The sequence below is a fragment of the Schistocerca piceifrons genome, chromosome 1 (genome assembly GCF_021461385.2).
Source record: "Schistocerca piceifrons isolate TAMUIC-IGC-003096 chromosome 1, iqSchPice1.1, whole genome shotgun sequence".
NCBI classification, from domain to species: Eukaryota; Metazoa; Arthropoda; class Insecta; order Orthoptera; family Acrididae; genus Schistocerca; species Schistocerca piceifrons.
Window position 1 is genome coordinate 1,081,769,643 of NC_060138.1, and position 72,089 is coordinate 1,081,841,731.

Sequence of the window (72,089 nt, forward strand, 5' to 3'; positions counted from 1 at the left end):
CGAGACCACTATACAAGAGGAGGTCCATGAGAAGTCTCTACGAGTTTTTGACAAAACCGATGCCCTTAGGGACGAAGTTCGACAATTAGAATCGGTAGGAACGGTAAGCCCTGCAAAATGGCACAAATATCGAGTATCGAAGTCAATAACGTTTCACACCCCCCCCCCTCCCCCCCCCCAGAAGCGATCTCTCATAACACAAGGAAGCAATCACCAATAACAGCCTAGACACATCTCACCCTCCACAGGAGATAGACATCACCAAAGACAGCAGGCTAAAGGACCCACTGAGTGCCCAAGCCTAACTGAATAGACCGAGCGAGGTGGCGCAGTGGCTAGCACACTGGACTCGCATTCGGGTGGACGACGGTTCAATCCCGCGTCCGGCCATCCTGATTTAGGTTTTCCGTGATTTCCCTAAATCGCTCCAGGAAAATGACGGGATGGTTCCTTTGAAAAGGGCACCGCCGACTTCCTTCCCTGTCCTTCCCTAACCCGATGAGACCGATGGCCTCGCTGTCTGGTCTCCTCCCCCAACCAACCCAACCAAACCCTGTAGTGTAACGACGTATTAGTTTTTCGTTTGATATATGTATGACCATGTGCAGACTTCGTCACCTACGTCAGTTACAACCCACTTCAAAAATGATTCATATTCTTTTAAATTGTCATAGAATGGTTCTTGAACGAAACTGTAAAACATCAGTTGAGTCGTGTGCAAAGAATTACATCACTTGGGCCAATTGGTTTTTGTAACTTTTTCGAATTTAAATTTCGTTTGTTTCTCCTCAGAAATTATATTGACACACGTTATCTTGATCTAATCGATATCAGAATCACACATTAAATAAACTTTTTAGATTCAAAGTTTCGGTGTACGCCGTAAGAATCACGAATCTTGTCAAATATTTTATTAATCCGTTCACATAATTCTTCATAAATAAATCTTCAAGACACGTGTTTCAACTTTAGTAGCATACACTATTTTATTAGCTTCCTACACATACACATGTGAACTTGAGCGTTGAGAGTTAGTGACTGACATTTCAATAAGATTAAGCTCTATATGACGTCATTGTTGTACAAAAAGAGTATAAAAATTCATTTTTAATTTTTAGAAGCACGACGCAACAACTCGATTCCAGGATCTTCTGTTGCTCCTTGGCTGTCGACCCGCGACGTATAGCGGCCAGCAATTTCCTCTCTGGTTGCGGCAACGAAGATGCTGTCCCCGTTCGTTGCGCCGCCCTCTCCGTACATGAAACACATAAAAAAATACAAAACTTTTAAATAATTTACATCTATTACAAATAATAAGAAAACACATAAACAAAACTAAATTAAACTTCTAGTCACCTGCAAACTGGGCTGACTTTGGTGGGTGGATGACGCTTAATTTCGTCCCACTACATACCCCACCCACAAGCTCAGTTTGTCAGGCTTTAACCGAAAATAAAACTTTTCAATATACAATATTTAACTGTTAATACATTCTCCTCACATTTTACGTAACCTAGAGTCCTTGCTCTTAGATAGATTTAATCCTTTTAATACGACATTGTTGTGACTATTTGTCATTTACTCTTAATTGTGCTATTATGGTAATTCGTAACCGAATATAGGGAGATTGCTCCTCTTCAGTTAATAGTTGCTAATAAATACCAATTTAGTAAGTTCTTTAACGTTGTTACATTAGGACAGAGCATTCAAATTGTGATAGATTAGTTTCAGTTTCATTTATTTACTAGAGTTATTCTTTCCAAGAATGTATATTACTAATAAGTTTCTCACGATAACTAATAGTACTATTTACTTTACGTCATTCTTTTCCCTAATGCCTTATTTATGCCTGAGGTCAAGAAGAAATCAAGCAAAACTTTCTTTAGAATCTCGGCACGGCTTTCTTTACCTTCGACACCTTGTTGGGTAATGGCAATTTATTTAGGAGAAACAAGCGAGAGAGCCCCGTTTGGTGTGTTCTATATTAACACTATTACAAACCTCTATTAAAGGCACTCTGCTATGTTCTCGTGAGCCATATAGCTCTGGACGCCCATGGTCCCTAAAACTATTAACCATCCCCTTTGGTTCCTACTATCCGAGTAAATTTAAAATATACAAAATTCCTTTTGACCTAAGAGCAAAATTTCTTCCATATAAATCTCCCTTTTGGTTATTTTTCTCTTTTTTGAAGTACCAGTAGATTATTGTAGAACACTTGTTTAAGCTTCCTGTTACTTTTTTAAAATAACACGTAACTATCACGAAAACTTCACATGAATAAACTATGAACGTTCTTCCGTGTGTAACATATACTAAATATTAACTTATTTAGGAATGAAGGGTTTCATTTGATCAACACTATATAATCCTTTGATTACACCTGATGAAGGTTCCATAAGAAGTAACGCTTTGGGATGTACAATCTTATATACAACATATGGACCTTCAAAGATAAAGAAGAATTTTCTACATTCCTTACCGATCTTAGAACTTTTAGGATGAGATCGTACTAACACAAGATCTCCTACCTGAAATGAGGGTCCTATAGCCTGTTGATTATAACTTTTAATTCTCCGTTCGGCATTTTAACAATCTGTTCGCAAACTTTTTCGTCTGGGATGCATTGTTGGATCTCATTTACTGGTGGCCAAGGTAGAGCAGCTAGTAAAGGCTCACCTATAATTCGTAGAATAACATTTTTCTTTCCTTTACATAATACGGTAATCCAATAATTAGGACTCGCATTAGATGACTTTCAATCATTGGGTCTCCAATTAATTTAGCACGGTTTAAATGCCATTCGAAATAATTCCTATAACCTCTCCACCGTTTAGAATATGGAGGAGGGTCTAACAACTATAAAGTTAAGTGTTGTTGTTTTCCTCTTGACCAATAATTTTGTTTAAACTGCTTAACAAAATCATCCCAGTCCCTAAATTCAGTTCTATGCAGTACTGCCCATTCCGCAGCTTCTGCTTCTAAATGTCCTATTACAAATTGAATGCGTTTCTCATTACTCCATTTAGGAGATAATGATGTTTCAAAAGCTTTTATAAAGATTATAGGGTGAAGTTCGCCTCCTGGTTTGAATACAGGAAATCGACTTGCTACATTTGAATTTGTCGTTATGTCATCCAGACATTCTGCGAGAGAAATAGTCGGATTTTGTTTAGATTGCAGAGACGGAGTTGCAACGGATTGGCTTGCCGTGATTGCTTTATTCATATTGTTGTCGTCCGAGCTAGCAAATTCGATGCGACTGTTGTCTCTGATTATGTTATTACCTCTGCTACCTGAAATGTTCTCGTTATAATCTAATTCCGATAACCGTTTAGTAATTTCCTGTATCCGCATTTCTGTATTGGATACGCGATTAGCTAATATCGATTCTTCACTGTGTTCACGATGTGAACGCTCTGTACCTTCGTCAATATTATTATCTTTGGCAGTCTCAAGGTTACTGCATATTTCAGTAATTAAAAATTTCATGTTTTCGATTTCGGTATGGTCCTTTTCTACTTGATGAGTTAATGTCTCTAATTCTACATTTTCTATTGAAGAAATCTCTACAGGTTTGGTAGAGACCTCTTTAATAGATTCCAATAATTCTCTACGAACAGTTTCCGTTTGCATAGAAAATTCATCTCGTAACATATTGTTATTTTTCTGTATTTCATTTACAACTAAGATATTGACACTATCTAGTCTCTCGGTTAAGTCAGTAATATCGTTTCGCATGCGAGCTTTTTCCTCGCGCGATTCCTGGATATGTTCTTCTAACCTTTTACAATTATCAGCAATCTTATTACTAAGTCCTACTAATTTTTCCTGCATTTCAACTTTAGAAGACTCTATTTTATCACTTAATTCTCGACTGGTTTCATTAAGATATTCCTGTAACCTGTCTGTAGATTTGGTTAGCTCCCCTTTAAGTCTAGCAGTAGATTCCTCGTTAGACTGTTTTAACTCCTGTTTTAGTTCCTCTTTCAATCTAGCAGTAGATTCCTCGTTAGACTGTTTTAATCTAGCCATAGATTCTTCGTTAGACTGTTTTAATCTAGCCATAGATTCTTCGTTAGACTGTTTTAATCTAGCAGTAGATTCTTCGTTAGACTGTTTTAATCTAGCAGCAGATTCTTCGTTAGACTGTTTTAATTCAGCTAGAAAATCCCCGTTAGATTGTTTTGATTTAGCGATCGCCCTAAAAAGGGATCTCATGCTCCTATCGGACATAGATTGCTCTTCATCTGACATTTCACTTCCCGACATTATTGTAAGATATTAACTATTTACACACGCAGACTTGTAATCAACAATCCTATAAAAGCACACTCCCTATGTACAACACTCCACTTCCAACTTGAAACAAACTCACCGGACACTTAATATTGTAATTTGTAGTTCTCGATGATCAGAGTGCTGCTATGGGGCTGCAGAAGAAACAGCTGTCGATGCAGCCGCTGAGATGCTGCGACCCCGCTTCCGCAACCGGCCAGGACGCTGAGTCGAACACCGGAACGTCACCGGCTGCCACCACGCCCGGCACCGCCGTAGACAGGCGAAGCCCTCAGCAACACCTCTAATACCAGCCGGAGGAACACCCCGCAGCTGACGTACTGGGCCTATTAGTTTAGTGAGAAAAAGGTTGTCGGGTTTTGCAGCGTTCAGCTGCTGCCCAACAGACGCGCCTTCTCGTGGAACAACTGCGTGACCGTACTGCTTGGCTGCGCTCCGTCAGATGCCCACACCCGCGAAGTCGCCGCTGGCTGGTGAAGGCTCCACGAAAACTCGCGTTGACTTCCGAAGGACTCTTGATGCTTTGTTTCGTAACAGTGTGCCTTAGTTGCACACAAGTCCTGTTTCTAAGGTCGCCACTGTGTAGTGTAACGACGTATTAGTTTTTCGTTTGATATATGTATGACCATGTGCAGACTTCGTCACCTACGTCAGTTACAACCCACTTCAAAAATGATTCATATTCTTTTAAATTGTCATAGAATGGTTCTTAAACGAAACTGTAAAACATCAGTTGAGTCGTGTGCAAAGAATTACATCACTTGGGCCAATTGGTTTTTGTAACTTTTTCGAATTTAAATTTCGTTTGTTTCTCCTCAGAAATTATATTGACACACGTTATCTTGATCTAATTGATATCAGAATCACACATTAAATAAACTTTTTAGATTCAAAGTTTCGGTGAACGCCGTAAGAATCACGAATCTTGTCAAATATATTATTAATCCGTTCACATAATTCTTCATAAATAAATCTTCAAGACACGTGTTTCAACTTTAGTAGCATACACTATTTTATTAGCTTCCTACACATACAGATGTGAACTTGAGCGTTGAGAGTTAGTGACTGACATTTCAATAAGATTAAGCTCTATATGACGTCATTGTTGTACAAAAAGAGTATAAAAATTCATTTTTAATTTTTAGAAGCACGACGCAACAACTCGATTCCAGGATCTTCCGTTGCTACTTGGCTGTCGACCCGCGACGTATAGCGGCCAGCAATTTCCTCTCTGGTCGCGGCAACGAAGATGCTGTCCCCGTTCGTTGCGCCGCCCTCTCCGTACATGAAACACATAAAAAAAATACAAAACTTTTAAATAATTCACATCTATTACAAATAATAAGAAAACACATAAACAAAACTAAATTAAACTTATAGTCACCTGCAAACTGGGCTGACTTTGGTGGGTGGATGACGCTTAATTTCGTCCCACTACAACCCCCACACTGAATGTGTAATAACTAAAGTGTTTTCCTGTGACTACGAAGGCTTTCCCGGCGTAATAATTGATAATATTCTTCTCGGGAATTGCAGCTGGATCATAACGTCTTCATGACACAATATTTCCGCGGTCCAACTGGTCGCCATCTTCAGGTGAGAGTGTTGGTCCACGATCTCGCCGGAACTGACTTCCTAGCGCAAGCTGCAGCCCCTATATAGGCCGCAGAAGACCCACAACGCGTGCGCGAGGAGGTACCGTAACTGTCCTCTAGCGCAGTAAACATACCGCGCCGCCAGTGGTGGAAACAGGCGAAATCGAGATATCGCTGAGAAAAATTAAAAAAATTTTAAAATTTTATTCTGACGATCGAAACACAGACCGTTGTTTTTTAATGTCAGATAACACCGGGTCCCAAGTCTTACTTAAAAGATAACCCTTGTCTCTATTAATAAGATTGTCAGATAAACGAATCTCTATGGATTCTTTTAAAACACACTCCCAATAGCGAGATGCAGGGGCAACTATTTGTGTCTCGTCATATGGCATTCTGTGTCCCTCGGTGAGACAGTGCTCCGCCCCTGCAGATTTCTCAGGTTGAAGCAGCCATGTGTGCCGCTGATGCTCAACACATTGGTCCTGAATGGTCCGGATTGTCTGACCAATATAAGCCTTCCCACAGTGGCAAGGGATCTTGTACACACCGGGCTTCCTCAAACCCAAGTCATCCTTAACAGAGCCAAGAAGCGCTCTAATCTTGGCTGGCGGACGAAAAATACTTTTGATATATCTTTTCAGAATTCTTCCTATCTTCGAGGAAATGCTCCCAGCAAAAGGCAGAAAAGTCACCGATTTGCAAGTATCTTCTGGTGGTTCAGGCGAAGGTCCAAACTGGAAAGCACGACGGATCTGTTTATCGGTATGGCGAGAAGAGCTTATGCCATTTCAGATGGAGAAAGCTTGACACAAGAATTGGACCATCTTAAGGTTGTGTTCAAGCAGAATGGCTACACCGCGGAAATATTGTGTCATGAAGACGTTATGATCCGGCTGCATTCCCGAGAAGAATATTATCAAAGTGTTTTCCTTTTATCCCTACAACCCATCCTAGAAGAGTAAGTCATCAAGGATGATCTCTTCAGCGCACACTACACAGTATTAAAAAAAAAAGGACACCATCTGGGCAGCGGCTGCTATATGAACCATTTCGCGACAATACGCGGCCGGCGCAGAGTACTCCTGGTAGCTGGTTGCATGTGGCGACTAGTACTTCATGACTAGAATGGACAGTATTTAAAGCAGTTCGTCCCATCAAGCCCGAAGCTTGATTAGGCCGTGTGGTAACACTGGTCGGCATTACTACAGCCTAGCTTCATACTTCTGCTGTTTCAACAGCGTTGGTTCCTGCCAGTGGCGGTGAGATCTAGATGTTTGTTGAAACTGATCACTACGTGGCCTCACTAATGTGTCTTGCTGTGTCACGTCTTGCCATTCTTGTCAAAGAAGTCAAAGAACGCGTCAGTGACCTCCGTCTGTCCTGCATCCGTGGCAGTTGTTGCGTCAGTCAGTGATGACAGCTTTCCGTTAAGTAAAGAAGCTGTGTCGTAACCGTCTTTGGACGATCCAGTTTACCAGATCACAGACTATAAATATCACTGAAAATGGCTCAACGGCAAATCTTACATTTCCACATTCACAATGAGGTGACAAAAGTCAATGGGATACCTCCTAATATCGCGTCGGACCTCCTTTTGTCCGGCAACTCGACGTGGCATGGACTCAACAAATCGTTGAAAGTCCACTGCACAAATATTGAGCCATGCTGCCTTTATACCCATCCGTAACTGTGAAAGCGTTGCCAGTACACGATTTTGTGCATGAACTGACCTCTTGATTATGTCTCATTAATGTTCGAGGGGATTCATATCTGCCGATCTGGGCGGCCGAACCATTCGCTCGAATTGTCAAGAATGTTTTCCAAACAACTCGGAAACAATTGTGGCTCGATGACATGGCGCATTGCCATTTATAAAAGTTCCATCATTGTTTGGCTGCAAATCATCTCCAGGTAGCCGAACACAAGCATTTCCAGTCAATGATCGGTTCAGTTGGACCAGAGAAGCCATTCTATGTAAACACAGCCCACACCATCAGTGAACCACCACCAGCTTGCACTGTGCCTTGTTTACAACCTGGATTCGTGGTTTCGTGGGGTGTAGCCCCAGTAGTCTAGGATCCCGCTGATATGATTAGGAGCCAAGGAAAGTACTGCAGGCGACGTCATGTTGTTGGCAAAGGCACTTGCGTCGGTCGTGTGCTGCCATAGCCCACTAACGCCACATTTCCGCGCACTGACCTAACGGATACGTTCATCGTACGTCTCGCATTAATTTCCGCGGTTAGTTCGCGCAGTGTTGCTTATCTATTAGCACTGACAACTCTACACAAATGCCTCTGTTCTCGATCGTTAACTGAATCTCGTCGGCTGTTGCGTTGTCCATATTGAGAGGTAATTCCTGTAGTCTCGGAATATTGAATTCTCAGACGATTATCAAAATGGGATGTGCCATGTGTCAAGCTCCAGCTACCATTTCGCATTCAAAGTCTTTTAATTCCCGTCTTGTGGCTATAATCAAGTCGGAAACCTTTTCACATGAATCACCTGAGTACAAATGACAGCTCCGCCAATGCACTGCCCTTTTACACCTTATGTACGAGATACTGCTGTCGTCTGTACACGTGCCTATCGCTATCCCATGACTTTTGTCACCTCAGTGCCTGTTTATAAGTATATGCTATTCAGGTGTTCCTTAAGGGGAGTACGTATGGCGGAATTGGTCAAAAAGTGACATTTTCGGATTATTATATCTTATTAATATTTGATCTTTCCTGAATAATTTGATGCATTATTTGTCGAAAAATTCCAAGTGTAGATTTTATCATTTCAAAGTTAATAGTACGTGTGTAAAATTATCCGGTCGTTCTGCACTGTTTTGCCTAAGTATCTCTACCTCTTGAACTATTCAATCTAGAAGGCTGTAGTTTTCAGCTATTTATTCCTTGGAATCATGTTAATGTTCGTGTTAAAAGGGTGGGGCACTGTGTAAACAGAAATGGCGGTATAGCACATGCATTTTGCTTATTTACTTTGTGGTTGTCGTGTTTCATAAGTTTTGAACTGAAAACATTGTGGTTTGGTGTGTTATTATGCGCTCCTACTCCTCTTTTCAACATGACGAAAAGAAAGGGTTGTTTTAAGAAGCGACGTTTCCATGGAAATCAGCATATCACAAAATCTGAATCCAGTGTTGATCCTGGAGTAGATTTTTCACAGACCCGTGATAAGGACATACCTACTAGTGCTTCGAAGAGGAGACCATGAGGATTTATTTATTGGCAAAGATCAAAATAGTTTGGGTTATGTTCTTTTAGATTTGTGTGTGTTAGGACACGTTTTGCAAGATGCTGTGTTATGTAAGGTTTGTGTTGGGCAAATTAGCATCTCTGAGGACTCATCTGCAAGAACTTGACTGGCTAACAAACTTGATATTCAGTGCGAAGTTTGCAGGCTCTCGACATCATTTTGGACTTCTGAAAAGTGCAAGAATGACTTGTTTGAGAGCAATGTTAGAGTCCTGTATGGAATGAGGCGCATTGGAAAAGGATTGACTGCAGTTGAAGTATTATGTGCAACGCTGAACTTGCCAAACCCACCAACCCGATCAAGTAAGTACACAGAAGTAATTGGTGAATGTGTCAAATCCGTTGTTGTTGCTTCTATGAAAGTTGCTGCTAAAGAAGCAGTAGAATTAAAGAACACAACAGACTTATTTGTGGCAGTTGATGGTACATGGCAGAAGAGAGGTCACACATCAAAAAATGCAGTTGCAGCTGTCACTAGTGTTGACACAGATAAAGTTTTAGACATTGAAGTGCTAACTAAATACTGTCATCAGCGTAAATCAGTTGATGAAACAAGTGAAAGCTATAAAACAAATTTTGCTAAGAATTATGAGGGAACTAGTGGAGGTATGGAGGCTACTGCAGTTGTTTCTATGTTGACGTTCACAACAAGAGAGAGGTGTGTGTTATACTGAGTACTTGGGGGATGGTGATTCAAAAGCTTACAAATCAGTAGTGGAAAGTCAACCTTATGGTAATAAGCAGATTGTTAAGACTGAATGTGTGGGACACGTTCGAAAACGGATGAGAACACGTCTCTGAAAATTGAAGCAGACAAAAGAAAAAGAGAAGTTATCAGATGGAAAGACTCTATATGGTAAAGGAAGACTTACAGACAAAAACATTGATGAACTACAGCATTATTATGGAATGGCAATAAGAAACAATACACATGACCCACAAGGGATGAAATGAGCAGTGTGGGCTACATGCTTTCACAAATCTTCCACTTATGATACACCTATACATGGTCTTTGTCCACCTGGTGCTGATTCGTGGTGCAAGTACCGCAAAGCTCAGGCAGCAGGTAGTGTGGAACAATTTATGCACAAAGATACCATAACATCTGCAGTCATGGAAGCTATTAAACCAATATATAGAGAATTAGCTCATCGTGACCTTCTTTCCAAATGTCTCCATGGTCGAACACAAAACCTGAATGGGTCTTTCAATAATGTAATTTGGACCTGTATACCAAAAAATGTCTTTGTAGGAAAGAAAACTCTATGCTTGGGTGTTTGTGATGCTGTGACAATGTTTGATGATGGTATAAAGGGAAGAATTGGGGTACTAGAGGAACTTGGTATCACTCCAGGTGCCAAAACACTGCAAGCCTTTGAGCAAATGGATCGACTTAGGATCATGAAAGCCCAGTGTGCAGCAGAGGAAATGACTAAAGAAGCAAGAGGCAGGAAAAGAAGGAAGCTTCTAGGCTTGCAGTGTAGTCAAGAACAGGATCCAGATAATGCTAATTATGTGCCTGGCTGTTTCTAGAAGCTTGAAGGCCTCCATGTGTAAGTTAATATCAAATAAAATGTTTGAACTTGATTTGCGGAAATGACATTTTTAAAATTATTTGACACTTTATCTGGTTAAGTAATCAGAAAAGGAGCGATACTATACATCCCAAAAATTTCAGATCTGTATCTGTCACAGGTTCTGAGATAATGGGTCATTAATATTGCAAATTTAACACTGTGGGTATAGGACGTACGTACTCCCCTTAAACTAACTCAGCTTCTGTTACGACGTTCGTTTATGTGGTGGCGTCTTTATTCGCTGGTTTGGTATATCTTTCGGTACTTTGTAACAAAAGTGTGCCTCATGTTTTCGTAGGAAATTTGTTCCTTAACACAAATATGTACTAACCATTATTCACTAAGGTAGTCCCACCTGCTCCGCTTATTTTTTTAATTCTGATTACAGGTTGCTTCCTTTCTGCCCCCTCTCCCACCCACTATTCTTCCGAGTTCCACTGTGTTTCGTCAAAGGTATTTTCAGCATGACATTATGATACTTTCTCTTGGGTTTCTCTTGTCCTTCCCCCTTCTGAGCGTGCGCCATCACTGCTGCTGGTGATGAACCTGTGTCCTTCAGATGTAAATGTGTCTGTATCATTTCGTTGTGGACAATATTCACAGTACTGTTAACATCATCAGTAGCTCCCAGTGCACTACTTTCAGTATATCATTCACTTTCAGTATATCATTCACATTGATGTTCATACAGTCATTCATCTTAACACAGCACGCATTTACATCGGTTGGCACTACATCTGATTTAGGCCCCGAACTCGCACCAGATACTAGTGCTGCTAACTCACGTTATTTCCTATAACTTCCACAAACTTATTAAATTCTACAGCAATTAATCTCACAACATTAAATGCTTTGTCCTGAGTTCCAGCTTATGTTTAACTATTCTGCATGTATACTCACCTATATCCCTTAAATCACGTAGTGGTGTATTGTAGAGGGTTCTTTGTGTACCACTGTCAGTTTCCCCTTTTCCTGTTACAGTCGCGAATGGTTCATGGGAAGAACTATTGTCGGTGAGCCTCCAAACTATTTCCATATAATTCCTTACGCCTTTACCAGTTCACCCATGGATCGCGTCTAGCCATCCTCACTTCAGTAATTTTCTACCTCCTTTCTATAAAACTCTCGACAGGAGTAACTATGTCAACGTTAGTTGATCCTAGGATGAAGGCAGGTGACTGGACGCAGACCTGCCCCGTCTTATAGTTTTGGACTGCTTGCTCACAACTGACTCGAGAGCAGAAGCTTGCAATGTTTCATCAAAAAAGAAGCAAGGAAGGAAGATTAGTGTTTAACGTCCCGTCTCGTCGACCTCTTTAGAGACAGAGTGCAACCTCGGAATCTTGCAAGGATGGGGAAGGGAATCGGCTATGCCCTTTCAAAGAGACCATCCCACATTTTTCTAGAGTGATTCATGGAAATCACGGAAAACCCACATCTGGATGGGCAGACGCGGATTTAACCATCTACCTCACAAATGCATGTCCCCTGTGCTAAGCACTGCACTGAATGTGTGTTTGTATTGTGTATTAAACTGGGACCTAGAAACGACGGAGAGACTTCGTCCCGCCGTAGCCCTCAGTGGTTCACAAACCTACGACAGGCCTCAGCAGTCCACCCAATCCACCGCCACCCCACACAGGACCCAGGGTTATAGTGGTGCTGTTCGGTCCCAGTGGACCCCCCCTCCCCCCCCCCCCCTCAGGAACGTTTCATACCAGACGAGTGTAACCCCAAATGTTTGAGTGGTAGAGTAATGATGGTGTACGCGTACGAGGAGACAGTGTTTGCGCTGCAATCGCCGACATTGTGTAACAGAGACATAATAAGGGGAACTAGCCTGCATTCGCCGAGGTAGATGAAAAACCGACTTAAAAGCTATCCACAGGCTAGCCGCACACTGGACCTCGACACTGGTTCCTCAAGTGTAAATCCCTGTGTTTTGGACTCGGCCATCGCGGAACCTCTATTCAATATACACTCCTGGAAATTGAAATAAGAACACCGTGAATTCATTGTCCCAGGAAGGGGAAACTTTATTGACACATTCCTGGGGTCAGATACATCACATGATCACACTGACAAAACCACAGGCACATAGACACAGGCAACAGAGCATGCACAATGTCGGCACTAGCACAGTGTATATCCACCTTTCGCAGCAATGCAGGCTGCTATTCTCCCATGGAGACGATCGTAGAGATGCTGGATGTAGTCCTGTGGAACGGCTTGCCGTGCCATTTCCACCTGGCGCCTCAGTTGGACCAGCGTTCGTGCTGGACGTGCAGACCGCGTGAGACGACGCTTCATCCAGTCCCAAACATGCTCAATGGGGGACAGATCCGGAGATCTTGCTGGCGAGGGTAGTTGACTTACACCTTCTAGAGCACGTTGGGTGGCACGGGATACATGCGGACGTGCATTGTCCTGTTGGAACAGCAAGTTCCTTTGCCGGTCTAGGAATGGTAGAACGATGGGTTCGATGACGGTTTGGATGTACCGTACACTATTCAGTGTCCCCTCGACGATCACGAGTGGTGTACGGCCAGTGTAGGAGATCGCTCCCCACACCATGATGCTGGGTGTTGGCCCTGTGTGCCTCGGTCGTATGCAGTCCTGATTGTGGCGCTCACCTGCACGGCGCCAAACACGCATACGAACATCATTGGCACCAAGGCAGAAGCGACTCTCATCGCTGAAGACGACACGTCTCCATTCGTCCCTCCATTCACGCCTGTCGCGACACCACTGGAGGCGGGCTGCACGATGTTGGGGCGTGAGCGGAAGACGGCCTAACGGTGTGCGGGACCGTAGCCCAGCTTCATGGAGACGGTTGCGAATGGTCCTCGCCGATACCCCAGGAGCAACAGTGTCCCTAATTTGCTGGGAAGTGGCGGTGCGGTCCCCTACGGCACTGCGTAGGATCCTACGGTCTTGGCGTGCATCCGTGCGTCGCTGCAGTCCGGTCCCAGGTCGACGGGCACGTGCACCTTCCGCCGACCACTGGCGACAACATCGATGTACTGTGGAGACCTCACGCCCCACGTGTTGAGCAATTCGGCGGTACGTCCACCCGGCCTCCCGCATGCCCACTATACGCCCTCGCTCAAAGTCCGTCAACTGCACATACGGTTCACGTCCACGCTGTCGCGGCATGCTACCAGTGTTAAAGACTGCGATGGAGCTCCGTATGCCACGGCAAACTGGCTGACACTGACGGCGGCGGTGCACAAATGCTGCGCAGCTAGCGCCATTCGACGGCCAACACCGCGGTTCCTGGTGTGTCCGCTGTGCCGTGCGTGTGATCATTGCTTGTACAGCCCTCTCGCAGTGTCCGGAGCAAGTATGGTGGGTCTGACACACCGGTGTCAATGTGTTCTTTTTTCCATTTCCAGGAGTGTAGAATAAACGGCCGACAAGAAAACAAAATAGGTTGACGCGAAGTACGCTGAAACGTAACACAAACATGGACTTCTCACTGCAACTCAGTTTCTCAATCTCTATGGCTCTTCATGGTTAACACATTCAAAAAAACTACAAGTGATAATTGCGCCATACCCCTTCCTCATACAAGATACATTGCCCACAAGGATACATCGCCCACATCAGCTGGGCAAAACCTAATGTGCTGTTGTGACCCAGGGATCTGGGGTCGCATTGTGAACAGGAGTTGAGTACGAATGTGCGTGAGCAGACAGTCACGTCCAGGTCGTCAGCAAGTCACGGCGGCGCCCTGCACATCAGTACCATGGCCGTGTGCTGTGCTGGTGGCAGCAGGTGAGGAGGGGGTGGGGGGGGGGGGTGGCGGGGGGGGGGGACCAGAGACAGTGCCTATTGCCTTCACCTGACTTCATTCAGTACGGCTTCCACCTGACTGCACTCGAAGAGAGCCTGCCACCTGCTCAGGTGTGGTCCAGGATGTCGGCTACGGCTAAGACTGGGCCTGGTCATCTAGCATGGATCGACCACGACTGCAGTAGATGCTTACAAGTCATCCCGGGGGCTGTGCAAATGCGCCACGCCTAGTTGGTAAGGAGACTGCAGCTTGCAGATTATCTGGCTTGACCGTTTTAGTGGAGGAGGACTGGCTGTTCTCCAGTCTTCTCATCTGCAATGACCCAGTAGGCATCAAGGACAAACCACAGCTGTAGTATGCGTCAGGATGGCTGCATATCGGTGTCGAAGTCAGAAAGCAGTTAGCAGACAGGTTGTAACGCCGGAAATGCATATCCTCCTATTTCCATCTATTGTACTATTATTTTTTTCCTTGTTTTGTTACCTCAAGATATGACATTTCTGTCTCTTTATATATTGTAATTGTTTTACTGTTTGTATATATATATTTATGCACTCATGTCGATGTATAATTGGTTTGTTTCGTAAATATTATTTGTATTTTTACGCTGGGTCTTGCCTAGGGAAAACTGCTATCGAACGATTACATCGATGGGTCGTGTGAAGAATCAAAGTGTGTAGGATCTTTGGTAGTGTTAACTCTGCCGCGTGGAGCGCGGGCTGAGCAGTGAGAGTCTGGCGGGAGTAGCGAGTGGAGCAGGTGTTGTGTGACGCTCCCGCGAGTTGCCGCGCTTTCGGGGTTTGGCAGCAAGTAATTGCGCTCGACTCGCGATGATAGTTTCTGACATGGTGTCGCGGACGGGAAGCATTAGCTGGCGCACATCAAGAGCCCGTTTCGCCTGGTGACCGTGTCGAGAAGAAGGCGCGCCAACATCCAGCTTCTGCAACAGCGACGGCCGACAATGAGTGACTGTCGCCACCTCCTCGATCGACGGCTTCAAACCTTCAATCAACCAACAAGGAAGAATAAAAGCACGTAAAGTTTCAGAACTGTATGGCAGACCTCAGCTTTTCAAATTGTTCCATTTGTCTCGCAAAATTACAGCAACTTAGCATGAACCTTTGTTGCTCATTGTCCCAATTGCATTGCCAAGCAGGGTCCCTTCCTTTTCCGAAATGTATCCGAGTGTCGTTGAAATTCAAACGGCAGCATTAAAATAATATAATTAGATTTCACTGCTCTAATTTCAAAGTTCAGTAGCTGGCTACAATATTTAGGTTACACGAGCACAAATTTAGAGTGCGAGTTTTGTTAGCATATTTTAGCTTACCTGTGACTGCAGCTCAGCTTGGTACGTACTAAATTTTACTATTGTTAATAGTTCAGAATCATTTAATTCAAGTTCAAAGTTAAATCTCTCGTTTCTAAATTGCGTAGAGTCAAGTTGCTTTTGAAATGATTGTTGAGGTAGTCCAAGACTAACCGCATTTTACTGAATGTCGGTGTGCTTCAGAAAGAAAGCTCACTATTAACTTCAGTCACTAAATTAACTTTCGATTTTCCGGTTTTATTAATTCTTTTGCTAAATTAAGTCAGAGTGTAGCGAAATTTATTACTTCTGACAAACTTTCAATTTTCACACTACACGTGTCAACCTTCAGTTGCCACGCTTCTAGTGCTAATTATATGTGTAATAACCTTTCTTTTTCAGTTACTATAGTAATTGTCCATAGGACTGGCGACCGTGATTTCCCCCAAATCTCAAATATCTAATTACCGCTAGTTAATTGTTAACGTAACGGCCGCACATTTACTTTCTTTATTAACTTTACCCCTTTTCAAAATTGATTTCCACCAGTTTCATTCGCATTTTTCCTTTCATTTAGATGTAACCCTTTCCTCCCTCTTTACCGATAGATTAACTTCGGTGACGATTGCTTTTCCCAAATTTCCATTAGGCACACGCGGTTTAATTTTTCACTGTCATTAGGGTCGATAAGTGAGGGGGGAGGTTACACGTGGCGACCTGGTGACAGGACAATCTTCGGTTTTGAGGTTGTTCTGGACACGAATCTGGCATTGTGCAAATCTCGTAACAAAGTACTGGTTACGTACAGGCCGTTACGTCAGCGAGAATAAATAGTGTGAGGAATCCTAATTAGATTTGAGATTTAGCATTTATATATAAAATTATTAAAATGAGTGAAGGCAACAATTACCAAAATTTGGTAGACTTGGATACGGAACAATCGGTCGAACAGTGGGAAACGCGCACGGCGGTTCCCATTGTTCAGGGGCAGGCGGCTAGCATGAAAGACGCGACCGCCGAAACGCAACAAAGAGCAGAAATGGAATTCCAAACTTTAGAAAATGTTTCGGAATCGGAAGCGAAAATCAAATCTGTACCCCTTGATGATGAATACGGGGGAACATATATAGAGGAACCAGCTACGGAAGTAAAACCGGTAGTCTCCGGGAATTTAACTGATTTATTGAATGTTTTGATTAATGAAATCAAGAGTCAATCGGTAGAAATTATAGCTCTGTCTGCCAAGCAAGAAGCTCAGTCTGAAAAAATTGAACGAAAGCTAGACAATCAGAACAAAGCTATTAATGTTGTTAACAACAATGTTGGAGTTGTTAATACAAAAGTTGATAAAATCAAAGAAGATATTGTTGTAATTAATACCGAAATCGGTAATCTTAAACAGGAAATGATAGGCGTTCAGGCGGAAATTGCGAGCATAAATACTCGTTTTGATTCCGAAATTAGCAGAATCGAGAAAAGTGTAGGAGAAGCAATTGCTCCGATCATCGAGAATAAGGTGACGGAACAAATTCAATTAGTGAAAAAAGAGGATCAACAGAAGGTGGAAACTTTAAAGGCTTTAGTGTCCGAAGTAGACACTAAAGTGAGGGAGCAGGCTAATACCTGCGAAGAGAAAAAGAGGGAAGTGGAAACGCTTGCGACAACCACTTGCCAAGTAATTACGAGAGTGTCGGAATTAGAAAAGAAACTTGATGAAAAACAAAGCTATGTGCCAATCTGTGCACATAGTTCGGAATTGTTGACGAAAGAGGAGCGGTTCGACCCCTTGAAAAAAGGCGGTATACACGCGACGGATTTCATTAAGAATTGTGAAAGAGTTTTACCCAGATCATGGACTAATGAGAGAAAAATTAATGCGGTAATTGATGTGCTGGCTGGTGATTCCAAGCGTTGGGACTTAAACCTCAACATTACGAACCTGACTTTTGACGAGTTTAAAAATTTGTTTCTGGCTGAATACTGGTCGGAGCAAAAACAGCAAAGTGTCTGGCGCGAATTTGTCGTATCGAGGCCTTTCGATGCGAATTCGCGCGGTTCGATGAGGGAGTTTTGTGAGGGCTGGATCCGCAAGTTGGAATATTTGCGTGATCGCCGCACGGAATCCGAAATAGTCTGGGAACTCTACAAGAAGCTTCCAGATGATACAAAACGCTACGTAGGAAGCAATTACAGGACAATCAATGATTTCCTGGAAAGAGTTGAGGACGAGGACAATTGGCGCAATAATCGCGACAGTGGTAGAGGCCGTGGTAACAACAACGGGTACCACAGCAACCACAACAACAATAACCATGGGAATAATGCATACCGCAACCATGGCAGCAATAACAATAATGGTTCGGGCCGTAATAACAATCGGTACAATGCAAATGATAACAGGAATGACAGAAACCAGTATCATACTAACGTGATACGGGCTTCACAGAATAGTAATAACGCCAGAGGGTGTGACCAGCCGCCTCAGCAGTATCCGGGGAGCGTATCTGCTGGGACGAGACAGGGAAACCATTAGCCGCGCCGGTGAGGGGCCGACCGGGCGTGGAGAAATTTTGGCGGCCCAATAACAGGAGAAGACCCAGGTGTCGTCGTTATGAAAATTCCGTATGGAATAATCAACGGCGGGAGAGTGTGCCAGTGTTAGGAGAAAGGAGTGCGCCCTCAAGTAGTAAATCAGCTGTATACATGGCAGCAGAAAATACATTCACTGTCAGTGAGAACAATTTAAGTAGTGTTCCGGAAATCGATTATAAAGTGGCAGCTGTAATACCCACAGCGGAACTGGAGATTGAGTTTAAGAATGATTCGCAATTGTTGAGAGAAGATCAGATGTCGGAAAAACGTCCGTCATCGAGCGAGGGGATGCAGAGAGGGATGAGGTCTGGTTAAGGCAGTTCGGTCGCTTATACGACGAACTAAGAGATTATAGGGGCCTGTACGGGAGGAGTGTTTATAGGGAGCGCGGGCAGGATTTGCCGCGTCTCGTCCCACAGGAAGATAGTATTTGTGAAGTGATGGAAAGTTCTGGCCCTAACCGGCAGACTTTACCAGAAATAGTTGATGTTAATGGGGAGCACGAGCAAGATTCGTCGTGTTTCGTCCCGCAGGAGTTAGATGTTGAAGTAGTAACGGAAAGTTCTGGCCCTAACCGGCAGACCTTACCGAAAGTTTCAGTGGTAGAAGTAACCGACCCATCCGACGCAAACCTCCAGTTTAAACATTGCGAGAGTATTAAGGAGAAAGATTGCGAAAATTTTAGTGATAGCCGGACACGATTGGTAGAAAAGCACATAGATTACAACGTGTATGAGGTTAGAGCTGACATTATACGGTCAGACGATAGCAGTGTGGGTTGCGCAGATCTAGCGGAAGTAATTGCAGAAACTACTGGACACATTCTTCCAGGTAGATTGGCAGATGAGATCAATCTGACCAAAGAGGAATCAACGAAGGTGACAATTAGTGAAGTGATAGCAAAGCAGCACTCACTAGTTGACGAGTTACAGGAAAAGGTTTCGATATTGGAGGCGAAGCTACAGACTAAGCCTCAGGACAGACGTGTTGAAATTAAAACTGTAAGTGAACAGAGGCTGAAAAAGCCGCCAGATAAACCGGATTTAGGATCAAAGCCGGATGGTTTTTTCTGGAATGACCTGGATATAGACGAGGATTTACTGTGGGAAAATAAAGAAACAGTCGAGGACAAGTGTAGACAGATAGTAGTGTCTGTTAATATGCACGACCTACAACTAAACGTGTTGATTGACACCGGTGCAGAATTGAGTGCTGTATGTGGGAAAATATTTGAGTTACTGAAAGACAGACCTGGCATCGTAGTTATGCCAGTAACAGGAGTGAAAATTATCGGTGCTACTGGGAAGGCCAGTAAACCGGTCACAAAACAGATTTTTGTCAGCTTCGAGATATGTGGGGCACGATTTGAACAAGAGTTTGTCGTCGTGCCAGACTTAACTACGGAAGTAATTATCGGGTTAGATTGGCTGTTAAAGTACCGTGCAGCGATTAACTGCGAAAGCAAAACGTTGACATGTACGTCCCAAGATAAAACAATAGTAGTTAGTTTTGACGAGGCAGGAGACGGTGTGCATAGGCAATACCAGCCTATACACATTGTTAACTGGCCGGATGGTATTGACGTAGGTATGAAGCTGAACTACTGTAATGTGAAGAATCTCGGCATTGACAATAATGTAGAAAGTGAATTGGAAAGTATTGTAGACGGTGTGTCAAACGTAACACACGAACAAAGACGAGGTCGACTTTCCCGTACCTATTGCCATCACAACCATAGGGCATGGGGCAAATATGTAGCAGTATTTGAGAGAATTATGAACACCTTGAGACATGAATCTACGGGATTTTCTCCAGAGGAAATCCTGTTGGGTGACAGAAGTACAAGTTTAGTGGAAGAGATAATCAAATTCCCTCCACGGATTGACATTAGTATTGGTGTGAAAAAGGATCGTTTGCGAGAAGTAATGAAGCTAAAAGCCGATGCTCGCATACGTCGTCATGACACTAAAGCGCGTTTTGATTAATCAATTTAATTTTAATCAATTTAATCATGATCTAATCAACTGAAAAATCCAAGCTGCTAATTTAAGTTTTCAGCTGAGTCACAGTAGATTAAGCAACGTAAATATGATTTTGTAACTAGCTGTAAGATTTCATGAATATGTGTTTTACTAGTCATTGCCGATGTACTTAGACGCTGTTTTAAGTTTCAGGCTTGTACATGTGTGATGATGGACAGTGTTGAGTTATCCACTGTGATAGTATTAAGGGACTCCTTGAGATTACTCGGGAGTGAGTTTTTCCTAAAGAATTCAGTGAAGCGGACGTTCTGGAAACGCCGTCACAAGGGCGAGTGAGATCAAGCGTGCCGCACACGCGGGCGCAACAATACTGGCGAGGCGAGCCGCTGTCGGCTCTTGTGCCGCTGTTGGCTCTTGGGCCGCTGTCGGCATTCTTTGTACTTGCGAGTACGGAAGGCGGAATTGTTTTTCTTCCTGGACAGCTGAAAGAATTCTACTGTCAATATTTATGTTTTTTTCGATCTGATGTATATTATTTTCTTGGTTAGCGTTAAGTGGAATCTCATGACGAGATATTAATTATGAAAAGGTTATGTAAAAATGTGTATTCTATGTAATTAATTATTAATTTGCGTATTTTGATCTACCTGTTTTTATGACCATGTACTCTGATTAATTTTGCAAATAGTATTCCATTTCTCATAGTGTTACGAATTTTAATGATTTTGGAATAGCTAAACCATTTTCTATATCTTCTATGAATTTTAATATGTTGCCAACCTGTTTTATTTTGTGCAAGATGACAGAGTGGAATAAGACTAGGAGTGTCCCAACTCAATTATTATGGTCTAAAAAAATTTTATTTATGCTTAATTAGACGAATGCTAAATTTTGTTGATGTTTTGAGCATATGCATTTCAGCTGTTTCTTTTTTGGGACATTTTCTGAGTCTGTTTACGTTACACGAACATCCTCAGACAATGTGGGGCACGTGTAACGCCGGAAATGCGTATCCTCCTATTTCCATCTATTGTACTATTATTTTTTTCCTTGTTTTGTTACCTCAAGATATGACATTTCTGTCTCTTTATATATTGTAATTGTTTTACTGTTTGTATATATATATTTATGCACTCATGTCGATGTATAATTGGTTTGTTTCGTAAATATTATTTGTATTTTTACGCTGGGTCTTGCCTAGGGAAAACTGCTATCGAACGATTACATCGATGGGTCGTGTGAAGAATCAAAGTGTGTAGGATCTTTGGTAGTGTTAACTCTGCCGCGTGGAGCGCGGGCTGAGCAGTGAGAGTCTGGCGGGAGTAGCGAGTGGAGCAGGTGTTGTGTGACGCTCCCGCGAGTTGCCGCGCTTTCGGGGTTTGGCAGCAAGTAATTGCGCTCGACTCGCGATGATAGTTTCTGACATGGTGTCGCGGACGGGAAGCATTAGCTGGCGCACATCAAGAGCCCGTTTCGCCTGGTGACCGTGTCGAGAAGAAGGCGCGCCAACATCCAGCTTCTGCAACAGCGACGGCCGACAATGAGTGACTGTCGCCACCTCCTCGATCGACGGCTTCAAACCTTCAATCAACCAACAAGGAAGAATAAAAGCACGTAAAGTTTCAGAACTGTATGGCAGACCTCAGCTTTTCAAATTGTTCCATTTGTCTCGCAAAATTACAGCAACTTAGCATGAACCTTTGTTGCTCATTGTCCCAATTGCATTGCCAAGCAGGGTCCCTTCCTTTTCCGAAATGTATCCGAGTGTCGTTGAAATTCAAACGGCAGCATTAAAATAATATAATTAGATTTCACTGCTTTAATTTCAAAGTTCAGTAGCTGGCTACAATATTTAGGTTACACGAGCACAAATTTAGAGTGCGAGTTTTGTTAGCATATTTTAGCTTACCTGTGACTGCAGCTCAGCTTGGTACGTACTAAATTTTACTATTGTTAATAGTTCAGAATCATTTAATTCAAGTTCAAAGTTAAATCTCTCGTTTCTAAATTGCGTAGAGTCAAGTTGCTTTTGAAATGATTGTTGAGGTAGTCCAAGACTAACCGCATTTTACTGAATGTCGGTGTGCTTCAGAAAGAAAGCTCACTATTAACTTCAGACACTAAATTAACTTTCGATTTTCCGGTTTTATTAATTCTTTTGCTAAATTAAGTCAGAGTGTAGCGAAATTTATTACTTCTGACAAACTTTCAATTTTCACACTACACGTGTCAACCTTCAGTTGCCACGCTTCTAGTGCTAATTATATGTGTAATAACCTTTCTTTTTCAGTTACTATAGTAATTGTCCATAGGACTGGCGACCGTGATTTCCCCCAAATCTCAAATATCTAATTACCGCTAGTTAATTGTTAACGTAACGGCCGCACATTTACTTTCTTTATTAACTTTACCCCTTTTCAAAATTGATTTCCACCAGTTTCATTTGCATTTTTCCTTTCATTTAGATGTAACCCTTTCCTCCCTCTTTACCGATAGATTAACTTCGGTGACGATTGCTTTTCCCAAATTTCCATTAGGCACACGCGGTTTAATTTTTCACTGTCATTAGGGTCGATAAGTGAGGGGGGAGGTTACAAGGTGATCAGTGATCAGACTGATTGGTTTCACTGAAACTCGATAGATTGTCAGTTTTGCCCTGTACCTCTCTTCCGGCACACTCGCCACACATCAATGCCCTGCGGGCTGTCTCGCGCCAGACGCCTGCAGCAGCACTGTTCGTCCACTGAGTCATCCGCTGCAGTATGAAGAGCGCCACCACCATTGGACTCAGCCGGCACTGTTTCGCATCTGTGAAGCCACATGATGCCGGACATTTCTGGGTATTCTTTTTTTCTCTTTATTGTTATTTCCATTCCCCATCAGGGGTGGGCTGGTAGCAGCATAAGCGCCGTTCTTCAGCCGAGAGACAAAAATAGACAGGAATACATTTAAAACAATGTACAGAATAAAACATAGCGGAATACAGAGAACACGAAAGGTGGAACAGAAGAAAAGAAAGCATTCAAAGTGGTGACTGTAAATCGGAGATAGAAATCTAAAAACAGTAATTCACACAAAAAACACACACACTTGATTAAAAGGCACCAGGCAAAGTACGGCCGGAGCAGAAAAGTCATAAAACTAAATAAAACAGCGACGTGACGGACGGCGTAGCACGGAACAGTCTTGGACGATAAACAGGTCGAGCACACAATTAAAACCACAGCTCTTGACACACAGGAGAACAGCACTTAACACAACACCGTCGTAGCACATTGATGACGATGAGGAAAACACAGGATCTGCCAGGGACATGGAGATGAGGGAGAAGGGACGAAGGGAGGGAAGGGGGGTAGACGGGGGCATCGAGGAGGGCTGAGGAGGGAAGGACGTGGGAGGGACACAGTTGATGAGGGGGGTGAAGGGACGCAGGGGGGAAAGGAGGAAAATCCGCTCTGGGAGAAGGAGGGGACAGGAAAAGGAGGGCCCTGGGGAGGGGAGGGAACAAGGCCAGGTCACAGTTGGAAGGAAGGGTAGATGTCATGGCGAAGTTCAAAATCTGGGAGGGGATGGAGATGGAGGGTATGTAGGTGGAGAGAGGAAGGGAAACAGCGATAGAGGCGTGGCAACGGGCAGGGGGTGCAGAGGAAGGAGGAAACCAGGGGGTGAGGGGGATCAAGCCTGCGGACAGTGTAAAGGATGCAGAGATGTTGGAGGAAATGGAGGAGGTGGGGGAAGGCGATGAGGTAGTATGAGAGCCGTGTAGGGGAAGCAAGGCGGATACAGAAGGCAATGCGGAGCACATGGCGTTCGAGGATTCGGAGGGCCTTGTATAAGCAGTTGGGTGCGGATATCCAGGCAACGCTGGCATGACAGAGGATAGGACGCATGAGGGATTTGTAGGTGTGGAGGATGGTGGAAGGATGTAGTCCCCATGTCCAGCCAGACAGGAGTTTCAGGAGGTGGAGGAGAAAATGGGCTTTCTGCTGAATGGTCAGGAGGTGAGGGTCCTGGTGACGTGATGGTCGAGGGTGAGGCCAAGGTACCTCAGGGTGGGGGTGAGCTGGATGGGACGACCATAAAGAGTGAGGTAGAAATCATGGAGATGGAAGGAGTGGGTGCTTTGGCCTATGATGATTGCCTGGGTTTTGGAAGGGCTGTGGGTATCCTTAAGCCAGACGGCCTATATAGGACTGCGGCCGAAGCTCTCCAGCTGAGTGTGCCGCCGAGTCTACTGCCGAGTAAACGACTCACTGATACAGCACTACCGCATGAAGACAACGCCAGCGCACGACTAATCGTGACCTCAACTAATTCCAACCTAGGAGAGTAATCGATGGTGACAGAATACGAATTTCCTGTTGCACCTTCGCAGAAGTATATTCACTGAGTGAAAATATTCTTATCATATCAGGATGATATCTTGTGATCATTTGTAGTGATTCAATTTCTGTTGTTAATGTTTTCTGTAGTCTAAGGCTACCTGGGAACTGTCTTCTCTGTGTGATCCCACAACGGGACACCTCAATTTTCTCTGTTCGTAGTGCCATGGACGGAAGGGCAGCATGAATGAATGTGTCTTTGAGTTTTTAAAGGACTGAGCGCACGCCTGTGACTGGGCGTCGGACGCTGAGCTTTGGGTGTGCAAGCGCATTTTCCCTCATTTATCAGACCCATGAACACTCCTTGCCTCATTGTGGTCATTCAGTACTCATTCTGGACGACTGAGCTCGGTTCTTTCTGCCTTAGTTTTATTTTGGAATGGTGCTCAGGCACTGAAATTACGTAATGTTGCAAAACCCTCATGCGTGAAAAGTTATCCCAATCAAGAAAACTAATTGGAAGCATGCCACGCCTTTAAAAGCTATACTATGAGTTAAATGTGGACAACTGAATTCGGTAACACTAATTTTACTGGCCTTACCTACGAATTCTAAAGTGGGGATTTACACTACTCGACTGGACGAGAAGGTACGCCCTGCCGACGCTAGAATTTATCAGAAAATCAATCCCTAAGCCTGTTAATAATCCCTCACAAAAAACAGACTGTAAATCTGGTGACTAATTGCAATGATCACAAATTCAAAACACCAAGGCCAAGTCTGAGATGGGTACTTGTATAAGTATGGACCAATAATATTCTATGATTCTGGTGCTGCTGCTTATGCTCACCGTAATTGTACATGACCGCCATGGTGAACGTTGCCGTCACGCGACTGGCTATCAATTGAAAACGAGGGTGCTAGTCCTGAAACTCTGTTCCCTGCTGAAATGCGCTGGTCTCTGTCTCCCAGGTACACAGCTGTCATGCACAAGATGTGTACAGCTCCACATCCCCGAAAGAAGACTGTATGCCATCTGTCTTCCTCCACCTCTGCCCAAGAATTCGCTAAATTTTGGCGGGTACTAATTCCCTGCTCTCTTTTTCCGCCAAGCCGTGCCCGGGCGCGGAAAATGCGAAACACAGCTGTCCAATAGCGAGGCTCTTTCTACATGCAAAATACTGTCAAAAGCAACTCGTCGTCATCTGACACCAATCACACCGTAAAACGCCCTCCTACTACTGACTAATATACCAGCGTCACGTTGTCGTAACCAGCAATTAGTCTTGCATCAGAGGTCCTCTGAAATCCCAAGAGTAACTCATAAGGCTAGACCATTATATTCTGCACGCTGTTTCCTCCCTAAAAGCCTCAGACGGCTATCTGCAAATACTCTCGAAAACAACATGAAAAAGCTGCAAGCTCCAGCAGTTGGCGTCACCATCCCGGCTCCATTTCGGCCACTGGGCAAGGCGGGGCAGTAAAATGCACAATAGAAAACTACCCGTGGCTGGCGCCTAGCGTCCTCGCTCCTGCGAAATCAACCCCTGAATAACCGGCCGCTCTCACCCCAAAGACCTGCTTTTTCGTTGCTGCCTCTGTCCGCAGACTCTCAAATCTAATACATAACGCCCTCACACACACATACAACCGTTAAGAAACAAGTGAGTCCGGCAGCACGTTAAGGCCAGGTCCTCATTCGAAAGAACAAGAAATAGCCAAAATTTGGATTTTTTTTTGAAACAATGAAAGACATACGAAGAATTTGTTTGGGTATTATGACTGATCATACTTTCAACTTTAGATATTCCATTAAAAAATAAACAAAATAGCGTCCTTAATTAAGGTTTGATCAAGGGCCTGCGATTCTGAAGTACGCAGGCTGCGTGCAGTGTAGCCCCTCAGGAGTTACCTAAAATCAAAAATGCATAACATCAGTCGATACTGCATTAAATTTCTGGAAGCTTATACCTAACCACGATGAAATAACCTTAAATTCAATGATATGGTGCTAACTCGAACTTTGAGATCGATTTTTGGGGGTTTGTTTCACTCTTTATGGCTTTACAACAAACAGTTAATATTAACAAATTTCATATAGTATAGGTATAAACTCCCAGGGAAAATATTTACTTTTCGGGGGTCAAAGGTAGAAATCAGTAGGTTGAACTGTTTTTATTTTATGCTTCGCGTAGCTTTGAAAAACTGTTGAATGTATACGGAAAACTTTTATGTCTATTATAAGTTCGGTGTGCATCAAAATTACATATTATTATGTATTTTTGATTTCGCTGAGCTCAAATTTGGAGGTAGACTTTCCAAATTCAAAATGACTAATCCAATATGGCGGACCAAAAATTATGTTTTGACCAAACTTTGACTAAAAATGTTTTTTCGTTACTTTCATTTAGTCTGAAACTCCAGCACCGTATATCAACCCTTCCTCTAACCCGAATTATTCCTGTAGAACAATTCCCTCGCTCTCCCTGGGGAGAAAAGCCAATCAGGCAGCTTACACGCGTCAGCTTTTTCGGCGAATACGTTTGCATGCATACTGTAATATAAATCATTTGCCGAACGCGCGTCACGACACGACAAGTTAGTTAACTGACCCGGGCGTCTCCGGCTGAGAGCGTCCCACAGTGGCCGTGTCACTGCTTCGAACAATTGACTGTAAAAACTTTTATAACGCACGGATTGAGAAATCTTTTCGTCCCAACATTCTAGACGCATATACCTTTCGAAAAATACAGTAAAAGACAAATCGAATTTTCGATTTTTTTAATGATAACCTGCCCTTAAATGATCGGAAATGCGGCTACATAGAGTTCAGAATTTACAGTCAGTGTGATTCTAAATATGTAATTAAAGTCATTCCCAGTGAAACACGGTCTAATATCAACCTCTAGTTACAGATACCATCTTATTTTCAGTGAAACAGGCGTGCAAATTTGCCTGCCGTGTTTCATAAAATCACCTTATCTAATAAAATTTTGCACTTTGGGTAACCATCTCAAGTTAGGTGGAGGGGCAGCACAAGCAAAATTTTGCTACTAACAACATATCTGATTTTTTGCGTAAAACTCTCGTTTGCCCAAATGATAATTCCAGTAACTAAGTATGATAACATATGAATCAACTCCGCTAACCATAGTGTGTAAATGATAATAACGTCACACACTCATTCAATCATATGTATTCCCAAGGAATCCAACCTAACCTTATTTTATCACTGTTTGAATGGTGAAAGCAAGTCCTTTAAATTACGAATTGTACAAGAGTGAAGAATAACTCGAGTGCCACCAGAACAAATTCAAAAAGAAATTTGACCTCTCAGTTCAGAGTTAATATTATACGCTATTGCGGTGCCTGTCTTATTCAGAATTACCGTGCAATGTTCCTTCGGACGTACATACATGTCCGAAGGAACAGGCACTGCAGAGGCTACAGCCGTTATGAAATACATTAAATGTGTTCACAGTTGCTAATATGGAGAACCATCAGCTGTATAATCGAATGACGATAGTGAAAAATTTGCACCAGACTGGAACTCGAACCCTGGTTTCCTGTTTACCGCAAACGGTCGCCTTACCACAACGCTCAGTTAGAACAACTCATCGTCAGACCCAAACTTTCATATGTCATTAAACATGTGTCGACAACCTGTACTTGTGCATCCATTATGTATATTTCCGTGCACGGGAGATATTGTATGTTGCATGGGGGCTTAATTAAATATAATGCAAATAATTTTAATTTTCAGTCGCTGTATGTCCGGCTACCTGTGACCAAGAGGCATTATTGTTTAAGACATTGAAATAATAAAATAAACAAATTTTTTACCTTCATATATATTGACGAAAAGCACATTACAGCATCCCTAATCCAACAACATCTGGTGTCTAGCCCATCAAAACAATACTACTAGTTCTGAACAAGCACTCTCCATGGGAACTTCTCAACAACGACTCATCACTGCCACATCTCAACAAGCACTCTCCACGACGACTTCTCGATAAGAACTGCCAGTGGAGGCGGCTGAATAATACTCTTTGGCGCAATCTCTGGCGCTGTGGCTCAGTGTAGCCACCTTTCATATGCCCCTCCTCCACGGGCTAGAATTTGATGGTATTTTTGCCAGAATTGGTGGTGAAAATACCACAAAATTCGTCCAAAGAAGAAAAAAAATTACATACAAAAATAAAAGATAATATTAATAAGTAAATATCACTTCACTAAATAAATTTTGGCTTTGCACTGACCCTTCAATAACCTAATATATAAAATACAATAAGGAATACAAATGCTTTCATACATGTGATTTTACATAGTAGTTTACACAAGTACCATTCAATCAATGGCACCAGCAATGTCAAATAGGTGTAGGTAAGAGTCTCATAACATTTCACAAACAGTAAACACACAAAAAATTCAGTTTATACAAATATTCACATAAAATGCTTTCCATAGTTCAATAAACAAGTAGTTGACAGTTCCAGCAGTAGCACCCAGCAATGGTCAACAGGTGCAGACACCAACGAGTGACATTATTTCAGTAGAAACAGTTCCATCAGTGGCACCCAGCAATGTTAAACAGTTGCAGACAGCAAGAAGTAACATCATTTCAGTAGAAACAGTTCTAACAGTGGCACCCAGTAATGTTGAACAGATGCAAACACCAACAAGTGACATTATGTCAGTAGAAACAGTTCCATCAGTGGCACCCAGCAATGTTGAGCAGGTGCAGACAGCAACAAGTGACATCATTTCATTAGAAGCAGTTCTATCGGTGGCACCCAGTAATGTTGAACAGGTGCAGACACTAACAAGTGACATCATTTCAGTAGAAGCAGTCCATCAGTGGCCCCAGTAATGTTGAACAGGTGCAGACACAAACAAGTGACATCATTGCAGCAGAAGCAGTCCATCAGTGGCACCCAGTAATGTTGAGCAGGTGCAGACACCAACAAGTGACATCATTTCAGTAAAAGCAGTCCATCAGTGGCACCCAGTAATGTTGGACAGGTGCAGACACCAACAAGTGACATTATGTCAGTAGAAGCAGTTCCATCAGTGGCACCTTGCAATGTTGAACAGGTGCAGACAGCAACAAGTGACCTCATCAGTAGTAGCAGTCCATCAGTTGCACCCAGTAATGTTGAACAGGTGCAGACACCAACAAGTGACATCATTTCAGTAGAAGCAGTCCATCAGTGGCACCCAGTAATGTTGAACAGGTGCACGTAACAGTCCATAATATTCACTATCACTAATTAGACAGTTCATCAGAGTTTATCAGCAGAAATTAAACATTTCCAAGTGGCACCCAGCAATGTTTAACAGGTGCAAACACGAACAACAGTTTAAAGGCACACACAATTGCTTTTACAAAATTATTATCAATGCTCTCACACTAAACATACAAATTATAATAAACACACAAATGTTATCAGATAATTGTCATATTAAATATTACAAATACACAAATATCAGTAAACTATAATATTTATGGGTGTCAGTGCAAGCCACAACAAACAAGTAAAATAATATTTAGGAGATAAGTCGGTACCAATTATTTAGGATTAGGAGAGGAAAACACACAAAACACACTCACTCCTCTTTCATCCACAGTAAGTACTACTGTGTAATTGAATAGTGTTAACTGTGTAAATGCAATTCTGTCAAAGATTTGATGTTCGACATGTGTATCAAGTAGTAGTAGTAACAGTGTATAACAGTCAATAATAATTAGTCAACGTCATAGTCATCATGTCAAGACCAATGTTTGCCAAGCCAAATCAAATGTACTGTTGCTGAACAACCGTCAGTGTGCCAAGATATGCAAATGCTTCCTCTCTCCAAAAAAAAGTGTGTACTGCTTAGTGATTTAACAAAGTGTGTGTGTGTAGACAATCTTCCATCCACTTGAATGTTCTAGTCTGCCATCTTCATCCTCCTTGTTCCATATATCCCAACAAAAAAAAAAAATTTGCTCCTCACTTACTTTACCTCTCATCCACCAAAACTCCAATAATCATCACATAACCTTAATACTACAATAATACCTCTTACGTCGATACATATAAACCTCATCATCAATATCATTTACCTTACCTCTTGTCCACCAAAACTCCGATAATCATCAACTTCACACAATCTCAATAATACCTCTTCAGTACGTCGATACATATAAACCTTATCACCAATATCATTTCACTTCCATAACAACTCTTTCCTCTAGTCAGTCTCCTCGAACAAGTACAGATAAAATCCTAGTGCAAACTTCAATTCATCATCCCATGCAATCCGAAGACACAGTGTCCACACACAACCTCTGTGTAATCCATCTGACCCAAATCTTCTACTCATTATGAATTATGAAATACATTTTGGTTACCTTGTCCATCATAAAATAAAAGAAATGCATACATGACCTCTAACAGCCTTCAGTTTGAATAACTTTCAGTAAGTAGGTGCGAGTACGTAGTATTAAAGATCACATAAGACTTTGAATGAATAAATCGTAATATTTCACAGTGTGTACACCACTTCAAGAATCATGGCAAAACAGAAGCAAACATGTGGAGTATTTCTTGTGTCAAGTGTCACTTACTATTTCAATTGCTCACGAAGAATGCAGTGTAATAACTGTCAATGGTCTAAACCTAGTGTTGGTATTTCATGTCGTTAGCTTACTTTCTATTAGCATAAGTTTGTACCGCTTCCATAAAACCTCCAGCTCATGTGACTTCAATGAAGTTTCTTGTACCAATGTCGTTCGTCGAATTATAGCAGTTCATTTTCTTATCTTAAAATATAAGGCACTGAGCGTAAGCAAAACATGCAACAGCGAGTAAATATACCAGTAGAGAACAGAATGTCAACAAGTGGATGCAGTACAATTCCTACAACGAGGCTCTGCCAAGCGAACAATCTATAATTAATACCATGGTGTGACCTAAACTCTATGTTTGTACACAGTATATCAGCATTTCTATATACCAAATTAAAGAGTAGTTATGACACAAACAGAAATGTATAAATATGCAATCCATACGCAAAGCAGCAAATATGTATCTTACATAATAAACAGGTCATTGGCATCATATCAGCATAAGCAAATAAATGTTCATATGTAATCTTAATAAGTAAACATGAAGGGGCAAGCAGATAAATCACAAAGTATAACTTACATACATAACCATATCAGCACAACTAACCAGATGACAATTATAATTTAAACAAATAAGCACAGCAGACACATAATTTTAAAAAAAAAATGTGACATCAGTGAGAAAGCATAGCAGCTAAGCGATGCATAATATACAAAAGTAATAACACTGTTCATTAATAACACATTGTCAAAATCAGCAAATGTACGCAAGCACGTCGCTTCACAAGTAAATTCATAGAACATGAAATTTAGCACAAAGTATGAATCACGTAATCGCGAGCAGCAAATTACGTCTAAAGTACGTACCTAGGTGGAAATATGTTACCTGAAAAATAAACTCAATTAATAGTTACCTTTTTAGTTTATTATTTTCTTCTTCGAAATTACATTCTTCCTGAAATTTTCTCGATAGCAAGTCCTCTTAACGTGGGACACACACAGAATTTACCTGAAGGTCTAAAAAATTTTATACAACCGTATCCTGAAAAATACTGAACGTTAATAACATAATTTACCAAGTCATTATTGTTTTTTTTTTACTGAATTTAATCAGAGAAATTAGACTGTGTATCTGTTTACAGCTGTCAGTGCATTCGCACTGAGCGCTCGATCAGCTGTAGGTACGCGTGACGTAGGAAGTAATTGTTTGCGGTCAACGACTGCCTTGTGCCGCGCGCAGACTTAACTGTTGCTTTGAGTCTGTGCCGCCGCCGGAACACGGGGCGGTATCCTTGTACTCTCCGCATGTTTACGTATAACTGTTGGTTTCTCGAAAGTATGTCATTCCATAAAAATTTTAACGTTAGATATATGATGTACTCCCTTAGAGCGCCGAGATTTAAGAGTTTCTACTTCGACAGTGTTATCATGAATAATTCTGCTAACCCTATATGGACCGTTATAAAGCAGAAAAAATTTGCGACACAAGCCTTTTCCTTTGTGAGACAATCGATGAGATTTAATTAACACCTTTTGACCAACTGACAAGATTTTTAAACGACCAGGACGTTTAGCTGATTTCTCTCTTCTAGCAGCCGCAGATGCAATATTTTGCAGAGCCAGGTTCACAACTTCAGAATGCCGCAGTTTCCGTATAGGCGGAAAGGGAACAATTTCAGAAATGCGATTTGTCGGTGCTTTATTTTTTAATATCAATATAGGCGGTAAAGAAGTTGAATCATTAGGGAGTTCATTTAGAATGTTTTCAAAAATATGAAGATACTGATCCCAAGTTCTGTGATTCTGATGACAATAAAGATGACACAATTTATTGATTTCCTTCACCCATCTCTCTGAAGCGTTAGATTGAGGGTGAAAAAGTGAAATGAAAATTGGTTTAATCTTACGACGCCGTAGAGTACGAAGCCAAATTTTAGAGCGAAACTGTGATCCATTATCTGATATAACCTTATCAACATGACCCACTTCTTTAAGAAAATGTTTGATGAAAGCATTAGATACTGAACGAGCTGTTGCTTTGCGTAAAGGTGTAAAACACACATATTTTGATGTCAATTCCACTGCTACGAAAATGTACGCAAAACCATTAGTAGAACGAACCACTGGACTGAACAAATCGACTGCAGCCATCTCCTTTAATTTCGCTGGAGTGATAGGAAACAACGGTGCTCTGTGAGAAATAGTTGGCGGCTTAGCCTTTTGACATAATTTGCATTTGGCAAGAACAGATCGAATACGTTTTTCCATATTACTGAAGTAGCAATTTTCTCGTAATTTATGAAAGCATTTTCTGGGACCAAAGTGTACATAACTGAAATGTGTGTACAAAATCAATTTACTAACCCACTCATCAGGAATACAAACTAACCAAACAGAGTTATCGACCGATTTTCGTTTAAAAAGAATATCATTGCGAACTAAATAATACTGTCTAATCGCTACGCTTTCCTTTCTCCTCCACTTCTCCTTAATGTCCTTCCAGATTGGATCCTTGTTTTGCTCCTTAGCGATGTCCTGGAGCGAAGACGAAATAAAATTTTCGAAAGCAACGCCTTGAATATACATCAAACAATAATTGCTTTCTTTGGAGTCCTCTTCAGCACTTTGTTTCAAACCCATAGGTGCACGTGATAAAGCATCAGCAATAATATTTGAAGAACCCTGTATGTAAACAGTACTAAATTCAAATTCCTGTAGATACAGCGCCCATCGTGACAATCTTCCATGAGTTAATTTTGTTGACTTAAGAAATTCCAGAGCTCGACGATCGGTGTAAACCTTAGTATGTCTGCCAAACAAAAATGTCCGAAATTTTGTGAAAGCCCGTACAACAGCCAAGGCTTCAAGTTCCGTAATCGAATAATTCTTTTCTGATTTAGAGAGAACACGACTTCCAAATGCAATAGTTTTCTGTACTACAACGCCGTCTTCTTCTATCTCTTGAAATAAATGTGCACCTAGGCCTTTGTATGATGAGTCCATTGCCAAACAAAAATCTTTAGATAAATCCGGATGTGAAAGAAGTGGAGCAGCAACTAAAGCATCACGAAGTTGTTCAAATTCTGACTGAGTTTCCTCATCCCAACACCAATTAGATTTCTTTCCAGACAGTTCACATAAACGAGGTGTAGCCAAATCGTCCAATCTAACAAAGTGTCTAAGAAAATTACAGACACCAAGGAAACTACGAACATCACGTTTTGTGGTAGGAACAGCATAATTACGAATAGCGTCTAGTTTCTCTGGATCAGGAAGAATACCTTCTGTAGAAATAATATGACCAAGAAATTTCACCTGAGAACGACCAAATTCAGATTTTTCCAAGTTTACTGTAATGTCAACTCTTGCAAAAATACGTAATAATGAATCCAAAATTTTGTTGTGCTCATTCCAAGAACGTTTAGCAATAAGAATATCGTCAACATATGAAGTAATATTGTCACGAAGATAAACAGGTAAATTTCGTTTAAACTACAAATTAATGCTGCTGAAGATACAGTAAGTCCAAATGGTAGTTTCCGGAATCACTTTTGGGTAAAATAGTCACATACGGTTATTCTTTACCGATTCTCTAGATAGATTGATAGTCAAAGAGTTGTTTTGATAGATACAAAGAATAGTAGAAGAGTAGGCAGCGGTGCAGAAAACTAAAAGGGAAATAGCACCACTACAGCTCGGGGCCCTGTGCACGCTACGGCACATATTCACTTAGTGTAGCGAATCCCCTGAGGACATTTACATCTTCCGGATAAAGCAATTTGTCTTATGGATTGTGGCAGCTTAGTTAAACAAATGCGAATTAATTCAGTCGGGCTATAAGGGCTGGAAAGGAACTGATTCTTTCGAATCATGTCTTCAAAGTATTCTGCTGGCGTGCGGAACTCAAATTGTTTAAAATTACGCTGCATAATAAGACTATGTTTGACTCTGTCTTGCGTGATTTCGGACCAATATGCCGATAGAAATGCATGATAAAAATCATTTAAATTATTACAATCTCTAATAAGTGCGCGCATCCGCGTCGCCGGTTCGTTTTCTAAATATCCACACATAAATTCCAGTTTGTGACTTAGTGGACAATTTGGTGGAAGTGCGTACATAAATTGATCTAACCATGAACATGGATGTATGTCATTCTTAGAATTGCGAAAGATTTTAAATTTCCGAACAGTTAAAAAGTGTTTATAGTCAAAGTTTTCGCCTCGCGGCGACAAAGACCTATTGCGTCTGTCCCAGTCCGAATGTCGATTATTGTCAAGTTCGCGCGCCTCGCACTCTCTTCTTGCATCTCGTAAATGAAATGAATTATTTTCTTCAAAGCCCTCTGCTATCTGTGATTCTAAATTTCTTCTGCTGTCTTTTCCTACGATTTCGCCTTCAATTTGTTTGACTTGCTTTTGTAATGCCTCAAATTCCCTTTTAACGCGTTCATTAAATTTTCCCTGTTTTCCAACATGCTTATTTATGTTCTGGTACTCTTCGGTTTCTGCAAATGGCAATGGAGCTGTATCATCTGAATCTCTGTCCCCATTTGAACTAAGACTTGTCAATTTATCTGCAATCTCCTCAACTCTTTCCGATAAGTCACCTATTTGTTCTTTCTGTTTATTTACGTCTTCCATAAGTGTCGCGACTCGGGTTTCAGTATTGACACATTTAGTAGTTAACTGTTCATATTGTTGTGTTAGGTTATTTATTCTGTCATTTGGTACAGATTCCTCGATTCTCTCAAATATTTCTTCCTTATCATGTGCACGTTGTAAATTTAACTCTGAAAATTTTTGTACTATCACACGATCTCTTTCTTCCTGTTCTCTATCCTGTTCCTTTTGTCTAATCTCTACTGCAAATAATCTATTATTGTGAGAATTCAAATTCGGTTGTACTTCTTCTCTAATTTCTTTCTTTAATTCATCTTTCATGTTTTTGAAACATGTCCCTATTCGTGAGTCTAACTGTGTTTCCATTGTTCCCATCTCAGTTCTAATTGTTCCTATCTCTGTTTTAATTGCTCCTATTTGTGATCCCAGTGAGTCTAACCGTGATCCCATTGTTCCCATATGTGATTCCAAATTTAATATAGCACCCATCAACTGCTCCATGTTAATTGGTTCGAAATTCTTTTCACCCCTAACACTTCCCGCAAAACCAACTTCTTTCGTCATAGCTGTAAAGCTATCTGTGTTCGATACTATTTCAGAATCTTCTATCGTTAATCTCGTATTCTGTGAATTTTCTGATGGAGAAAACTTTTGAAATGGTTCTGGACTATTTTCCCGACTTACTAAATTGTTTTCCACTTCATTATTCATCATACTGTTCTCCTGTGTCGGCGAGTTCGCCATGTTAACAACTTCGTCATTCTCACTATTCATCATTTTTTCCTTTTTCATCGATCGCGTAATCATTTACAAAACATACAAAACTCATCACTATACGAAAATTACACACAATGACACTTTATCACCAACAATACCATTCACAAGAAATGCTTCCCTCAAACACGATTAACGAACAATTGAAATCTTCATAATTGCTCAAAATTGTCAAACCCGTATACAAGACAACAAAAATTAAATTCTGCACAAAAAATACCATTAGAAGAATGACAATTACCAAATCTACACATGCAATACAGACTACAATTACTAAACTACAGATTACTACAACAATCCTACTATCTGCTATTTTTACAATCAGAAGAATTCCAAGGGACGATCCTGGCAGGGTCGCCACGTGCATGGGGGCTTAATTAAATATAATGCAAATAATTTTAATTTTCAGTCGCTGTATGTCCGGCTACGATGTCTCGTAACCGGTTGGCCCTGACTAGTATTAGTACGCTATCTGACTGCATAGAACAACAACAAAGAATGAAACGAAATTTCCGTTAACACAATTAATTAATTAAGTCCCCAGCAACTATAAAAGCTAGGAAACAACAAAGCACAAGTGAAGCTGTTCTGTGTGTGGAAGTGTGATTCAACGTACACATCTGGCACGGTTCTTCCTCAATAAGACCTGATATTTGAAACACCATTTATACTGAAGTAATTAAAAAAATAACAGAAATACTATAATTGCACATAGAAACCAGAAATACCTGTGACCAAGAGGCATTATTGTTTAAGACACTGAAATAATAAAATAAACGAATTTTTTTACCTTCATATATATTGACGAAAAGCACATTACAGCATCCCTAATCCAACAACATCTGGTGTCTAGCCCATCAAAACAATACTACTAGTTCTGAACAAGCACTCTCCACGGGAACTTCTCAACAACGACTCACCACTGCCACATCTCAACAAGCACTCTCCACGACGACTTCTCGATAAGAACCGCCAGTGGAGGCGGCTGAATAATACTCTTTGGCGCAATCTCTGGCGCTGTGGCTCAGTGTAGCCACCTTTCAATGTGAAAGTCGCTTGCCTGGTCTCATTGGATAAATAAGATATTGCAGTGCCTTTGTCGTTTAGTAGTAGGATTCAAAGCTCCTTCAGATATCCGCGCATGTACGAGGCAATAGACACTGCAGCGAATACAGCCAATGCGAAATACTTTAAATGTATTCGCAGTTGCGAATGTGGGCAACCATGAGGACAACAGTGCAAATTTGTGCCGGACCAGGACTCGTCTATCGCGAGCGGTCGCTTGACTCTAAGGCTATATGAGCACGACTCACGGTCAGACACAAACTTGCACATGTTGTTAATCAAGTGTCTACAACCTCCACTCGTACATTCATTATTTATATCGGTATAGAGGGGAGACGTTTAGTTGGAAGTTATTTGCCCGCTGTCGGCGGATAAATATGATATATACACACGGTATACATTTTTATTATTATGACTAAACGTGTGTGAAATCTTATGGGACTTAACTGCTAAGGTCATCAGTCCCTAAGCTTACACACTACTTAACCTAAATTATCCTAAGGACAAACACACATACCCATGCCCGAGGGAGGACTCGAGCCTCCGCCGGGAGCAGCCACACAGTCCATGACTGCAGCGCGTCAGACCGCTCGGCTAATCCCGCACGGCTATTATTATGACTTTCACAATTATTGCTGACGATGCCTTCATGATATCTGTTCATTATCACATCGCTCTGTTGTCGACGAAGTGCGGGTTAGTACCTTGTTAATGATGATTTAGTGCATCAGTGGATACCCCATTACACATTTTATGTCTTATATCTAACTATTAATTCGTACGCATAGCAAACCTAATTATACCTATTAAGATACACCACAGTCATACGAAAGAATTAAAAGAAAGTTTCCCGAAACTTAACAAACTTATGCAGCTAATGACGTGCAGTACAAAACCAAACATAAACAAGTAATCATGCTCATCTACTCATCGCCATTAATCTACTTATTCTAACTTACATGTACATGATTACTCTGCAAATCACAGTTCAGTGCCTGGCAGAGCGATCATCGAACCGCCTTCCAATGTCGAACAGCACGCGGAAAAACGAGCACTTTAATCTTTCTGTGCGAATTCTCATTTCTCTTATCGTGATGACCATTTCTCAGTATGTATGTGGACTCCAACAGAATATTTTCACAATTGGAGGAGAAAGTAGGCGATTGAAATCTACAGGAAGCTCCCGTCGCAACAACAACTCCTTGGATTTAATTATTACCATCCCAATTTACGTATCATGGCCGTGGAACTTCCCCCCCCCCCCCCCCCCCTATTTCGCGATAACACAAACCGAGCTGCCCTTTTAGAACTTTTTCGATGTCCTCCATTAGTCCCATCTATTCCGGATCCCATATTGCACAGCGGTATTCCAGAGGAGGCGGACAAGCGTAGAGTTAGCAGTCTCTTTATTAGACCTGCTTCAGTTTCTAAGTAGCCTATTCTGCCAATAAATCCCACTCTTTGGGCTGCTTTACCTACAACGTTATCTATGTGATCGTTCTAGTTTAAGTTGTTCATAATTTTAACCCCTAAGTATTTAGTTGAATTTACGCCCTTTTGATTCATGTGGTTTATCTTGTAACCGAAATTTAGTTGACTTCTTTTAGTACTCATGTGAATGGCTTCACTCTTTTCATCATTTAGAGTCGATTGCCACTTCTCATGCCGTAGAGGTATCTTGTCTAACTCATTCTGCAATTGGTTTTGATCATCTGATGATTTTACGTTACGGTAAATGACTGCATCATCTGCAGACAATCTAAGAGAGCTGCTCAGATGGTGTCCTATGTCATTTGTGCACATCAGGAACAACAGAGGGCCTATAACATTTTCTTGGGGAATGCCAGATATTACCTCTGTTCCAATCAATGACTTTCCGTCAGTGACTACGAACTGTGACCGTTCTGACAGGAAATCATGAATCCTGCCACACAACTGAAGCGATACTCCACAGGCATGTAACTTGATTAGAAGACACTTGTGAGGTGCAGTGTCGAAAGCCTTCTGAAAAATCTAAAAATGTGGAATCAATTTGACATCCCCTGTCGATAGCACTCCTTACTTCGTGAGAATAAAGAAAGATATTTTCTTGTCCCGTGCTGCCTGTTCGTCAATAAATTGTTTTCCTGGAGGTAATACATAATTTTCGAACGCAGTATATGTTCCACAATCCTACTACAAATCGATGTTAGTGACATGAATCTGTAAGTCAGCGTATTACTCTTATTTGCGTTCTTGGGTATTGGTATGACCTGCGCAACTTTCCAGTCTCTATGTACGGACGTCTCGAAGAGCGATAGGTTGTATATGATTACTAAATATGGAACTGTTGTATCAGCACACTCTGGAAGGAACCGGTCTGGTATACAGTCTGCTCCAGACTCTTTGCCTTTATTAAGTAATTTAAGTTGCTTCGCTGCACCGAGGATAACTACTTCTAAGTTACTCATGCTGGTAGTTGTTCTAGATTCGAATTCTGGAATATTTACTTCGTCTTTTTTGGTGAAGGTGTTTCGTAAATTCATGTTTAGTAACTCTGCTTTACTGGCAACGACATCAGTGACATCACCATTGTTATCTCTCAGTGAAGATACCGATTGTGTCTCGTCGCTGGTGCACTTTCCACATGACCAGGATCTCTTTGGGTTTTCTGCCCGATTTCGAGACAGAGTTTCGTTGTGGAAACTTTTAAAAGCACCTCGCATTAAAGTTAGCGCTTAATTTCGAACTTTACATTTGAGGCACCAGCGCGCTTTCACGCCAAATACCCGTTTTTTCGTTGCATTCTCTGTCTGTCTGTCTGCCACATCTCAAATCCAACGCGTAGTGTCTTCCCACGCACACAAAATCATCCAGAAACGAGTCCAGCACCATGTTAAATGAAAGGAAATGTGGGTACACAGAGCTCAGATCTTATGGTCACTGTTATTCTACTGAATTAATAAACTCATTCCGTAAGGAACTCGAGCCGATAACATACTCTAACTACAGATATAACATTTTTTCCAATGAAACTGACAAAAATATTCTGCCGCTTTTCGGTGTTACCTCGCAGTTCCTTGTTATGCAGCACACCAACGCTTGCCTTTCTGCCTGCCTCGCTCTTAGGTTATTTGGCAATGCTAGCCTCTTGTCCTGATATCTGTTACAATGGCTTATGCCTTGTTGACACTGTAATTGGAACACCGGCCCAGAGCTAATCTCTGTTCTGAGCTCGTGTGGTAGAATTTACAATAGAATGCCTCGCCATTACGCTCAAAGGAAAAAGAAAAAAAAAATGTCTCCGCCTCTCCTTACTGTAGTAATGATAATGATGTACTTCACAGATCCGACGTCATCCCCGATACAGCTGGCCACTTCTTACAGCTGTCCACTTCTGTCACCAATTATAAACAGAAGTTACATTCTTTTTCTCTTGTGACACCAAGCTGCAGCAAGAATGGAACTCATTTATTCTTTCATACACAGTGGTTATGATGTTACAGCTAGCACCCTGCGTCAGACGCCATCCCTGGCGCGTGTAAAGGGTGCTCTCAGTCTTCACTGGCATGGCCAGCTCACGGCTTAATCAGGCCGCAGCAGGTGACAATCTGCCATCAGCAGTACGGTGGCAAACAAACGCACAGAAAGGGCTCTGGCCCACGTGCATGCAACTGTGATGGCCTCCAGGGAAGGTGACCACGCTAGCAGGCTCTGGTGTAGGGTTTAAAATTAGTGCAGAACGTACTAGAGCAGTTGGAGCTGGACTGTTGATCCCAATGTAGATGGCAGTGGCAGCATCTGGCAGTAAACAGAGTATGTACGCACTAGGCAAACGGGCGGCGGTAGAGTATGCACGCACAAGGTAGCTAACCAGATGCAAGCGTGAACCAAGGATCCCAATCAGTCGACGTCAAGTCGATGGCTGGCAGCCAGACACCAGTTCAGCTCCGAACAGCATCTGAACTTGGCGCAGCAGACAGTCTCAAAACTTGGTTAAGACAGCATGTGGCAGCGGCTCGTAGATGACACATTTCAAGACGATAACAGCGTGGCGTACATCTGGTAGCTGGCTGCAAGCAGCAATTGATATTGATATGGCTAGAATGGGCATTATCTACTGCAACTTGACCCACCAGTGTTTTGACTAGATCGCACTCCTTGTCTTGGAGGCCAGAGGAAAGCCTGAAGCTGCGTTAGTTTGTGCGGTAACCCTGATACTTCTACTGTCTCAGTGGTGTCTGGCCTCGCTGGTAATGGTGAGACAAAGATGTGTGGAAACACTGCATGCATCATGGCGGGGGCAGTGTCTCTTGCAGCCTTGGTGGCCTCCTTCTGTCCTGCTTCCCTGATGCTTCTCGCCTCTTCACATGCAAGATCGATCTTTCACAGAGAGGGGGGGGGGGGGGGGGGGCGAAGATATAGCTTAGCTATGCACATTCTGTGTGCATACCTGGTTGTGGGGGAGAGACAGTCATCCCAGATGCGGAATGGGTCCTTCCAAAGGCCATGAATATTTGAATAGCACAGAGTGCAGCTAACTGCAGGTGATGATGTGTGTACATATTAATAATGATCTATATTGCTTTGGATAAAAAGAGATTCTCTCTGGTTTCTGGGGGCTATCTGATGTAGCAAAGACACCCAGTCTCGCTTGCAAAGTAAAGATAGAGTCCACCATCTGTAGCATCATTTGCAGGGCCGATCACAGGCCTTTGGTAATGAGCCAAATCCAGGGTCTAAGGGACCCATAGTCCATGGTAATACGGAACGCCGTGCTGGACCAACGGCCTCGTATCACTAGCAGTCGAGATGACAGGCATCTTATCCGCATGGCTGTAATGGATCGTGCAGCCACGTCTCGATCCCTGGGTCAACAGATGGGGACGTTTGCAAGACAACAACCATCTGCACGGACAGTTCGACGACGTTTGCTGCAGCGTGGACTATGTAGGCTGCATATTCCTTGACTTGCGCCATAGGGATGGAGAGTGTCAGGATTCGCTTAAATACACTACTGGCCATTAAAATTCCTACACCACGAAGATGACGTGCTACAGACGCGAAATTTAATCAACAGGAAGAAGATGCTGTGATATGCAAATGATTAGCTCGAGCATTCATACAAGGTTGGCGCCGGTGGCGACACCTACAACGACCTGACATGAGGAAAGTTTCCACCGATTTCTCATACACAAACAGCAGTTGACCGGCGTTGCCTGGTGAAAGTTGTTGTGATACCTCGTGTAAGGAGGAGAAATGTGTATCATCACGTTTCCGACTTTGATAAAGGTCGGATTGTAGCCTATCGCGATTGCGGTTTGTCGTATCGCGACATTGCTGCTCGCGTTGGTCGAGATCCAATGACTGTTAGCAGAATATGGGATAGGTAGGTTCAGGAGGGTAATACGGAACGCCGTGCTGGATACCAACGGCCTCGTATCACTAGCAGTCGAGATGACAGGCATCTTATCCGCATGGCTGTAACGGATCGTGAAGCCACGTCTCGATCCCTGGGTAAACAGATGGAGACATTTGCAAGACAACAACCATCTGCACGGACAGTTCGACGACGTTTGCAGCAGAATGGACTATCGGCTCGGAGACCATGGCTGTGGTAACCCTTGACGCTGTATCACAGACAGGAGCGCCTGCGATGGTGTACTCAACGACGAACCTGGGTGCACGAATGGCAAAACGCCATTTTTTAGGATGAATCCAGGTTCTGTTTACAGCATCATGATGGTCGCATCCGTGTTTAGCGACATCGCAGTGAACGCACATTGGAAGCGTGTATTCCTCATCGCCATACTGACGTATCACCCGGCGTGATGGTATGGGGTGCCACTGGTTACACGTCTCGGTCACCTCTTGTTCGCATTAACGGCTCTTTGAACAGTGAACGTTACATTTCAGATGTGTTACGACCCGTGGCTCTACCCTTCATTCGATCTCTGCGAAACCCTACATTTTAACAGGATAATGCACGACCACATGTTGCAGGTCCTGTGACCGGAGCAACTGGCTCGTCACAATATGCCAGTCACTATTCTTGATGAACTGTGGTATTGTGTTGAAGCTGCATGGGCAGCTGTACCTGTAGACGCCATCCAAGCTCTGTTGACTCAATGCCCAGACGTATCAAGGCCGTTATTACGGCCATAGGTGGTTGTTCTGGGTACTGATTTCTCAAGATCTATGCACCCAAATTGCGTGAAAATGTAATCACATGTCAGTTCTAGTATAATATATTTCTCCAATGAATACTCGTTTATCATCTGTATTTCTTCTTGGTGTAGCAATTTTACTAGCCAGTAGTATAGATCAGGGATCCATTACACACAGGAGGCGGCTACATGAGTAGCAGAGGTTGTGCGGAGTAGAGTGGGATGTTTCTTAGGTTACAGGCTCTCAGAAGAATATAAACAGGGGTTCAGTCCCACTGGGTTAATGCCAAACATAGGACGAAGGTAGGAAACATTGGGATTATTCATGTAAATTGTCATAGCTGTCTTGGCAAATGTCAGAACTCTTAAGTGCTAACGGGAAACAATGAATCTGCGATTGTTATAAACACTGAAAGCTGGCTAAAGCCTGAGATAAGTTCAGGCGAAATTTTTACCAAGGACCTATCAGTTTTCAGAGAGGATATACTAAATTTAGTTGGTGGCTGCATGTTTGTTTCTGTGATGTGTAGTTTATCTTATAGTGAAAATGGAGTTGACAGCTGCTGTGAGTTAGTAAGGGTAGAGATTATACTTACCAATTCTGATCCACTGACTCAAATGATGCATATGGTGAAAGATTAAAAGAAGGCTGAATCTCATTTAGAATGGGTACCAGACTCATTCAATTATAGCTGGTAGTGACTTCAATCTGCCCTCGATATGTTGACGGAAATGCATGTATAAAGTGGTTGGTAGACACAAAACATCGCTGAAATTGCGCTAGTTGCTTACTGTGAAAATTATGTTGAGTAGTTAGTTCAAATAGCCCACTCAAAGTGTAAATGGCTGTGATAATATACAAGACCTTACAACAAACTACGATTTAAGGTAACTTCCTGGGTCAAACGAAGATTGCAATTCCACCTTCTTTTCACTAATTTTATGCAGATTTTCGCCTCTAAAGCATGAGATTCATGTTTCTCACACATTTACACAATACTCTGGTGCATCTGCGAAATTCTACACCTTTCCAAATTTGTCCGCAGTGATAAGATTTTTGCATATACCTCTGTGGTAATGTTGTGCTATGAAAATTAGTTACCCCACAGATTTCACTTCACAATAACCATTCAAAATAAAGAATGGGTCTATGTCAACTACAATCTTTCCGCATCATTCATAGCTAACATCACTTAACGATCAAGAAAACTTTGTTGTTCATGAGATTAAGAATCATCATTTTATGTCAAAAATACACTTTACTTCTTCAGAAACAATTTATCTTAAAGTAAAAGCTAAATATATACAAAACTTTTGATTTAGCATATTCTGAAATTGTTGAATCTGTTTTCGTAACTATATAGAATAATTTCGAAAGACATTTTATTTTTCAGTTTTTGGAAGTACAAAAAATATAATTTTACTCAAAATTATCATACGAAAACTGGATGTCATTGCAGACTTCAATTGGAATAAACAGTTTCAGTGCGTAGTAAGTTGATAATGGATGTAAAAGACCCACTATGGTTTAATAACGAAATTCGGTGGACGCTGAGGAAGCAGAAGCCGTTGGGCTCTCGGTTCAAAGGGGACTGCATAAATGACGACAAACGAAGGCAGCAGACATTCGTGCGTCTGTGAAAATATCTATTGCCGAAACATACAACTTTCACCGTCACACCTTAGCAATAGATCTGGCAGAGAACCCGAGAAAATTGTGGTCGTAAGTAAAATCGCTAAGTGGGTCTAAGGCTTCCATTTAGTCGCTCGCTGACCAGTTTGGTGTGGCAGTTGAAGACACCAAAACGAAAGCCGAAGTCTTAAATTTCACACTCAAGAAATCGTTCACACAGGAGAATCGTACAAAATTTCCGTCATTTGACAATCGGACACGATGGTCGACTTTGCTTTATTGAGAGAATTTTAGGAAAGTGTGGCTCATCTGTGAAGGAGACTGCATATAGGACACTGGTGCGACCTTTTCTTGAGTACCACGGGAGTGTTTGGGATCCATACCATGTCAGATTGAGGGAAGACATCCAAGCAATTCAGAGGTGTAGTGCTAGAATTGTTACTGGTAGGTTTGAACAACACATAAGTTTTACGGAGACGCCTTGGGAACTCAAGTGGGAATCCTTGGAGGGTAGCCAACATTCTTTTCGAGAAACGCTATTGAGAAAATTTAGAGGACCGGCATTTGATGCCAAACAATTCTACGTCACCAACATATATTGTGCATAAGGACCACGAAGATAAGATACAAGAAATTAGGGCAGACAATCGCTTTCCCCTCGCTCTATTTGTGTGTGGAACAGGAAAGGAAATGACGTACTGGTACAGTGTACACCTGCCATACACAATACAGTGGCTTGTAGGGTATCTATGTAGATATAGAATATTCAGGAAAGACGTAATTTGTTGTATAGAACTTAAAATGCGCCAGATCAGTCAATCTGGATCAGGCTGCAGTATATTGTGAGGCTGTGATATGTAAGAACTTGCACTGGGCATATAGAATGTCATTTGTTTGAAAAAATAGCTCTACAAATTGCTCTCCTGTATATAAAAAAATGAAATGATTACTCTTGTGACTAGATAAGAATGTGAAATAAAATGAAAAGAAACAATGTGACATAGTGTTTTCACTGGATAATCAATGCCCTGGACCAAAATTGTATCCTAGTAAAAAGAAAAGCACTACATTTTTCCAAGAAAGAGATAAATACAAATCATATGAATACAATATTTTTCAAATTTTGTTGTTGAAGACATGAGAAAGATGATTATGATGCCTGTTGTTGGTGTAAAAATCAGAGGTGCAGCCCTAAAAATACAGCAAGGTGGAGAAAAAGCAAACGTTACTAACTTTTATCATTGAAGGAATCTAATAATACCTGAACTTTATTTAAGGGAAATCTTGGATACTGTGTATGAGTACATGATTTGACAGGAAGCAAAAGAACGTACATGATTTGACAGGAAGCAAAAAAACATTTTATAACAACACAAAATTGGGAAAATGTTTGTACCAATTTCATTAACTCAGCTGTAATTTGTCATGGAAAGAAAGTTAATAACATTAAAGATTCAGAAGAAAAATAATTTGTAGACAGACAGGCTTAGACACAGAAGAGTCAGAATTTAGGAAACTTGTAGTTATAATGATTTCTGGAATGGTAGAACTTAAAGATAAACTAAAACATGAATTAACCACGAACCTACTACGGTGTCGTAGCAGGCGGAGAGGTGATACTCCGACGTGGCGTGTCCCAGGTGGCGGATAGGGGGGTCCTCACCGGCTTGCCGGCGGACTTGAGCGAAATAAAATAGCTCTCGCGGACCAAACACACAACATCAAGAAATCCATTAGTGCCTGTTCTGGTATCCAGCGACTAGTGGTCTGCGTCTGTTTACCTAGTTGGTGCGGCCGTGAAATATGGCTTGATCTCAACAATCAAGTCTGCAATTACCGTGATCTTGTTGAAGGTCACCACAACCAACTTCAACTTGAAGTAATCATGATGGAACAAATGGAAAGAAATCCGCTACCCCAGGCCCCAGTCAACGGACTAGACTTTCCTGGTCATCGGATTCTGGGGGACCAGGAACATCATGAGGAGAAGAGTCGGAGCTTCTCAAAACCTCTGCGCAAGCACTACCTTGGCACTCTCAATGCAAACACTCTGTTCAAACTTGGAAAACTAAAACAGCTGACAGATATGCTAGATAAATTTCACATCAAAATTCTTGCCATCCAAGAGACGCGCTTCGTAGATGAAAACCATTTCGACACAGAACATTACAGGATTTACAGAGGTAAACCTGCTGTCAGAAGAGGAACACCATTATTGTTTGGTACAGGGTTTGCAGTACACAAATCAGTCATGGATAACATCATAGACTTCAATTCAATATCAGAACGTATCTCGACACTGTCCTTCAAATCAGGTAATAAAGCGTACACAATTATCAACGCACATGCACCTACAAATGACCATAACAGAAAAAAGCCACAAGAAATTGAAGACTTCTGGGAAGACATGGAGGAAGTAACTAACAACGTACCAGAAAGACATGTGAAAATTGTAATGGGTGATTTCAATGGGCAGCTTGGTAAGGAGAGAAAATTCAGAGAAATAACAGGCCCATACTCAGCACATATTCGCACGAACAGAAATGGGGAACACCTCATAAAATATTGTCAAAACTTTAACCTCAAAATCATGTCAACACAATTTCAAAAACCAAGACGAAAACTTACAACATGGAAAGCACCCAACACAGTGTGGGGAGAATTTCAGATTGATCATGTGGCCATATCCAAGAAAAATTCGCGGGAAATTCTAAATGTCAGAACACGTAAAGGAGACTTCGAGTCTGATCATTATTTGCTACAAGTTAAGATTAGGCCAATCCCAAGACTGAAACAGACAGCGCAAAACAAAATAGTCAAACCTGATCCGGAATACTTGAAGATAAACAGGGATAAAATCGTTGAAGAAATTAATAGGCACTCAATAGACACATGGACAGATCTGCCGAAGGCAGTTCAGAAGACTATGTGCTGGGGACAACCACCTAGAAAACGCAAACATAGGTGGTGGAACGCAAAGTGTGATGAAGCCGTTGAGAGAAGAAAGCAAGCATGGGACAAGTTCAGTAGCTACAGAAATTCAGAAACATGGAAAGAATTTCACGAAGTTCAGAAACTACCATCGAAGGAAATCAGAAGGGAAAAACGAGCATATGACAATAACAGACTAAAAGAAATTGAGGAAGATTTCAAAAGAAATAACACAAGAAATTTTTACAGAACTTTCAAAGAAAATATTAAGGGCTATCAACCCCCTAGCCTCTGCTTCCGAAGAACAGATGGATCCCTGGAAACAAACACAAAAGAAAACTGTAAAATTCTCAAACATTACTTTGATAAACTTCTTAATTGCAAAAAACCTACAGGAAAATTAACATTCCAAAAGACCACATCTAATGCCGATTCTGATCCACCCACAATAGAAGAGATAGAGGAAATCATAAAACAAATGAAAAATAACAGAACTGCCGGAGAAGATGGTATTATCGCCGAGATCTGGAAACTCCAAGATGAAAACATCACCAAAAAAATCCATAAGATTATCTCCGAAATTTGGATCACAGAGAAAGTGCCAGAGGAATGGAAATGTGCATTGATCCATCCGTTACATAAAAAGGGTGATAAGTCAGATCCAAACAATTACAGAGGCATTTCGCTAGTACCAGTTACATACAAAATTTTCTCTAAGGTGCTATTAAACAGACTAGAACCACAAGCAGATCTGCAAATTGGGGAATACCAGGCAGGCTTCACAAAAGGGAGATCATGCAACGAACAGATCTGGAACTTGAGAACACTTTTGAAAGTCAGACAGGCAAGAAACACTGTAGTTACCTTTGTGGACTTTAAAAAAGCATATGATTCCACAGTCAGACAGACACTCTTTGACGTACTGGAAGAATATGGTATCGACAGAAAAACCAGGGCACTTATACAACAGACGCTTACAGACACTACCTCCAAGATTAAGTTCATGGGAGAAATTTCGGAACCCTTCCACATACACACAGGTGTCCGACAAGGAGACGGGCTCTCACCAATCCTGTTCAACATGGTGTTAGACAAAATTATCAAGCAGTGGGAGGAACAAGTTAAAGGAATACAGTTGGGAAGAACACGTGAAACCAAAACAATCATAAAATGTCTGGCATTTGCAGATGATATAGCCATACTCAGCAATAATACACAGGAGGCAAAGGAAGCACTGGAATGCTTGCATGAAATAGCTGCCAAAACAGGTCTGCAGGTATCTTACGAGAAGACACAATATATGGAACGACAGACCAACAATGTACACACCATGCATACGGTATATGGATCCGTAGAAAGAGTCGAAAAATTTAAGTATTTAGGGGAGTACATACAAATGGGAGGATCAAACAAGGCGGCTAACGTGGAACGAACGAAGAAACTCCAGAAGGCATACAAACTCACATGGTCACATTATAATAAGAAAATCATATCGAGGCAGGCCAAACTTAGGCACTACAAAACAGTTGTATTACCAGAAGCATTGTACGCGTCAGAAACAACCACAATTGGAGCATCAGGCATCATAGACACAGAAAAAATAGAACGCAAAATTCTCAGAATAATATTTGGACCAATTCACAGAGATGGCATATGGATGAAGCGACCTACCAAAGAGCTGTACCAGCACACTGACAGACTAACAGATGCGATCAGAAAATGCAGATTAACTTTCTATGGGCACATACAGAGAATGGACAACAACCGACTTACAAAGAAAATTTTTGATGTAGTAAACAGCTCAAGCAAGAAAACAAATTGGTATCATGAAATAGACGAAGACTTAAGGCAGATAGGGATCAACAGGCAAATGATAGGAGACAGGAAATACTTCAGAAACAAAGTTAGGAGTGCAAAATTTATTGTAAAGGAGAGAAAGAAGAAAGGAACATTATGGACAGAGCAAAGGAAACAGGAGCACAGCCAAAGGATGAAGAGATTTTGGGAAGAGAAGAGGAAGAAAGGAAAGAAGTGAAAATTGTGTCATCATGTGATTTTCGAGTTCAAACACTGTCCATAAGGGCAACAATGAAATGAATGAATGAATGAATGAATGAAAACATGAATTAAAATCTGTATTATGGGAAAAGAGTGATGTTTTTTATAGTAGTTCAGGGTTAGTTAATGGATATCAATGTACTTTACAGTTAAAAAACAAATCAACAATTTTTCATAAAACCTTATGGGATTTCTGCAGCAAAACTTTTTCCGTTGGGAAAGAGTTACAAAAAATATGGAAATGTCAGCCCATATAATAATCCACTTGTTGGTAGGTCAAAGAAAGATGGAGGAGTGTGGATTCGAAACATTAAATTAATTTTTGTACAGAGAAGAAGATCATGCTAAAAATATTTAAAAGCAGTCAGAATGTGTCAAGTTTCAATTTAACAATAGACTTCCACAAAGTTCCACTTGCACATAGCCCAGGAAATGCACTGATTCTATTTATTCAGTTCAAACACATCTGTGACAGAATTTATTAGAGCATTAGATCATATACTTGGGCAGCAAAAATGAACAGTTTATGTAAATGACATTTTTGGTACAGGGAAGAGAAGAACATATTGAAGTTTAGATACAAGTATGTGAAAAAGGTAACACAAGACAGGAAGACATTGAAATTGGAAACTGTAAATTTGCACTATCTGGACTATATACATAAGAATATGAAACAATATACTAAAGAAGACACTAAAATAATAATTAAATTATAATTTCTACTATGTCTCCTTGGGCAAAGGAGATATCATCAGAACTAAAGATTTCTATGACACTGATGATGTATCCAATTAAAAACTCAAATCTTTATTCCTGTAATATGTTAGCTACATTTGTACTTCACATTTTTAGATTTGGTACAGTGACAAAATACAATAAACAGTGTAGAAAAATTTACATTCTTTCATACCCATCTTGATAAAAATTTCTTCTTCTTCCGTTTTTTCCTCACATCCTTAATTCTTCTTACCCATTTTGTTTTGTTCTTAATGGATTAGGCTTTAAGTCACTTCAATCTTCATTTATTGCTTGCTTGTCTCTTCTATCTGCCATTTAATATTGCTGTTTAACAATGGAATTTTTTCATAAAGAAAAAAGATTTTTGTCTAGTATTTTCAGTGCAGATAAAGTACTTAAAATTTTCTGTCACATGCCGCTTTGACACAGACCCATCCTGATAACTGAGCATGTTGAAGCACTCACTTCTGGGAGCTGGGGAGTTGCACTGAACCAAGATTGAATCCGTCTACTGATGGCCAGTGTGCTTATTAGCCTGGACTTCTTTTTCTAGGTGATTTTCAGCATTCAACTGGGTGAATATCAGGTTACTTCCCACATTACATCTCTGTTAGATGGTCAGCATACATTTAGAAAATGTTCTCACACTTGCACATGAGATAACACTAGATGCAGGCAGAGCAGGAACACAGATTCTGTCATGAAAGGAAAGGGGGTGGGACAAGGGGGATGGGGGAGTAGTGGCATTATGAAGGGCATCCTGTCATCCACTACCACTAACAATGTCAAATCTAATGTAACATGTTAACCCCCTGTAGACCTAGAATACATCCAGGAAGGAGAAGAAGAAAAGGATGTAATTTTGACACAAATTTAAAATATCTTTGAGATATGCAAAATGTAGCAATTTAATCCTCATAATAATGTCAGTATGGTGTGGTAATGTTTTGCAGTGCACTCCAGAAGAAAAAGTTGTTTTATTTCAGTTACCTCCTTATGGGATAATCATGCAACAGACAAGCACTAGATTCAGAAAATCTGACCAGCTAGAATGCCAAAAGTTGGAGGGAAAACATGCTATTTGATTCTTTAATGGGCTGAAAAAGTTAGCCACCAAAAGAATGTGACAATTCCAATTACGTGACAAGCAGGTTTATAAGACTACCAGAAGTCAATCTGGAAGAAGAAGTTTTGTTGACACTGAAATTTGTAAACTAACTACAGACAAAATACACAATGTTAAAATGAAAGACACTGAAAGATGCTCTTGAATATCCTTTAGAAAAGTTGTCAGCAAGAGTGAAGTAAGAAACCTGCTGGAAAACTTCAAAGTATTGACTGCCTCAGTTAGCTTGAAGCTGCACTTCCTAGACTACCATTTCAATTATTATCCATAAAATCTAGGTTTTGTGAGTGAGAAAGGTTCCATCAAGAGATTAAAGAAATGGATCAAAGATATCACAGCTGATGGGGTATCAGAATCATAGCTTACTATTGCTGGATGTTGAACATTGAGTGTCTTCTGGATGTAAACAAAAGATAACACACACACACACACACACACACACACACACACACACACACACACACACACACACACAGGAAAAATGATGGTCACCAAAAGCAAAATATGCTTAAAGGCTTATACACAGGAAACATAACTGGTATTAAGTATAGCAATAGTAAAATAAGAATAACAAATGCTCAATGGCTAAAATTCATACAACAAAATAAACTTTGAAAGAAACCAATGGGAGCAGTGATGTAAGTAAACTCAGCAGGAGATCAGCATCATATTACAAATGCACTGCAATAAGTGAATTAAGATACATAACATTCCACATTAAGCACATTCAGATGAAACCATGTAACTTTAATAAAACAGGGAAACATTTCACTTGGGGATGCAAGTACAGGACACACAGCGCAAAACACGTTCATTGTTTGTGCACTCCAATAACAAGTCTCTGCATGCACCAAATGGAATGCATTCACTGCTACTTCCTGCTGTGCAGTCACTCCAGTTGCTAGCTCATGGACACCAGTGATGCTAACTGTAGCCTCCTTTGGTGATGCCAGTCCTCTTTGGCTTCCTATGAGAAAATGGCCTGCAAGTTCAGTGCTACTTGCTGAGTGTGGTAGGACCTCAACTGCACTACAATAATCACAACACACTTTGTATTGATACTGAAGAATACAATACTTCATCATAATGTTACGAGTGCCTTATTTTAATGTGGTTCCTAACAAAGTTTTTTTGAATGTATGTGTTTAGCATGTATTTTTCGAATGTTTATGATTACTTTGTAAAAAATTTTATCTGATACAGAGGTTTTGCCATTACTGGAGTTAGTATGTTAAAAAACATTAGGCTTACTAAAATGATTTTAAAAAAATTGGAGTGTTCATTTGTAGACCTGTGTAGTTTGCTCAAGCTGCTTCAGAAAGTTAAATGTTCTTCTTGTGTGTGTCTCTTCATGGCAGGTATTATAGTATTTAATTAATCTACTCTCAATTGGTTCGAATTCTACCTCTATCAGTTATCCACAATGTAGGAAATGACAGATTGCTACTCATCATAAAGAAGACACACAAAGTTGCAGACAGGCACAATTGAAAGACAATTCTGTAAAGGTTGTGGCCACAGCCTTCATCAGTAAAAGACACACATACACACCATTCACACACACAGTCAAGCACACCTAACATACATATGATCGCCAATGCCAGCATCTCAGGCCAGAAAGTTTATCTGTTATCCTGTTTACACATTATCTTGTTGTCTAGAATTGTTTCAACAATTGTATATTCTTTCTATCTGGACAGCAAGAAGCAATGTTCCTTGTAAACCAGTCTCTGTATGTATGGTGGAACATGCCAAAATTTACATGGCTGATGTCATAATGCAAATCATCACCCAACCTTACTTACTGATCAATGAAAAGTGGATAACAATATATAAATGTAACCCTTTTGTGATGTAATTTTGATTTCTGAATTGTGAAAGTTTGTACAAATATTTTATAGGTGAAAAGAAAGGAGAAAACAGCCGTAAGATGCTGATGCCAAGAGCAGCCAGCTGTGCAGGAACTCATGTTGACAAAGAATATATTATAAGTGCAAACCAGACCACTGCACACTTCCCCAATGGTCATGCACTACAGTAAATTTATTGCATTGATTGACTATTCTATCAGTTCTTGGCAGAATATTTTACACATCATGAATAAAAACATACATGACATTCATGTACTACTCTACAACATTTATTATTTATTTTGCAAACCAGTTTTCAGCAGTTACACCATCATCAGGCACAAACATAAATATGTAGTGAAGTGAAATTTTTGTAGGATTGAAGTTTTACACTAGTGCAGCCACAGAGTACCTCCATTTGCAAAGATAAAAAATGTTAATGTTAGATTTAGAAATAAAACTAGAGGAACTATCGAAGTGAAAATGCAAGTAAGATTATTTTACTAGGATAAAATGCATAACATGTTAAGCAATGAACTATATATCAAATCACAATTATTGATAGAAGGAAATAAACTCTTTGGGGACACGTTCCAAGGGAGTGTCTGAACAACTTAATTTGTGTTCAGCAGCTGCTAAATTACAAACAGATAAGATATGCTAGTGAGATTAAGTGGGTAAGTGAAGCAGGAGTGATAAAAAAGTCTTATAAAAACAGGACAAGAGAAATTATAGTAACTGAAATAAAAGGAAAAAATGAGGCATGTGAGTAAGAGGGAATGAGGGATAGCTGAACATGGCCTGGATGAGATTATGAGTAGTATATGCAATTGGAAGTGGTGAATAAAGCAATTGTGTAAGATCATTCAGTACTAAGCCTGGGCAGGTGGACAAATGCTTATTAATTTCCATTATTTCAAGGTAGTTCATCTTCCTTCTTTTATGGTTGTTATGTAATAGAATAGAATAGAATCTTTATTTGCCTTTCAGTATATTATCCATACAGTTGGCATCGTCAGTGTGTTCAATACATTTTCTTAAAAAAATTACAATAATTATTATTGTACATAATTGTGCTGTGCAGGGTAAGCAGATATGCATGGTAAAGTAGTACTGACAGTACAACAATTATTCTTCACAATAATAATAATAATAATAATAATAATAATAATAATAATAATAATAATAATAATAATATAATACATCATAACAGTTAAATATACAATAGTATCAAGATATATTTATGGTACATATTATGTATCCATGTAAAATGTCTTTGTTGGTACATTACTGTCACAAACATATAGGTATAATTCATATGGCAGTTTTTGTTTCATGTAGCATATCTCTTTTCTGTCACTGTTTAGAAACTCATCAAGTGAGTAGTATGGCATACATTTTAACCACACTTCTATTGCTTGCTTAAAGTTATTCGTAGGTAGTTCGCTCACAGCCTTTGAGAGTTTGTTATAAAATTTCAAGCTAAGGTGTTTATGGCTCTTTTGTGTTAATGTCAGCCTTGTGTATGGTAGGTCTATGTTACTATTATTTTGAGTATTATGAACATGCACTTCAGATCTTAAATTAAAGTTCTTTACATTCTCTTCAGCATATATTAAGCAATTATAAATGTATATACTAGGTAGTGTCATTATCTTTAGGTCTTTAAAATGATTTTTGCAACTTTGTCTTGGTGCTAGTCCTAAAATGCACCTAACTGCTTTCTTCTGCCACTTGAAGATGGTACTTGAACCCACTGAGTTACTCCAAAGATTTACCCCATATTGCAGTTGTGAATGGAAAAAAGCAAAGTGTGTGGAGATTAGCAGATTTTTACTGATAACGAGTCTCAGCTTGCGTAATAGAAAGAGAGTTCGAGCAAGTTTGCCACATAGTTAATTTGTGTGTCTGTCCCATGTAAGTTTTTGATCTATATGTAAGCCTAGTAACTTGACATGTTTTGTATTCTGTTCAATTGGTTTCAGGGTGAAGTAAATTTCTTCAGTTTTCAATTTGTCTATTGATAAAAGGTTGGCTCTGCACCAGTCACTGCTCATTTTAGTTACTACTTTGTTGTATTCTATAACAGCTTGCAGATTTTCTCCATCTGCTATTAATGTCATATCATCAGGATACAGTACATTGCTGCACAGCATATAATTTGAGAAGTCATTGATGTAAACAATAAACACGAAAGGGCCAAGCACTGAGCCTTGTGGAATTCCTCTCTTTACTTTCATGGGTGTTGACTTTTGATAGTTTGTTTTTACTAATTTTACTCTATTGCTTAAGTATGATTGAAAAAATTGTAATAGTTTATCTACAATACCATAATGTTTTAGTTTTTTATCATTATTTCATGTGCGACTGAGTCGAAGGCTTTTGTTAAATCAAATAGTATAGCACAAGTGAGTTTCTTGTTTTCATATCCTTCACATATATTACTAAGGAGGCATTCAACTGCTTTGGTTGTCAATAGTTCAGATCAAAAGCCAAACTGGTTCTTACTCAATAATTTATTACTTTCAAAATGATTGTAAATTTGGATATGTTTGCAGTTTTCTATTTCTTTTGATATAATGGAAGCTATTGATATAGGTCTATAATTGTTTGACATTTTTCTATCACCTTTCTTATAGATTGGGAGTGTAACTGTCATTTTCAGACATCCAGGGAACAGGCCTTCTTCAAGTATGCAATTCGTCAGATATGTTAGAGGCATTAAGATTTCAGTGGCTACGAGTTTAACAATACTGTTACTAAGCCTGTAATAGTCCTTTGAGCTTTTAAGTTTCTTTATAGATTTGCTAATGTGGCCAGAGGTGATTTTTGACCAAGACAATTTCTTGGTTGCTGGTGCTTGTTGTTTGAGAAGGGTTACAGCAGCTAAAATATTATCAGAATTATTTTTACCAAAAGAAGAAGAAGAAGAAGAAGCTGGCATAGTTTATAAAATATTCGTTAAGGATGTTGCAATCTATAGGCACTGTGGCTTCCTGTTTGCTCATATCGATTTCACTTTTTATTATATTCCAAGCTCCTTGACAGGCAATTTTTGATCCTGGAATACATGAATCATTTACTTTACATTTAGCTGATTTTATTTCATATTTGTACAACTTCTTAAGGGTCTCATAGTGTTTCCTGGCTTCCTCATTTTTATCACTATTATATTTTAATATAAGTAGCAGTGTCCTCATTTGCTTGAGCTCTGGAGTGTACCACTTGTTAGAGTGCTCAGGTTTTTTCCTTTGTTAGGGGTGCATCTTTTTGTGCTAAGTGGACAGTGACTATCTACTGCATTTTTAATGATATATAAAACCACAGAGAAACATTCATCATGACTTTTTATATTGTGTAGTATATTTGGCCAATCTACCACCTTCAGTTCATGTTTCAATTGTACAATATTGCTCTCTTTTAGTATTCTGAAAGTGACTAACTGTTTAGTTCTCTCTGGGTTCATACTGACCCGTATCCCATCATGATCAGATAACTACATTATGCTTTAGTTGATCCTGATTTACATTACTAATTACATTGTCAAAGAATGCATCTAGTCTAGCTCATGTGGGACCTTGTAACTATGGCATTCTTTAGTCAAGTGGTCTGAGAAAGCAGAATCTCCTTTTCTAAGTTTCAAACATCCATGGTGTTCCTTCAAGAAAGTGCATATTGACCTGTATGAAATTTGCCACAATTATGAGTGATTACACTCTTTTCCAAAGCTGAAATGCTGTATTTACCATTGGGCAAAAGATGCTGAGCAGTATTGTGCATATAAAATGATGTTTTAAACTTCCTGGATTTAAATTTTCTGGCTACTGTCAGCAAGAATTTTCCAAAATTGGAATTCTGGACCATTTGTCTTACTTTGTATAATCAGAGATGCTTCACTTACCTCCCTTATCTCACTAGTGTATCTTATTTACTTGTAATTTAACACCTGTTAAACATAAGATTATTTTGTACAAGCACTCCCATGAAACATGTACTAAAATTTATTGTTCAGTTTATTTTCTTCTTTGAACAACTGTTGTAATTTGCTATATATTTTATTAGTTTATATGTCAGATATTTTATCTGAGTTAAAAAGTCTTACATTGCGTTTTTCCTTAAATAATTCCTCTCATTTTATTCCTAAATCTAACATTAACAATTTTCATCTCTGGAAATGGAGATACTCTGTAGATACACTACTTTAAAATTTATGATCCCACAAATGTTTCACTGCGCCACAAATTTATGTTTGTACCTGATGATGGAGTAACACCTGAAAATCAGTTTGTGAAATAAATAAGAAGTAGTGCAGAATATTACGCCAGTTCCATGTGTGTTTTCATTCATAATAAATAAATTTATTGTTTAGAAATACTTTAACACTGTTCATTTGTTGATTTTTAAAGGTTTCTGTGCTTTTAGTATAAGCGTAACAGAGATTGCTTGACAGCAGTCTACAAGGAAAGTCTGGTAGAGAAGCATTGAAAATAAAATGTCTGATCTATTCATTCAGTAGTCAGGCTTGACAACAGAGTAATTTTTTATTTTATTTTTATTTTATTTATCCATCCATAGGCAATAAATATTTTATGAATTTCACCGAAATGTACATGTAAATTTATGTGAAACCATTTCAGGGAAATGGAATATACAAATATGTAAATAGAAAGATTTGGACAAAATATTACAAAGGTCGTACAACATGTAGTAATACAGAATAATACAAAACCATAGAATACACAGTAAAACACTTAACATACGTGTACTCTTGTTGTGTTATAATTGCATAGTCTGTTTTCCATAGGGCTTTACTTTTGTCCTCCCTAGACAGTAGGTCCTTATATACACTACAATTATTAAGGAGGGGTTTTATATCATGAAACAGCTGTCCATTACATATACAATAAAAGTTTAGGGCTGAGACAGAGTATTTTGAATTTTGCCTTAATATAAACATTCTCAGAAAATGTTTATTGACCTACATAGTCATTTACCAAGTAGAAACATTGGTCAAGAAGAATTTTTTTTAATTCTGCCTAAAATTTGTTTTGATCATCTAACTTGCTGAAATTGACTAACAGTATGTTGTAAAGTTTTGTACCAATGTGGCTTACATAAACTTTGAGAGTTTGTTGTTTTTGTTTGCAGATTATAGAATGCTGTGCTATTTTGGGTATTGTAGTTATGGAAGCCAGCATTTGTTTGAAAATCTGCAAAGTGGGGCCTTACGTATGAAACACATTTGTATATGCATGATGAAGATATTGTTAGTATAATAAGCTTCTAGAATATGGGTTTGGAGTGAGCCTGTGGATGACTGAGTGTTAATATTCACAATGCCTCTTTTGTAACAAAACCAAAATTACAATTAAATCACTACGCTTAGCTGCATACGGGTGTTGATATACATCAATGGGGACAGGCAGGTGAAAATGTGTGCCCCAACTGGAAGTCAAACTCAGGATCTCCTGCTTACATGGCAGACGCTCTAGCCTTCTGAGCCACCGAGGACACAGAGAATAGCATGACTGCAGGGACTTATTTCTGGCATGGGTCCCATGAGACCCACATTCTCAACTTGTTGTCCTGCACTATATTTATAGGGCCCTTCTTTACTCGCGGCCTTTTGCCAATTCTCGTAAGAGTTCAGGCATTGTTTGTGCATCCTCACAGAAGAAGATGGACAAATGGCTGGTGAGCCTTAACTACATATGTATGAAGATGGTATCTGTTCTTTCAGACATGTCAGAAAGAACAGATACCATCTTCATATATGTAAACCAAAATTGTTTTAGGTAGCAAGTGCTGGAGCCCCAAAATTTTATTCTGTGTGTTACAAGAGATCAGAGTAGCCAAAATATACCCTCCTGGCACACTCTGGGTTGCAAACATTTGTAACAATTCTATGAGCAAAGCACGTCAAATTAAGTTTCTGTGAAATTTTCATTACATGGCCATTAAAATTTAAGTTTCCATGACCTTGAATACCTAGCAATTTTGTAGATTGTACTCTGTCCATGGCTTTGTCACCCAATACCAGATCAAGATTTACATTTTGGTTTATTTTTCCAAAACTGCACATAATTTGTTTTATTTGCATTTAATGTCAATCTGTTTACAGTGAACCAAGAGTAAACATTCTTTAGGTCTTGATCTGTAGTTGTTTGAAGCAATCACTTTGGTGCACTTATCATCACACTAGTATCATCAGTGAATAATATGGCATTTGCTGCACCATCTGATGAGTAGGTGCCATTTATTTAGACAATAAACAATGTGGGACCTAGAATACTGCCTTGTGGTACTCCTATTTCAACCCTTTTTTCTTTTCACCTGATGCTAAATTTATTTTGTGGTTGGACAAGCTGACATGAGTCCTACAATTTGCATGCTGTTTTTTAGGTACGATTCAGACTCTCTTTTCCCTGTCCTTTGAGTACCTAATGCATTCAGTTTTTCTAAAGGAATCCATGATTGACAATATCAAATGCTTTTAAGATATCTAAATTTACTGCTACTACACTATTGTATTTTTCTAGATTTTTGGTTATTTGTTCGGTGTAGCACATTACTGCTGTTTCTGTATTTTTACCTGCCTGGAAGTGATGCTGGTTACTATTTATCAACTTATTGTCATTTAGACATCTGTCAATTCTGTGCTTCACTGATTTTTCAAATATTTTAAGTGATACTGGCTGATCGTTTTCTGCTTTATACTTGTCAATGTTTTTGAACAATGGCTTCATGCTTGAGATTTTCAGCCTTTCCAGAAACAGTCCTTCAGTAAATAAGTTGGCTATGTGCGCCAAGGGCCTTGAAATTTATGTAAGTTCCATTGTTATGGTAGACACTGGACCTTTCTACTTCTGCCAACATTTACGTTTTTGTCTTTTTATCACTTTTAACTCTTCATGTTTGTTTATTGGCTCTACCCTCATGCTGCAAGCAGCTTTTGAAATTTCTGGTTTTTTGATGGTTTATAAGTGTAGAACTTAATGGAGTTGTTGCATTTATGAAATAATTGTTTATATAACTTGGCAAGTCTTGTTTTTTAATATTGATATTTCATGCATTTTTTAGAATCATGTCGTGGTCTTCATCTCTTTTCCCTGTTTCAGCCTTCACAGTCTTATTAAGCTATCATTATTTATAAATTTTGCCTTGGAAATTACTTTTTGATATAGCTTCTTGTAATTCCTGAAACATTCTTTGAACTGTGGTCTTCAGATGTTTTCATTTTAGAACTAATTCTCTCTGGGGGTCCACAAAATGTTTTGATGCCAGCTGTGAACAAACAATTGGCTTTGTATTGGCATGTGATCTGGTTCTTGACACCTTCTTTGGAAAGCACATTTCAAAATATGCCATGAAAATGGAACAAAATAGTTATATGCATTATTTATGTCTGTTAAAGATAATGCTTCTGTGCAGGACTCATTTGTTAGAATATTTCTAAATTCTACACAGCTTTCTACAGAAAAATTTATTTTATACAAGTGGCATTGAAGGAGTTTTGAGGACAGAAGCATTGTGGTCTAATAATCCCAAATCAGTATTTGTTACTTCTGTTTCTGTAGAATCTAAATTTGGAGATATAATATCTACAAAACTGTTTGTGTTGTTTGTTATTCTTGTGGATTCATATATCTGTGGGAATAAGTTGAAACTACATAATACACAGATTTAAGAACTGACCTTTTAACCTACTTCAATTCATATGATTTATATTTAAGCCCCATGAACAATTACAGTGGCTCTTTCAGTGAACAGTCTGTTAAGCAGTGTTCATAATTGATTAATGAAAATATTTGTATCCCCAGTAGGTGGTCTGTATATTGCTATGACTATCATTACCTCCTGATTTCATACAACTGTATGACTGCTCCTTCAAAATGATTTTTCACAGTTAATGATTCAGCCTCATATCGTCTTTTACAACTGATTCATGATCTGGTAAAGATACATACACCTCCATTCTTTGGCATTTTTTCTACAAATTTGACTTGCCAACTTATATAGATTAATATTAATGCAACTTAGTACAAAATTTATGCACCAGTACTCCATAATGCACATGCATTCGATGTTTGCATCATTCACTGCTACCTCAAGTTCTAATTATTTATTTTAAGGCTATGAATGTTTAAGCTTAAAGTTTGCTGGAGACTACAGTTGTATTTACACTTTGTGATGATGCATTCCTTCCCCTGGCCTGCAAAGGTACGAAAAGTCCTAGTAAAGGACAAGTTTTCTGTACCTCACAGGTCATTCACTGGGCTGTGGTGATTTGCTTGCTGCTTCTTTTGGTGCTGTTGCTGATGTTTTCAGTGCTGCTGGTGGTGCTGCTGCTAATGTTTTTAATGCTACAATTTCTGTTTGTTGTTCTTGTTAACAATGCTTCTGTCTCATATGCTACAGGTGTTAATCCTACCACTACTGCTGTGCTCCCTTGTGAACTGGTAGAATCTGTAGTATTTCCTTGTGTTCACAGAACATTACATAATTTGTTTTATAGTGATAATGCTTCATTGTCAGTGGATGCATGCTAGGTTTTCCAAATAATGCGTGGTTCTTGCCCACAAGGGGAATGATCTCTGAAGTATCACAACTTACTTTTCTTTTCATATTTACTGTTTCTAAAATATTTGTTATTACAAAGTTTTTCCCTAATCTGTTTAGATGGAAATCACATTTGGTATTAAACTCTTTCCCAGTTTACTTATATCTGCAAAACTCACAGTTTTGAACCAACTGCACATATATTTTTCTTGCTATTTGCATTTTCCACTGCTTTGTTGACACAGGACAATTCCATCAGGTCATAATGATGTGGAACTGAAAATACTATGACCATTAGTATTTCTTAGTTCACACAGTCTTCTTTTAAATTAGAGCAATAAACCTTGTTTTTGTTTCTCGCAACCTATTAATGGTACATACCAAAATAAATTTAAACTATATTTTCAAAGAGAGAAAATACATATAACATTACTATAAGCAAATTACAAAGATGAAAGAAAAGGAAAATGGAAAGATAAAATATGTTTTCACAGATAAAAGTCCTATAACTTTGAAAGAGATTTAAGTTATAATGATTTGCATTCAGATTAGTTGTTGTCCATAACTATTCAAAACAAGAAAATATATTTTGAGAAAAATATTAATGGAAATAAATAACATTTATCATGATACCATAGCTATATGATAGTAGGTTGTTTAGTCTCCTGTAATATCTTTGACCATGTACTTTGCATATCTCAGTTATTCTGCATCATACGGTAACAAACAAAAAAGTTGACACTGTAGAAGGAAGATTTTACTACTCCTAAAGATACAGCATTAACACTATTTTGTATGTGTAAGGCTAGACTAAACAAGGACAGGTACATTTTATGATAAAACAATCAGAGGTAGCAGAGAAATGGATTTCTTTGAAATTATAATAATCTCACTTGATACATTTGAGATTATTAATTTTCATGTTTCATGTTAATCAACCTAAGTTGCACCAATAATCAGACTGGGTACAGATCAGTTTAACTCATTTCCATCACTGTGCATAGTAATACAATTTAGTCATTAATTGTGAATGGTTATTGCTTTCTAGAACCTGCTTGTATCACAATATACAATAATTATACTGCAGTGTTGTAGAACTTACATAAAAGTGCCAGGGTTTACTATGGACCAGCACAAAGGCCAGGTATAAAGAGTGAACCCCCCCCCCCCCCCCCCAAAACCTGCACCACAAATATTGCAGAAGTGGAAACTGCTAATGATGTGCAGTTTTCACAGAATGGATTGATAGTCAGGGGCTTGTATTGTAACAAATCAACAGATTGTAAGGGCTTGTATTGTAACAAATCAACAGATTGTAATAATACTTGGAAAGTGTATTTGTTGCAGACATTCACTTTTTAAATGGAACAGTGCTTATTGACATTAACAAATTAAAATTAGGGTAAATTAGAACATCAGCAGTACCTGCTGCAGCATTCTAGTGTGAGTTGTTTATGATATATCATACCTTGAGAAGCTCGCACACTGACCCTTATACAATACCTGATGTAGCCCTCTCTAAAGAAATTTGTCTACTTCCACCAGAGGCATGCCCACTACTACTTACATTCTGTGGTACTCACAATATTCCAAAGAGTTTACAAAGCAAAAGAGTTTACAAAGTTTCTTGACCACAGAAAAATCTTCACTAAAATATATCATTATCTTGTAAATGAATCCAGAAATAAATCAAACGATTAGCATTATATTTTACAATTAATACTACGAATTTTAAATGTGCCAGAAATTTTGTAATTTCAAAAATTTTTAAAAGAAGAGTAATTTTAACTGTACGTGAAGAGTACGTCCAAATTAATTTCTTTTTACATATTTTAGCCCAACCAAAACGCAACACGCCTTATATAAAATCATATGAAGTTAATTCAGTTAGACAGCTGATATAATGTTCACCCCCCATGAACCATGGACCTTGCCGTTGGTGGGGAGGCTTGCGTACCTCACCAATACAGATAGCCGTACTGCAGGTGCAATCACAACAGAGGGGTATCTATTGAGAGGCCAGACAAACGTGTGGTTCCTGAAGAAGGGCAGCAGCCTTTTCAGTAGTTGCAGGGGCAACAGTCTCGATGGTTGACTGATCTGGCCTTGTAACACTAACCAAAACGGCCTTGCAGTGCTGGTACTGTGAACGGCTGAATGCAGGGGGAAACTACAGCCGTCATTTTTCCCGAGGGCATGCAGCTTTACTGTATGGTTAAATGATGATGGTGTCCTCTTGGGTAAAATATTCCAGAGGTAAAATAGTCCCCCATTTGGATCTCCAGGCAGGGACTACTCAAGAGGACATCGTTATCAGGAGAAAGAAAACTGGCATTCTATGGATCGGAGCATGGATATTTTCCAATCGGGCAGGTAGGTTGGAAAATTTAAAAAGGGAAATGTATAGGTGGCAGGAGGAACAAGACTTTTGGTCAGGTGAATACAGGATTATAAACACAAAATCAAATAGGGGCAATGCAGGAGTAGGTTTAATACTGAATAAAAAAAATAGGAGTACAGGTAAGCTTCTACAAACAGCATAATGAACTCATTATTGTGGCCAAGATAGACATGAAGCCCACGCCTACTACAGTATTACAAGTCTATATGCCAACTAGCTCTGCAGATGTTGAAGAAATTGATGAAATGTATGATGAGATAAAAGGAATTGTTCAGGTAGTGAAGGGAGATGAAAATTTAATAGTCATGGGTGACTGGAATTCGAGAGTAGGGGAAGGGAGAGAAGGAAACATAGTAGGTGAATATGGATTGGGAGAAAGAAATGAAAGAGGAAGCCATCTGATAGAATTTTGCACAGAGCATAACTTAAACATAGCTAACACATGGTTCAAGAATCATGATAGAAGGTTGTACACATGGAAGAATCCTGGAGACACTAGAAGATATCAGATAGATACTATAATGGTAAGACAGAGATTTAGGAACCAGGTTCTAAATTGTGAGACATTTCCAGGGGCAGATGTGGACTCTGACCACAATCTATTGGCTATGAACTGTAGATTAAAACTGAAGAAACTGCAAAAAGGTGGCAATTTAAGGAGATGGGGCCTGGATAAATTGACTAAACCATAAGTTGTACAGAGTTTCAGGGAGAGCAAAAGGGAACGATTGACAGGAATGGGGGAAAGAAATACAGTAGAAGAAGAATGGGTAGCTCTGAGGGATGAAGTAGTGAAGACAGCAGAGAATCAAGTAGGTAAAAAGACGAGGGCTGGTAGAAATCCTTGGGTAACAGAAGAAATATTGAATTTAATTGATGAAAGGAGAAAATATAAAAATGCAGTAAAAGAAACTGGCAAAATGGAATACAAACATCTCAAAACTGAGATCGACAGGAAGTGCAAAATGGCTAAGCAGGGATGGCTAGAGGACAAATGTAAGGATGTAGAGGCTTATCTCACTAGGGACAAGATAGATACTGCCTACAGGAAAATTAAAGAAACCTTTAGAGAAAAGAGAGCCACTTGTATGAATATCAAGAGCTCAGACGGAAGCCCAGTTCTAAGCAAAGAAGGAAAAGCAGAAAGGTGGAGGGAGTATATAGAGGGTTTATACAAGGGCGATGTACTTGAGGACAGTATTATGGAAATGGAAGAGGAGGTAGATGAAGATGAAATGGTGAGATACGATACTACGTGAAGAGTTTGACAGAGCACTGAAAGACCTGAGTTGAAACAAGGCCCCGGGAGTAGATAACATACCATTAGAACTACTGACAGCCTTGGGAGAGCCTGTCATGACAAAACTGTACCAACTGGTGAGCAAGATGTATGAGACAGGCTAAATACCCTCAGACTTCAAGAAGAATATAGTAATTCCAATCCCAAAGAAAGCGGGTGTTGACAGATGTGAAAATTACCGAACTATCAGTTTAATAAGTCACAGCTGCAAAATACTAACGCGAATTCTTTACAGACGAATGGAAAAACTGGTAGAATCCGACCTCAGGGAAGATCAGTTTGGATTCCGTAGAAATGTTGGAACACGTGAGGCAATGCTGACCTTACGACTTATCTTAGAAGAAAGATTAAGGAAAGGCAAACCTACATTTTTAGCATTTGTTGACTTAGAGAGAGCTTTTGACAATGTTGACTGGAATACTCTCTTTCAAATTCTAAAGGTGACAGGGGTAAGATGCAGGGAGAGAAAGGCTATTTACAATTTGTACAGAAACCAGATGGCAGTTATAATAGTCGAGGGGCACGTAAGGGAAGCAGTGGTTGGGAAGGGAGTGAGACAGGGTTGTAGCCTCTCCCTGATGTTATTCAATCTGTATATTGAGCAAGCAGTAAAGGAAACAAAAGAAAAATTCGGAGTAGGTATTATAATCAATGGAGAAGAAATAAAAACTTTGAGATTCGCCGATGACATTGTAATTCTGTCAGAGACAGTAAAGGACTTGGAAGAGCAGTTGAATGGAATGGACAGTGTCTTGAAAGGAGGATATACGATGTACATCAAGAAAAGCAAAACGAGGATAATGGAATGTAGTCGAATTAAGTCAGGTGATGCTGAGGGAATTAGATTAGGAAATGAGGCACTTAAAGTAGTAAAGGAGTTTTGTTATTTGGGGAGCAAAATAACTGATGATGGCCGAAGTAGAGAGGATATAAAATGTAGACTGACAATGGCAAGGAAAGCGTTTCTTAAGAAGAGAAATTTGTTGACATCGAGTATAGATTTAAGTGTCAGGAAGTCATTTCTGAAAATATTTGTATGGAGTGTAGCGATGTATGGAAGTGAAACATGGACGATAAGTAGTCTGGACAAGAAGAGAATAGAAGCTTTCGAAATGTGGTGCTACAGAAGAATGCTGAAGATTAGATGGGTAGATCACGTAACTAATGAGGAGGTATTGAATAGAATTGGGGAGAAGAGGAGTTTGTGGCACAAGTTGACAAGAAGAAGGGACCGGTTAGTAGGACATGTTCTGAGGCAGCAGGGGATCACAAATTTAGCATTTGAGGGCAGCGTAGAGGGTAAAAATCGTAGAGGGAGTCCAAGAGATGAATACATTAAGCACATACAGAAGGATGTAGGTTACAGTAAGTACTGGGAGATGAAGAAGCTAGCACAGGATAGAGTAGCATGGAGAGCTGCATCAAACCAGTCTCAGGACTGAAGACCACAACAACAACAACACAAGAATCGACAGTATACATGGTATCTGTTATTTCTATGAAAAAAGGATATGTTATACGAAGGTGATCAGTTACAATATCCCCCCTCACAAAATTTGGAAACAGATAGTTTAGAATATTTTGTTACAGACTATAATGTTTGCCAAATGATGTAGAAAATGATGCCCAGGATAGCAGATATGTTTATAGAAGTATCTGATACATAACATATTACAGAGACCATAAGAAAAATATCTACTATACAAGTCAATCTATACATGTACCGTATCAGGATGTGGCATTTAGATTTTCAGATCTGTGGAATATACTGTCACAAGAAAAATAATACAAGGTCATAACTACAACATTACACCACTAAACTATAGTAATAATAACAGAGACAATGAAACTTACTAGAATTTATAAATTTTAAGTTAAGGTCTATACAATCAAACCTTCAAAAGAGAACAGAAAAAATTTCGGAGCCTAAGTGTATGACGAGTGAGCTGACTCGAAAAACTCACAACGACAGGTATAGGTCACAAGAATATACTCAAGCATGAGTAGGAATCAATCAGCCATATAAGCCATAGTATTTATGGTTATGTTGACTCATGAAACAACTAACTAAAGGAAACATATTAGGGCCTGAGTTTATTATGTAGGGACTGACCCATCAATTCAAACCACACCGGGTACAAACCAGCAAAAAAGTTTCCACGTAACAAAATAATAAAGCTCATAATCTTTTCAATAAGTACAATTATATGCAAAGAGTAACTGTAAGAAGCATCTACTCTTGATCAAAGGTTGTACACTCTCCTTGAGTACACACACACAGTCACAATGACCAGAGGTACCCAAAACAGAGCTAAGCAGGAGTTTTTCTACAACTCAAGATCCAATCAGATACAATATTGCAATATTCATGATAGATTCAAGTAAATATAGTCATAAATAGCTTTGAATGATGACACATTCCAATAGCTTGAGAACCAAAATCAGAGTATGAAAGCAGACATGCATACAGCCTCTTATATTGTTTATACTAGTAAATGTATTCCACACTATTTGTTAATTGTCTCTACATACATAAGAAGCCTAGAAGATTCACTTACAAATGATAAAAAAAGATACATACTGATTTAAAGTTACATAATGTATTGGAAAGTCAATCTCTCTATGTGCATTTATGCTGAATAACACTATCTTTAGCAGTCTTAACTAACAATTCACAAATATCAGTCACAACATAGATCCAGCTGACAGATGCTCGGGTACATTAGTCAGCACCCATGATCTCTTGCAAGTTGACTGGTCCAGCAGAGTACAGCCATACAGCAGTGAGGGGAGGCAATCTGCCCACATCTTTCATCTCCCTCTCTACAGTTCTCATTACGCAATCCAACAGAGAGTAACTTCCTGTCCAGCATTCACATAAAATTGTGAAACGTTGTTTGGTGTACTAAATTTGCTGTTCAATACCTCCTTCACATCACATGAAATATGCTCTTCTTAGTCATTCTAAAATCAGTTATATGGGATTTATGTCAGGTGCAATTACAAAGTGTTCACATAAGAAACATTAATAATCAGAGTTAAATGCAATGAAAATAATGGACTAATAAAGTAAAACACACCGATATGTTCAGATACTGTTCCTAATTTTTGCAGAACAAATTATGATTACTGTCCCATTTCAAAATTGCTAAAGAATCTACTCATACAGTCTCATAGCATATGTGTATCAAATTCTAAAGCACAATTCTACTATAGAACATAATTATATAGTGTATCATAGATTTTAACTTAGCCAGTAGATAAAACAGATCTTTAAAAATCACATCATCTCACATACAAAATTCCAGTCTTAAGCATATACAGATAGATTAAAATTCAGTCAATAGATAAGACAGAATTCTAGAAAGTACATGATCATACATACTAAATTCATGACAGCGGAAAAAGAACAAACAAACAAAAGTTGGATGCTTATGGATCATGTCTATATGCTTTCAGTTCAGTGATATTGCGCAATCCAAACAACTTCTTAAATTTAGGATACACAAGTCTGTATACATTAGGATGTGAATTTTCAAGAATTTCAAATGGTCCAATATAAATAACTCAGATGGCAACACTTTTGATTTCTCTTTTGCTTTCACCAACACGTGATCTCTTACTTCAAACTTCGAGAAGCTACCTTTACCATCATCTCTCTGCTTTTTCCTATCCTCCTGTTTTTTCATCATCTCCCTTACACATTCCTCCCTCTCTTGTGGTGACAGAATTTTACACGGTGGACACACAACCTTTTCTGAAATAAAGTTAGCTGGTCTGCAATTAAACATGATTTCAAATAGTGAAAAACCTGTTAAAGAATGTTGTAATCTGTTCACATTATCCTCAAAATCACTGATATAATCTATCCCAACCGGTATGATTCTTACTACAATATGTTCTAAACAGTCTTCCAATCTCTCTCATATATCTTTCTGCAGGGTTACTCGAAGGAATTAGAATACATCTTGAAACTTCCTGGCAGATTAAAACTGTGTGCCTGACTGAGACTCGAACTCAGGACCTTCGCCTTTCCCGGGCAAGTGCTCTAACATCTGAGCAACCGAAGCACGACTCATGCCCGGTCCTCACTGCTTTACTTCTGCCAGTATCTCGTCTCCTACCTTCCAAACTTTACAGAAGCTCTCTTGCGAAGGTAGGAGACAAGATACTGGCAGAAGTAAAGCTGTGGGGACCAGGCGTGAGTCGTGCTTTCGTAGCTCAGATGGTAGAGCACTTGCCTGCAAAAGGCAAAGGTCCCGAGTTCGAGTCTTGGTCGGGCACACAGTTTTAATCTGCCAGGAAGTTTCATATCAGCACACACTCTGCTGCAGAGTGAAAATCTCATTCTGGAAACATCCCCCAGGCTGTGGCTAGGCCATGTCTCTGCAGTATCCTTTCTTTCAGGAGTGCTAGTTCTGTAAGGTTCGCAGGAGAGCTTCTGTAAAGTTTGGAAGGTAGGAGACAAGATACTGGCAGAAGTAAAGCTGTGAGGACCGGGCATGAGTCATGCTTCAGTAGCTCATATTGTACAGCACTTGCCCGCAAAAGGCAAAGGTCCCGAGTTCGAGTCTCGGTCGGGCACACAGTTTTAATCTGCCAGGAAGTTTCATATCAGCGCACACTCCGCTGCAGAGTGGAAATCTCATTCTAGAATACATCCTATTTTTTGCATGATCAACAAAATCTTTCCACGCACATATTACATGCCTTGAGAAAGAAAGGTTGATGATCCCTAAGGTAAAGTATGTGTTGATAGTCTTTTACTTTCCCTGCTTATTCACTAGACACATTTCTAAACTCCAATAAAAAATTCCTATGTTGTTCCTTTTGTAAGCCATTAGGAGTTGTAGCTTCCCTCACTTTGGAATCTAGTACACTTCCAAAATCCTGAACCTCAGTCTCACCAAAATCTATATAATCAGACACCTGGTACTCATCTTGGTTCACAATGTTTTACAAATGGTTACATTTCCACAGTTTAAGATACAGAAATTAGTTTTCACATAAGTATTACTTTTAGGTTCTAAATAAACAAATCTTTAGCACTCCATCCAAAACAAGCTTCAACTTTTACTATCTAAACCATACCAAAAATTATATTTTCTTCCAGACTAGGTATCATTAAGCATCCATGTTCAAAGGTTTTGGCTTCTATACTAAACATTAAAAGTACCTGAGATTTTACCAGTTTTCTTTGCTTACCTGTAACTCATCTTACCTTCACACCTACAATGGGCATTTCCACAAGATTCTTACTAATTTTACCTTGTTTCTAAATTGTTGAGATATACCACAAATTAGGGTACCTGTATCAGTCAAACAGTTCCCTTCCCACTGATCAGTCTCAATCTTAGCTATATTCACACTGTTTTTGCAGGGTTTCATCAACTTTACTGGTATCACAGCATTACTTTTGTTACATATGTTGTCAGGTAAAGATTGAACAAACTGAATGGATACCATAATACAACTAACATCACTTATTACCAAAGGAACACAAAATACATTACTGTCAAAATGACATTTCCT